Genomic DNA, 56,717 nt, shown 5'->3' with positions numbered 1-56,717 from the left:
ATTTGGGCTTACGATATTGCATCAATTTTCTTTTAAGTTACGGTGGCATTGTGTCTAATTCTGTAAAGAGGAGTATCATTTCAACAAAATTTGTCATATCAGCAAATTAAAAGACGTTGTCACACGAATAATATAATTAAATTTTAGTGCAACTTTTTTTTTGTGGTTTCCTTTTTCAAAACTAACATTTGGGTTTCCAAAATTTGACTGTGACTTGGTAAAGCAAAAATATAATCAAAACATGGATTTCGTGGATTGACATTTGACAGTTGTATTTCGTGGATTTGTTTAATGAGTGACTGTTTTTGGAGTCATACCAATCACAGGCATCACAAATTGAAGTGTGGTAGATTTTATTGAGTAGATGGCTTCGCAGGTACACAAAATAAAAATCTGCCCCACTAGACAAGGATGAATGATTGTGAATTGCTAGCAACTATCATTAACCTTGTTGAAATTTAGCCAAATTTAGATAACAGTATTAATGCTTCTCTTACACTCTGACATCTTATAGTTGCAAGTTATTAATCCTTTGAAGCAGCATCAAAGTCTCCATCTTCAGCAAAATCATCTTTTGAGTGATTTTATTTCCTTAAGAAGTGTTGAGTGATGTGTTATGTGGACCATATAATGGGCAACAAGTTGAACCTTCGCATTCATGTGATGTAACTCTTGCTTTATTTGTTGGGCGCTGATCCTTAAATGCACTAATTAGCTGTCATCTAAAACTCAGCTACCCCGTGTGTTTTGAGTTGCGAATTCATTGCAAAATTTTGACGGTTGATCATCTTTCATTTGTGCAATGGGGGCTAAGCTGAACATCAACCAACATTTCTATGCGCCTAAAGATTACGATATTCTGCATAATTCTGATTTATGGTAATTTTTTAATGTCAAATTTATTTCACTTTAAGTAAGAATATGTGAAATGTACTATGAATTTCAACTCACTTAAAACCCAAATTAACGAGAATTAGTATAACCCATGTTCGAGGATTTTTAAAATAAAAAAAAATCATAAATTGATCCAATGTAAATAGTAAAAAAGATGAAATGAAAATTCAAAAGTTGATAAAGCTGAAAATCGAACAAACAAAAATTCAAAATAATCAGTTTTTTTTTAATTAAAATAGATTAGATTTCATGTGATTTTAAAATTTGATCAAATTTAATGCAAATTGAATGTATGCAGATACATAAAATTTTGTTTATGACAGTTGTATATATGCAAGTATCTATTTGTAAAAAGTTATTATTTCAATTTATTTATTATCTAAGTTATGCTCTTTCGTTCTAATAATTTTATAATTAGTTGATGGGTGATAATTAGAAGTGATTTTTTTCCCTTGAAAATATGTTTCTTATCATGGAAGAAAATCATTTGAATTTATATTTGCTAATTTGATATTATATTTAAAATTTAAAGTTTAAAAATAATTTTAAAGTAAGATTGGCTAAATTTAAGCAATGATATTTGAGAGCAGTAAAAATTTTTGATAAAATACGAGATATAATTTTTTTCAAGTAAAAATTAAGTTTAAACTACAATTCATTAAATTCAAATTTATCTTAAAAACCATAGTTCTTCAATTTAATATGTTCTAAAGATAGAGATTAACTTTCCAAAATATTTTATAAAAATAATTAATTGTTTTTTAATATAAATTTTATCTTTTTTTTCAAAAGCTATCTAAAATTTTAATCCTTGATCACTTGATTCTACGTATATTTAAAATATTATTCCATACTCTATGGTGTTTAAAATTGATGTTCTAAAGACTTCTAAATTTATTCCAGCACCTCTTAAATTCTTTAAGAAAGTTTAAAATTTTTAGTGGATTTCAAAAAGTTATAGAGAATTCTAAAATATCCTAAACTATAGTGTAATTTCATTTTTTCAGGTACGTGACATCCTCCTAATAAATTAATTAATCAGTTTTTTTTTTTTTTTATTTCTATTAGATGTTCTTAACCTTTCTTAAAACACGATCAGATGCTCTCTCAAGTGTAAATTTAACTAATGATTAATTGCATAATGAAAAGCTAATTGTTTTCGCTGCACCCAGAAATGGTTGTTAATTAACTGATTAATCGGATAATTAATCGGATGATTTTTTTAACAAATTCCGAACAGCTGGCACTCATTTTTGTTTCGTTACGCAATTCATGAAAGGCCCATTACCATTTATTATCAGTTAAATATTCAATAATTAGTTATCTGATTACTAAAATTGTGGACTGACATGTTTGTTCATTATATGTGAAGCACCGCGAAGCTAGTAGGGAAAGATAGAGACAATTCATATTATGATATTTAATTTTTTTTAACGTCTGTTAAATTACACTGATAACAGTTTATTATAATAATTTTTATTTACAATAAATAATATTATAAAAACAATGTTAAATATTATAATTTTTAATAAAAAATAAAATTTCTCCGTTTTTTAACATTTAAAATATAATAATACAGGATACTTCCATGCAAGAATCTTTTGACAATCGGTGAGGACATCATAAAACCTAACGAGAAGCCTAGAATCAGCAACTTTGAAAAATATCTTCAATTTCTGCAGTAGTTAATTGATTACATATTAATTGAATGATTAAAAAAACACTGTCAGAAAGTCAATGATTCGCTTAATGATTTGACCAAAATATTTAGGTCATATTGTGATTAATAAGTTATTTATGCAGACTCAAAGATATCAATCTTGTGTTGTGCTTATCATCGTCAACTTAGCATTTGAAAAATTTGCAAGCTCTTTCGTCGGAGGGATATAAAATTACAGAAAAGGGACAGTCAAATGTGATAGTGCCATCAGGCGTAAGTGGTGGGGAAGAAATAGCAATAATAATAATAATAATAATAATAATAATAATAATAGTGCAAACCGATTAGTTATTTAGACGTGTAAGGTTAATTTATTTAAAAAAATTATCTCAAGAAAACAAACATGTTTAATATTGGGGGAAAAACGAAAAATCTATTTATTTATTCATATACGAATCAAAGATAAAATGCAAATTAAGTAAAATTAATTTTAAGAGTGCTTTGAGATTGAGAATGTTTCTTATTCACTGAGAACCAAAATACTGCAACCATGTTGTATTGCATGCATGCATACATAACGGTTAAAAGTATATTATTAATTAAAATTTCATCTATATTGTTTTCAAATTATTTCTACAAAAATATTTGACTGCCTTTATTAAATGTTTCAGTTCATCTTTTTAAGTAATGGCATTTTTGTCAATAAGAAACCCTTTCGTTTCTGTTCTTCGCTTCTTCCTTTTGGACCAATCACTTTTCTCTTTATCTTTTTTTTATTCTATTTTATTCCCAAGTTTACCTTTTAATATTTTCCTGTTTTGTTGAAATACGGTTCACATAGGTTGCAACTAACCTTATCCTTTAGGTCTACCAAGATGTTTTAAGCTACGACTAGGCATAAAAACATCAACGATGAAAAACAATTATTACAAAGATAATTAGTGATTGCTAAATGAGTTTGCTGTTTCGTATATTAAAGAGGTAAAAAAAACACTCAAAACATAAATTTCATAAAAAGCAATTGGAATGTATATTTATACTTTTAATAATACATATTTTCCCATGACTTCAAATTTTAAAATTTGTATTATCCATTGTCGCAAGCAATGGCAAGATTTGCTGGTCCCTGTTAACCATCACTGTCCGCGATGGCTACATGATCAATAAATAATTTGTCTCCCCCTAGCTTTGTTTCCATGGAACAAAGTTAAGAGAAAAATATAAACAAATAAATGATTTTTTTGTTTAAAGCGTGTTTTTTTATTCAATCAAACAAATAAAGTTGTATTTTTATTATATATATTTTTAGTTTTTTTTTTTTTTAACTAAACAGAGCATTGGTGTTGTATTGTTAAAATATTAAATGATGCATGTCTTGTGCCTTCTTAATTTACCTCAAAAAAGTGAGTCTGAATATGATTTTTATTATATTTGTAAGTCTATTAGATAGAAACCTTAGAGATGGCATGAAGGACCGCAAAATAAACTATCAGAAATCTTAAATATGATATTTTTATTTTTTAATATTTTATTTATAAACATTTATTTGATTATATATATAATAAAATAACTCTTTTTAGACATGGGTATTCATTCTGAAGGCAATCATATCCGAATTAAATAAAATTATTATGAGTGATAAACTTATTTCTTCATGTATTTAGCATAATTATCTTTATTAAAATTTAAATTCAAAATGATAAATTAAATTGAAATAATATTTACTAATTAATTAATATGTTCGGTGTTATAAAATGAATTGTGACCTGAATTAAGTGATTCTAATATAAGCTTTTAAAAAATTACTTATTTTAAGATTTAAAATAATATAATTTAAACTCACATTTTACACACTTAAAAAAAATAAATTACTCTAAATTTGACTTAAAAAAAGAAGAAGAAATGGTTTTGATTCTTCCCTCCATGAAAGCACTTGATAAAGATGGGGAAAATTACTTTTTGTTATATAGAAAGAAGATAAAGAAATTTTGCATTGGGTGTCAGCGCTTGCGTCCCACCAAACTGGACCTAATTCTGTTAGCGTACAAAAAGAGGAAATGAATGAGGGGGAAAATCTGAGCCCTATATTCACGTGAGTGCATTCAGAAATCAACAGTTGTCAATCGTCTCAGTCAACTTGGTCCCACGCATACCGGCTTTGATCGTACCACGTGTACAATGAAATGCCATGTGTCTTATTTACTTTTGGTGGGACCAAAAGACCATGTGTCTTTTGTGGTCCGCGGAGTACCCAATCTCTTTTTGTTTCACCAATCACCAGACCCAGACACACTGACACAATGCCCGCACGCGCTTTGACTCCACTTCTTGGCCTTTTTCTTTTTACGATAGACCGTAAATTATTATATATTTTAGCATTAATCTTTTCTTTCTAAAGAATTTGTAATTTTTTTAAAATATTAAGATAGTCAATTTTTATACGTTTACACTCTCTCATATATAATAAATTTAATAATATACAATTCAGAGTACCTTTTATTTTTAGCTATTGGACTTGTTGCTCGTGCTTTCCTGGGTAGTTTTGCTAATATGTTGCGTCTACCTGTCAAAATAGGCAAATTGCAGGGGATTATCCTGTATAACCTGGCTCTAAGAATATTCATGCAACTACACTGTATATGTATACAAAAACATTTAATGAATATTATCAATATATAAAAATCACATTTTGATGTGTAATTGTAATACGGGTATGAAAATATTGTTAATATAATATAATATTAAATTATAGATGCATTTTTGTCAATTCTCATTTAAACTTTCTTTCACCACTGTTGCATTCGGACGGTAAATCATGGTTTAATGTAAAATTCATTTTATGGTAAACTAGAAAATATTTTTACCCAAATTTCTAAATTACGTTTCCAACCTCATTATGACATATATTTATTAGGAGGTGGAAGCTTGGGGTCCAAATTCCATGTATTAGATTGTTACGCGTGGACAAACCACATCGTACGTCTATAATTATTTAAAATAATTAAAGCATGTGGAGTTTAAGCAGGTTTCATATCATGCTTATTTAAAGTTAAGAAACAATTTCCTTTATGGAATACAATTCATGAGTCTGGGGCCAGTGGATAATTGATAAACATATGCAAGTGGACACATATATCAACTTCATTTTGGCTAAGCACGCGTCTTTGTTCACCATGCCTAATTTTCGAGAAATCGTTTGAAAAAACAAAAAAGAAAAATGAGATATCCCTTGTATAATAACATAATTATAGATAATTTTATGTGTTAGGTTGAATCGTGGCATATTGACAATTATTTTCTCCTACAAAATTTTTAAAATAATACTTATAAGTTATATTGTGAATTAATCAATGAAGAATTTTAATAGTGGGTGCCAGAACAACAAAACCGGGTAACTAACAGACAAACAGAACCTTCAAACCTTAAGCTAGATTACAAATATCTTAAAATTAGTTCCATTGCTCAAAGCTTGTCGCCAATAAATGAGTGCTACACGGATGAATTCATGATAATAAAACACAGAAAAAGCTGAACTACGTTGGTGTTTTTACATTAAAATATATATATATAAAATGTTGATTCTGAAGGAGTTTGGGAACATTTCTCATTACTGAATCAGCTCTTCCAGCTAGTAAGAATCCACGGGAAGAATTTTGGAGGCATATAGCTTTCAGATTGCTTGCCATCGGAGTTTCTTAGCATCATCAACGGACGTAATATTAATAATTAAGCTTGCGGGTGAAGAAGATATAATAAGATGCTAATTTCACAACCTGAATGAAGAACATAGATTCTTTTCTCTTTAATTAACCTATGACTTTAAGCTAAGAAAATAATATTCCCTTTGAAAAATAGGTATTAAAAGTAAGTCTTATGATTGAGCACGGAAAAGGGTGATATTTCTGAGCGTGATGCGCTATCTACTTAATAGATCCTTCTGTCTCTCTCTCCATCTAACGAAGGCTAACAATTTTTTAATAAGAAATATCGATTTTTATGTCTGCTTTAAAAATTTAAAGAATAGAATTATTAAATTTTATCGTCTATACAAGTTATAGACCATACTTGAGGAAAGAAAATTGCTTATAAATTAATTTGAGAATTTATAATAGAAGAACGATTTATTTATACGTAATATTGTTGTCATCACAGAGAGAGAGAGAGAGAGAGAAAACTGGTGGTGGTGTGGATCCATATCCAACAAGGGAGGGACCATAGTAGGAGCGTAGACGCACGTAGAAGAAAAGAACAAGTGAAGGTAAAGTAGAGTGTTTAGCGTATTGACATATATGCTTTTACCTTTTTCTCGTTTTGCTGTTGAGACAAAAGCAAGAACAAGAAGCACCAAACAGCGACCACAACTCACAATCCAACCTTCGACCTTCCACGTCACCATCTTCATTTCGACGTTGACCCGAGATAGATGGGGAATTCGTTTGGGTGTTCGGCCTCCGGCGAGAGGCTGGTGTCGGCGGCGAGGGACGGTGACTTGGTGGAGGCAAAGATGCTTCTGAACTGCAATCCATGTCTTGCCAAGTACTCAACTTTCGGTGGACTCAATTCCCCTCTCCATTTTGCAGCTGCCAAAGGCCATAACGAGGTACCCTTTTTTGTTTTTCTCCCAATTTTGTTTGTGCTTTCTCAAAGTTTTTTCCTTTATTTTTTTTTCCGTGGTGTGTTTCCATTAGATTGTGGCATTGTTGCTTGAGAATGGAGCTGATGTCAATTCAAGAAATTATTGTGGCCAGGTGAGACTTTTTTCTCCTCTCTCCCCTTCTTCCTCCTTTTCTTTTAGATTTGAGGATTCTGTTTTGTATTTGTGCGCTGGAATATATCTTTTCCGTTTTGTGTGTGATTCTATTCCATGAGGCAAATTGCTCTGTTAGAAAACATAGCTGGTGTGTGCATTGTAGTAAGCAAAGAGATCGATGGATCTGGTATCAATTCAAAGGAACCCACCTTAAGAACATGAAACTTTACCAGATTTTCTTTGGCTTCTTTTAAAAGATGTGCGTGTGCAGCTTTACTAATTTGGTAATATGGTTTGATTTGATCCTTGATTTGAAGACCGCCTTGATGCAAGCTTGTAGATATGGGCATTGGGAAGTTGTACAGACACTTTTACTCTTCAGATGCAATGTGAGTCCCGCTGTACTTTCTCTTTCCCCTCCTCTTTTTTATGCATCATTTCTATCTGAACTTTTTTCCAATCTCACCATAACTTTGTATTTACTCTAGCAGAGACAATAGGTCATAGGATTGATTTGAGAAAACTACCTCCTAAGCTGGACTTGATTATTTAGTTTTGTGTTGCATGGTAAAATTTTATTTCAAAATTCACTAAACCGTAGTCTATTAAATAACAGGTTATGAGAGCAGATTATCTTAGTGGGAGGACAGCTCTTCATTTTGCAGCTGTGAATGGGCATGTAAGATGTATTAGACTTGTTGTGGCTGACTTTGTTCCAAGTGCTCCTTATGAAGCTATACATGCTCACACAGATGTTGACAGGGGTGGCGGATCAAATGTGAAAAGCAAACATGAGCAAAGGTACCCCTTTCCTTTTCATTATGTTATATTTTACTTTGGCTGTCTTTAGTATACTTGTATTTTAATATTCTTTATATTTACGTCACCAATTATGTAGTATTTCATTTGTTACTTGCTCTAATTACCTATAGAGATACATACATAGTTACTTCCTACATGATAGAGTAAATCTTAGATAAATTATTAGTTGCACAAATTATTCATAATTTTTTTGAGGGAATGATGACATGGAGATTTCTTATGGTGTTCTTTGCTGTCATGAATGTTTTAAGGTCCGACTTTGCTAGAGTTGTCATTCAGGTCTGTTATATTCTTGCAATTTATTTACTTTATTCCAGTGCAGTGCCCTGTCCAAGTTTGTAAATAAGACCGCTGATGGTGGTATCACTGCCCTTCATATGGCTGCGTTAAATGGGTACTTTGATTGTGTACAACTGCTGCTTGATCTTAATGCAAACGTGTCTACTGTGACATTTCATTACGGAACATCAATGGATTTAATAGGTATGTCTTTTGCTTAATGCGATAAATATCTAAGGTTATCTCTCCCCTTAAAAACATAACTAATGTGATTTTGATGTAGGCGCTGGAAGCACTCCGTTGCATTATGCTGCTTGTGGGGGCAATTTAAAATGCTGTCAGGCAAGAATTGCTTTAGTTTTGATCTGTGATATACCTTCTGGTCCTTTCTTTTGAAACTGGCAATAATGTTATTCTTTTGCAGATCCTCCTTGCACGAGGTGCAAGTCGGATGGCTTTAAATTGCAATGGGTAAGATATTGTAAATAGGTATTTTAGTCCAAATTTTCACTTGATTGATAACATACTAATGCAAAATTATCTTTTTTCCCTGTAGGTGGCTTCCTCTTGATATTGCCAGGATGTGGGGGCGTCATTGGCTTGAACCATTGCTGGCACCCAGTTCTGATACCACAATACCTACATTCCCTCATTCAAATTACTTGTCCTTGCCTCTTATGAGTGTGCTCAACATTGCTAGGTATTTGCAGTCCACTATGTCTGTTTCTCTAAGGCAACCCAACTCATTTCATGTGGAAATCTATTTTGATAATGAAAATAATAGACACCTAGTGGGGAACATTTCTTTATATATATTTTTGGCAGCTTATTGGGGACCATAATTAGTCCATTGACCAAAAAACTAAAGTAATTTAGGCAAGCTATGAAAATAGGCTTGTATGACTTTCAAGATTTATCGCCCCTCATTTAGGTAAGGACTGGAGGGGGAAAAAATAAGCATGCCTGAACTTGTGACCCATCAGTTACGAATCTAATTTACAACACAACCTTTTTTTGAATTTGGTTCCTTTTATAGATTAAAAAAATGGGATGCTATACCTTTTGAATTTCCGTGAGTATTCCAAAAGATGAATATACATCTATATTAGTTCTTTGATTGGTTTCTGCCTATTGTTAATGTTTTCAACTTTCAGAAATACCCCCAGAAACTTTAGATTCTAGATTTATCATTAGAATAGTTAAACACAGGAGTAATTGATGTTGCTGGGAAAGGATTTTGATTTATAAATCACAGGGTAAAAAAATTGTGTTAGAATTTTTTCAATAGTTACTTGTAGGGAATTTCTAAGGAAATTGAAATGCAAGGGTTGAACACAGTATTTGATAAAAAGAATGCTTGAGGGACTATATAATGTAATTGATTAAGGGCTTGAGTTAAATAAGCTAAGAAAAATAAAATAGTTCATTCAGTTGAAATTTTATTGGAACTGTGTAAACTGTTATGGTTGGCATTTGATGCGCCATGAGTGTATGTAATTTTATTCAATCGATAATATGAAAATATTGGAAGCGAAATGAAAATTTGAAATGTCAAATTTTATATTGAGTAAATTACTCGCCAATCCTCAATCCTGCATTTTATGTTTACACTACACAGACCTCTCCTCTTTTATTGAAACTACACAAAGCTCTAAAATCTGCTACTATTAAATCTAAATTGCTGTTGGTCCGAGCCTGACAGATTCGTTAATTTATGTTACTTGGGTTAGTAAGGTGGGGTATATTTTATAGTTAATTATTAAAGGGAAGAATGTGTTCTTCAGTTGAAAAATGATGCTATGATTGATTTGATGGAATATATGCAGAGAGTATGGACTGCAATCATCTACAACCTCCTCTGATGAGATTGACTTTTGTGCTGTATGCCTGGAGAGGCCATGTTCAGTGGCTGCCGGAGGTACTGTATTTTTTTATCTTTTGAATATTTTGTTTGCGTGGCTTCTGCACGTGATTTTTTATAAACCGCAGAAGTTAAAAATGGACCCATATCCTAAGTACTAAGTAGTGATTATGTTAGAACAACTTTCCTGAGCCCAAAAAGTACTGTCAGAAATATTATTCTATCTAATAAGCTATCATACCTCTTTCTGCGTCTGTTCGCATCCACCTCGGGTGGGGTGTGGGGAGTGACCGCGGTTGTTCTCATCCTCCATCACTGTACTTTCACATATTTTTCCCTGTTAAATTTTCATGATCTGGTGTTAGGATTTGGAAGATTTATTCAGCTTTGCCTAATAGCTTAACTGATACCGTTAGATTATGCATGCAGGATGTGGGCACGAACTTTGTGTAAAATGTGCACTCTATCTTTGCTCAACAAACAATGTTTCTTCTGAACTGCATGGTCCTCCTGGCTCAATTCCTTGCCCTCTTTGTAGACATGGAATTGTATCTTTTGTTAAATTACCGGGTTCCCAAGCAAAGGAAAATAAACTACACGTGTCTCTTGGCTTGTGTACCCCATGCATGCTGCATCCACGTGACCTAGATCAGCCATCCCTTTCTCATACACCAGAGATTCGAAGAAACCGTGTAGCTTCTGTTCCTTCAGAGATACTCTGCCCTGTCACTTGCAGTCCATTTCCATCTATGGCAATTCCTCTATGTACTTGCAATGATGGTCCATGTCCTTCATTTGAACCCCGGGAAGTTGAAACACAGGATGAATCACCTCATCACTCTCAGGCATCAACAGTGGATCAGGATAAAATTGATGGGCCAAGACTGGATAAAACAACCTGCTCTAGCATGTTTTGGGGTAGAAGAAGTTGCAGCAGGGAGCACCAATGCAATTCAGAAATAAATGCTTGACTCGTTTGCCATCTGTATTGACCTATTCTTATGTTGTGGAATGTGGATAATGGATACACTTTAGATCGATAGAGCAGTCCACAGTTGTCTTGTGAACCAGCCTCTAATACTGGAAATCAGTGTTAAAGAAGAGAAAAAGCTGCTGCCTGAATGGGCTTTGCTGCACAGGCTTTATGGTTAGGTGATAGAGACAATTCTGGTTTCAGCATCACAACCACCTTCTGAATGCCCTTCTGTGACAATTTAGAAAGTGTGTGAAATTAGTTTCAGTTTCATGAAATTGTTATTGTGATTTATTGTAATTGGATTTCATTTTATTAACGAAAAGAAAGTGGTTTTATAAGAGGAAAAGAATATCCTATGCTTAGCATGTATAAGATTAGGAGTATTTGTATATTATGCTTGTCATGAATTTTATAGGTTTACGAAGCACAAATTTGTGGACTGAAACTTGCTGATGCAGTTATAAATAGTTAAAGAATGTTTGTTTACTTGAGGGTTTCCCTCGTCCACATTAACATTGTGCTGCTGAAATATTTGCTTAAGAATGTTTGTTTACATGTCGTGTTTAAGTCCCTCGCATAATATAGATATGGATAAATGAGGGCTATAAAGACTAAAGCAATATTCATCTTATGAGTTAGGTTTTAGGCTTAAAAGTTTAAATTCAACATGATAACTTACTACGATGACACAATATATATATATATTAGCCTATATGTTCACAGGCTTTATTTCTATTTCAACTACACTCTTCGGTGGAAAAAATGCATACTATTTGAGAAATATCTTCAACTAGATTGGTCATAAGAGCGTGAACTAAAGTATCTTTTGCAAAGAATAATTGACAATTTGGGAATTACTAGGTCCTACGTCAAATTTCATCTAAGCTGCATTGTTCAAACTCTATTTTTTCCTTTTCAAGTCCAATCTTAGACATTCTGTCACAAAATAGAATTTATTGAAAATACAATCACACATGAATTCGCATATATAAAGGAAAATGTGATTGAACACATAACAACGTCAAAGATATGTGCAATAGCCCTAGTTCAATTTTTCAAATATCATTACCTTAATTTAGTCGATTTCAAATCTTCCATTTGTTAATACTAGTTTTTTCATATATTTGGAGTTCATACATCTTGAAGTTTGATACTTCATGCCAAATTTGTGATTGATTAACATAATTTATTTCTATATTTTATTCATCAACTTAAAAAGAAATAGCTTTTAAATTTATTCGTTTATAATAAAATAAAATATCCATTCTTGGTAATGTAGACATCTCCGATTATACTTTATTCTTCCTTAATTATTTGACAATGGTAACATTCCTTTATATATTTTTATTCTAATTTAATTATTCAGATGTTATCTAAATTTAGAAATACATATGTATAATGCCCAAGAAACTTGCTAAAAATTTGTCACCTATTTTCTGAAAACCCCAAGGCGACAAACGGCTTGTTTTTCCAGAAGAAAAATAAATCGGTTAGTCTCTCAATCATAGTTGAGATAAAGGCCCATATTGAATATTCAATTGTATTTCAAGTAGAATTCTCTCTCATAGAGCAACATTTGTGGGAAAGAAAAACAAAGTCTCCACAGCACTTGCAAGATCCTTAGCTTCTCACTAGCCTTGTGGGCCAAATAGTTTTTGAAACTGTAAATGAATACGGTCAAGCCCAGCCCTTACCAAAATACCGCTGAACACACGTTTCAGAAGCCCAGTAGCATCGAGCCCAATTCACTAAAACAGTTATAAAACTATTTACTTTCTTGGCTTTGTTATACGTTAGTTAAAAATGAAATCAATTGTCAGTTTTTAAATTTAAAAATTAAATTGACAATAGTTATAAAATTTAAGAACTAAAATATGAATAAAATTAACTGATAATATCAAATTTAAGGACTAAATTAGTTGAAATCTATCGTTTTTTGAGTGTACTGGTGTTATTAATTAATTTTAAACGTCGCCTTCGCCTGTAATGTAATGGTGCTTCCCAGTTAAAGAATTGATTATTTTAACTGTTAGGCTATGGCTATTATTAGCACTTGACTTTCAGGTTTCAGTGAGTGACCATTATTGCTTTGCGCCGTTGCAAGACCACTGCCATTGTTGCTTTTGCTTTCAAGAATACATTGCTGTCTTGCCAACAATGCAACGTAGCAACATTTTTCCCTGTTCAATTACTTCTACGTCGTACTTTGGTTTAAAACCAACGCAGAAAAGACATGTACGGAACGTGAAATCCATTTCTAAAATTTTTAAAAATATTTTATAAAATCATACAGTAAATGAATAAAAAAAGATTACCTTGTTTGGTAGTGAATTAATGAAGCTTTTAACAAAGTTGATAAAATGATGAAATGATGATTGCTATGTAGGTTGAGGATTATTACGTGGGAGATAGGGAAAATAATAAGAGAATAGCAGTAGGCGGTGCATATATTATGGAGAGTAGAATTAGAAGGGAGCAAGTTGATCATAAAAGAGTGTAGATATCATCACAAATGCAAGTGCTCTAGCAATTAATTTTCGACAACAGTTCCGCATAGGTCCCTATAAAAGTTTCTTAGCCCAAATCAATATTGCTTCTTTCCAGAGAAAGCTCAGGGACATATTTAATGTCTAATTTTAACCCCTTTTTATTCAAACATATAAATTAATGACTTTTCTTATATAGTAATATTTCATATTTTTATTTAATTATTTGAATGATAAAAATATTAACTTAAGGTTATTTATTCAACTATAGTTAAATCAATACCACTTAAATATTGCAACTAAAATATAAAATATACTAAAAATATGTATTACAGTAACAAAAGATTCCTCCGTATACTGAGACGCTCAGTTAATCGGTAGTGAGCACACATCGGATTATTTTTGAACAGTGAGTCATATTTGAAGGGAACCTTGTTGACACCATGATAAGCACATGTCCACTTGTAATGTTACTGATTCATCATATCAGAATGTACCCGTAAGGTGTCAGAAAATCACACTGTCAATTGATTTCGGATTCCAGAAAATGGTTGCAATTCATTTCGGATTACAGGAAATAGTTTCGGTATAAAAGCAGAAGAAAACGATAAAGATTCCAATGCAACTGCTAAAACATTATAAGGGCCCCTACACATTACTGCACAGTGCCAGTGCATGATCTTATTTACAATATATATATATATATATACTTCAATTAATCCAACCCTTTCAGTACACTGCTTCAACCAATTCTCATCGATGCCACTCGAGTGTTCTCTATCTAACAATCTTATTCATTATTATCGAGACCCTTCACTTGAAGACCAGCACAACCCCAAAAACAAACCAAGCTTAAAGCAATTCATCGTACATAAGAAAAAGTGACAGTGGTACCATCTTAATTACAATTAATATTTTGGACACATCAAATACCCATCAATCAACTGTGAACAAAAGAAAAAAAATAGCATAAGAATCTCACTTTCTATCTCACTCTCTTTGGTAACAAAGCAGGTATAGTAGCAGTAAAATTCAGATACTTTTGGCTTTGGTCACGCAAGGTCATATCGCAATCTTTCTCAATTTTCCATTTTTGGAATAATTTTTCTTACAGATTTAAAATCCACAGTGATGAAACTGAGGAAAAAATTTCCCAGCTTTGAGGCCCAATTTAAGCGTACACGCTTCCATGAATCCCATGAGTCTCTCAATCCCCAAAAGATCCTAATAATAATGCAGCATCAAACAGACTCTACCCATTTTTGAGAATGCCTTTATTTTGTGTATTTGCTGCTTTAGCAACACAAGCTGACGAATGCAAATGGCATTCACTGTGTGTGCACAGAACACACTAGTGGGACTGTGTGAGTAAGTGGTTGGTGCTTATGTTATGGGGGGGCCTGGTTCGCTGGCCCCTGCATGCATTTCTTTCTTGCCTTGGCAGTGATATGGCTCTGTGCTATTTTATTTTCCCTAGAAAATTACACACTAATTGAATTTCTCTTTTGGCCATGCACTAATGCTAATTACGGGTATTCTAAACAGCAACTTCAAAAAGTGTACATGAAATTTCAAAACTTTTTTTGCTAATTTTGTGGGCGGGTCCTTGTGTCGTTATCATATGACTCCGTTATAATTTTTTGTGGGTAGGTCAAGGGGCATTTGCTTATATATCCCCTCTGGATGTCTTTAAAAAATGGAGCCAGATTATGAAAAAATTCCTGTTTCATGTATACTTATGTCATGATGAAAACAACAACGCTCGCACCCCAGAAAAGGAGATAAATAAGAAAGAAAAAGACCCATTTCTAATTTCCAAACAGATCGAAACAAAAAAATAATTTAGTGCATGAAATGATGAGGTTCATCATCTTTAGAATTTTCTTTTCTGTGTGTGTCAATGTGAAGTGTTAATGTGTTTTTAAACCCAATTCAAAGTACTAAATATATGATACTATTTACTACGCATGTCTTATAGGGTTCCTTCAAAGGATATAATCAATATTAAAGTAGTAGAACACAACACTAAATCATAAAATAATTTTTTGAAAAACAATGGGGGTCTAGAGTTCCGATTTTATATCCTGCCCTTTCTATTAGTTCTAAATTAAATTTTTCAAATGCCGGTGTAGGTATTTTAAAATTTTCAAAAAAGTTACAAATAAAAATAAAAAATATTTTTGGTATTTGTAGTATGTATTTTATTATATTCATATAACTAAATGGAAAAATAATATTTTATTCCACTTTTAAAAGAAATGCGGTAATATTTTAAAATAAACAAAAATTATTAGAATAAAGACACATCATGCTGCATAAGTTACAATTAGCTCTCCAGAGAACAGACTCATGTACCAGTCATTAATGAATGCAGTAAGAGACAACACCAAAATTGAAGTCTTCTCCAGAAAACAGTAAAACTGATCCACATAGAATTACTGCAAGAAATTATATATATACAGTAATTATAATAATTATAATTAAAAATTTATTATTAAAATAATTTTGTAATAATATTTAAATTCATCATCTTAATAATAAATAAGTTATTATTATATTTATAATAATATTATATAACCATTAAAATAAAGTATCTATTATGATATAAATTGACATCACTGATATATGTATATATAATTCACAATTAATATACATAATATTTGTGATAAGTTATTAGTTACTAATATTTTAAAATGTAAAAACTAATTTATTCATCATTTTTAAAAATTATTTTAAATAATATTTTTTATAGCAATTTTTTTAAATTAATATTTGCTTAAAAATCAATTATTATTTAAATATCTTATTACTAATGATATTAATTGTTATTTTTTAAAATTAATTTCATAAATATGTTATATTTATAATATAATATTTATAACATCATAATAACGTTGTTAACTATTATATTTTTAAATAAAATAAATATAAACTAAGATAATAGATAATTAATTATCTATCATATATTTAATGACAAACTTAAATATAATAAATATCTAATAAAATTTTACACATAAAAATTATAAATTTAATCAAAATACATCATTAAAATTATAAATAAAAAAAATGCCAAAGTGTTGAATGAAATAACTAAAATTACAATGGAAACCATGCTCTCATGAGTTTTGATTTTACAAATAAAAAATAATAATTAATATTAATAAATATAAATTGATCAATTAATAAATTTTTAAAAATATAATCATATAATGATTGAGTACTAATGCAATCATATAAACATTAATTAAAAAAATTAAATAAAATAATAATTTTATATTAGTAATTAGAACACATAAATTATTAAATAGTCTGTTGAATAACAATTCTTACATTAATAAATTGATGCTTCATTTTTATCTCACATTTTTATTTTATTTATTTCTGTTGAGTTTTAAAATTTAATTTTTAAACATCAATGAAGTGACTTTAATATTACAATTTAATTTAGAGTTGAAAATCAGTCAACTCTTACTTCCTTATAATATTAGTCAATATCTGATTTTATATATTTTTTTTATTGTTATTACACTTTCTAAACTAAGTGAAGAATTAATTTTCTTCGTTCAAAATGCTCAATTTGGAGCTTGAAAAATCTCCTCTTCATATATATCAATTATATTCTTTAGATCTTCCTAATAGAAAGTTTAAAATAAATAAAATAAAAATATATAAAATTAGATAATTTTAAACAATGTTATAATATGCAAAAAAAAAACTGTAATAATATATATTTTGTATAATAATATGGGCAAAAAAAATATTAATAAATTTTGTATTCAAACTAACACAATTTTTAAAAATATTCTTTCTTATCATAATTTGTTCAATATACCATATTTCATTAAATTTCATATGTGTGGCCCTTTATATTTTTATTGCATATAGTCATTCGTTAGTTTCTTAATCTTCTTTCTAATAGAAATAAATAAAATTTTAAATAAAATAAAAGTTATGATATAAATCAATTGTAAACGAATAAAATAACAATATTTTTTCCAAATGTACAATATTGCATATAATAAAAAATTATATACAATAATTTTTTATAAAAAATCATAATATTTAATATTGTTAATGCATTAAATTCTATAATTTTTTAACTAAAATCTAACGTAGCACAACATCTTATCATGTTAAATATTACGCATGTTAAAAAGTAAATTAAGAAAAAAAAAATCTTTATAATGCAAAGGGACTACCAAATTAAACATTGTTTTATAGAAACTGAGAGAGATTTATTGAAGAGAAAAGGGTGATGAATGTAACATGTGAGTAATAGGCAGAAACTGGCAGCTTCCTATAAAACCAAATCAATTAATGTAGCGATAGTGACAAACATGAAGAACTTCACCTGAAATGATGCTACGTACATTAACATAGTTTGATAATTACGTGGAAGGTATGTGAAATGTGGTGCAGAATGGTTTTTATTAAAGGCAAAGTTGAAATGGAAGAGAAGGAGAAGAGAGAAAAAAGAATGAAATTGAGATGGTGATGGATCATGGAGGCCAGGTTGGGAAGAGTTTGCATTGATAGGAATGTTGTAAGCTTGATCGGTACAAGAAACTATTGGGGATTTGATTATATTGGATCGAAAGTGATAGTTACTGTAAATGTTTCTACCTCGTCTGAGTTGCCACAATCAGGACCACCTCTAACTCAGTTGTTATTATTATTGTTATAAGTTTTGAACTTTAATTTGACCATCTTTCTTTGTCGGTACTCCAATCCTTGGAATTGAAATTAATTTTGTAAGCCAATAACATTATAAGCTTTCACACTAACAATCCAAATTCACTTTAACGTAAGTATTCCAATTCTAAATTACCTGTGTAAGGTTCCAAACGTCAAAATCGTGAGATTTTGAAATGGACAATATTCTTCATCGAAAATAAAGAAATAAATAAAATCACACTGGCATCAAGGTAAGTTGTTGTCTTGTGTGTTCAGTTGGCTCACAAGCAAATGGTGAATGGGGGAAAAAGGGTTGAAACAAGGTTGCTTTATGCTGTAGCAGATGTAGCAGCCGATACTTAGGTACAGGGACCACATGGCCGTGGACTGGAGCTGCACATGATATTCTTCATATGGTACGGCTCAGCAATGAGTAAAGTCTAGGTTTGGGTTCAACATTAACCCTTTCATTTTTTTTATTTTGTATTTCTACCTCCTCTATGAAATCTTCCCAACACGACAAATCGTGGTTACATACCCAATACTCCAAAAGATCATTCATTATTATTAGTCAAACCTTGAATTGTTACAAGTTTTTAGAGCACTCCTAGAAAGATTTAAAATAAATTCACCCTCTTACACTTAACTAGTCTTTGGTTCAATCGATTCCTGTTTATGCGAATATGGACGATTTCATTATATGTCAGGCCACCTTTTTCTTCGTTTGCAGAATTGGAGAAACAACAATGAATGTGAGAACAAATACCCTCTTCAGTTTTCACATATTTAAAACATTATCTCATGAGGAACAATTTTTTTATCCGCCTCTGATGAAAATAAAGACCACAAAACGAGCATTACACAAGTGACCTAACTCATCACAGCACAGGTCATGCAAAATAAAATTCAGTTACAACTTCATCAACTACTCAACCGCTATGGTTAAATTAATAATACTAAAGCAATTATTTTTTTAAAATGAAGATTACGTTATTTTTATGTCTATTATTTGGAAATAAAATGTGAAATTTTCAAAAAATTTATATTTACATTAAAATAAACTAAATTCTAATTTATATTGAAAATAAAATATTTTTCTATACTTTAATACGATGTTGTATCAAGATTCAATATTTAATTCAAATTTAAGTAATAATAATATAAATAACGGAAGAGTCACGTGTCTTAATAACAAAATAGGAATGGATAACACTGCAAAAAACTCTATTTGGTTTATAATTATCAATTATATTTACAGTACATTTCATTTATGTAATTAATTATATGTTATTTTAGAGGGGATTGAATTGCCAAAATGTCGAATGATATTAATTTTATTATCTTATATTTGTCGTGGAAATGTGCTGAGTAATTTAGGTATACTGTTTAAAGTATGCTTTTATTTTTATTTTTTTAGAGTATAGCTAATGTTTATGATTTTTTTAAAATAAATAAACTATAAACATTGTGAACAATATAATTAAGTTTAATTTAAATGAATCAAACTTAGCATCTAAATATGATTCATTTAAATAAATAAGTGAAGTTTGTGTAGTTTATATATATATATAGCCTACTTAACAACTAAAAAATTAAAGAAAATAATTAAAATAAATATACACATAAATTAAAATATAAGAACTAGCATTAAGTCCTAATTATAGAAACTTGTCAAAGAGCACGTGTTACTCGTAAGGGTTAAATTAAAAAAGGCTGCAAACTACATTTGTCCCACAAGAGTTATAACTCAGTGTAATGTCAAATACTGATACTAAATTAACTATGTAAACTCTTTTGTTAACTTCAGCTAAGTTTAAGTTTAAATAATTAATAATAATAAGATTTGGTTAAAAATATTTATTATGTTATAGGTATAAAAATATAATAAAAATGATTTTAATAAAATTTTACTATTCTTAATTTTAAAACTAAAATTAGTATAATTATATGTATAATTATGCCTTGCTTATGGTATGTGTCTGCGCTATACTAAAGTTTGCAAACTGAAAGCACGTCTTCCGAGTGGTCTTGGGTAGATAGATATCTCCTCTTAAAGTTTTCACGGCATCAGTTTTAGTCCGAGTTATCCCTACCAAGGCATCAAGTAAATTAAAGTTTTCATGGCATCAAATTAACTTTTTAAAAAATATATCAAGAAATCAATTTAAAAATTACTAGTTTTATAAAAATAAACTGAATAAAAAAAATAAAAAAAATAAAAAACGTAGCTCCTACATTGCCTAATTTAAAGGGCTGGGGGCGGTGGATCAATGAATGGCTACTTGCTAGGGATCATTATATAAAGAGTGAAGTAGTAAAGATTCATATAGTCAGCCAATCAGTGAAAATTATGCGATAAATGGCTTAAGTACATCATTTATACTATATATACAATAAAATTTTATGAAATATATATATAATTCATCTTATCTAATTTTTTTGCTTTTTTACTTCTTTCAAATTATAAAAATATTGATACCTATCCAAAAATAGATATTTCTATGCTCAAAGTATTTTAAAAAGTATAAGATCCAATTTTTATGAATCTCACTTAAAATTTAGGAAAAATAAATAAATTTTATAATTATTAATTAAAAACTAATAATATAACTATAATGAAATGTATCACATAATAAACTATAAAATTATAGTTTTTTTTTAACAATTACAATTTTTTGTCTCTCTAAAATACACCCGTCCGTTTAGATGAGTAAAGTTAGTATAATGACAAAAGTGTTGATCCAAATCCAGTCCGTAACTGTAAGGAGGAAGGACGAGGCAATAACTAATTGGAGAATTACATATATCCCAACTCATGATGGAATCTTTGACTTTATCTATCCCAATCATTGCTCCAATGCAGCATCACCTTTTGTTTGGATAAAAAATATATACACATAAAAACAATTATATATTTTTATTTAATTCAAAGATAAAACATAATAATGTTTTGACAAAGCCTTGTTTTTTATTTTAATTTTAATTTTTACTCTTTTCCTTACTTTTTTTTCTTCCTAACCAAGTTGAACAAATTGTCAAGTCTAAAATTTTAAAATATTTTTATTTAGATAACTTTTCTAAGAAAAGTATTTGATAAATACGGATATGGAGATAGTACGGAAGAAATATAGAGGTTATTCGGATTTTTAAAAAGATTATATTTTGAACTATACAGTTGTCACCGTCTTTTGTAATAAAAATAGTAAAAAAAAAACTAAAATGTTTTTTTCTTTGTTCTTGAGCATAGTTTTTAAATTGTGAAATGATACAAATAGAATAACAGTTTTTTAATTAAAAATAGTAAGTTTGATGCAGATTAAGTTTAGAGACACAGAACTGACAGAAGTGATATTTATCAGGAAAATAGATTACACAAATTTGTCAACAAACTTGTCAAAATTTTATAGGCGAACTATATAATAGAACAAGTTTAAAATGTTGATAAATTTGGTGAGGACCAAGCTTTGAAAGTAATGACAAAAGAAGAATAATACAGTAACCATATAATTGATCAAAAGTCTTCTTTGATGTTTGATACAAGGGGTCAAAATCATGCATCATTAGTCGAGCTATGTTGGTTATAGTCGATAAAAAAGACTTAGAAGTCAAGTTTATTTTGTCAACAAATGAATAAAATGAAAGAATTACCATAATAAAATAATTAAATTATGTATGAATTGGAAAGTGATCCAAATATTAACCCCCAATCCATCTTCTTTTTACTTCAAGAAACGGACCTGTGAAATTGAGGGAAAGAGTGAGATCACGAACACTTCTACTATGTACGGATCATTAAAGGCTATTCTTAAGGGTGTACTTGGACTTGGGTAGATGGAAGGAGAGTTTTTTTTTTTATTATTAAAATTTATAAGAGTTATGTTATAATAAAAAATAAATAAAAGTTTGTCATTTTAAATTTATATTAATTTGATTTTTTAAGATAAAAACTTAGATAATATTTATTAAAAATTTATTTCAATTTAAAAATCTATATTTTAAACATACCTTAAGTCAAAAAATTTGAAGTTACATTTATTTATTATTCACACTTATACTGTTGCATCGAAGGCATGTTAACAAAACTATTAAAACTGTTTATATATTTTCACATCGCAACTTATGCTCTTAGCAGAGTTAACTTGTAATCATTTTCTTACACTTGAGTTTAATCACTGCATTTTGATTAACTTCAATATTTAAAATTTATATTTTAAATAATCATTGTAGGATCATAAAGGGCAAAAGTGGAAGAAGGGAAGAATAACAACGGAGAGTTGCAGGGTTCCAAAATATTCCAAATCTCGGCATGCTTCAGGGGAAGAGACAGCTGAGCCTGAGACAGACACTATTTGGGGTTGATACCCCAATCACTCTCATGTCATGGGTCACTCATCCACGTCCCTTCAAATCACTTGCCCTACAATAAAAAGTCAATTACCTCATAATTACGAAAACAACCTCACACGCCAACCCCAAAGCCCTAAGTCTTCAAAAGTGTTTTAAATGCCTAAAAGCAGCCCAAATCCCAACCTTAATCACTATCCAGGGCTGTTATGTCAGTTCACTAATTAGCAAGCACTTTCTTCCTACTTTTCATATCGTCACTTTTTAGTTTTGCCTTCTCCTCTCTATAATTAGTGTAATAATTAGCAATAACAAACTTAGTATAATATTTATTATATCTTTTATTATGTCTATAAATATTTAGTAAAAAATAGAAATAATATGTTTTAATAAAATGTTTAAATATTTTATATTATTATTAAATTAAATTTTATAATTTTTTATTAAATTTTCATTCCACATCCTTAATATACATATATTTAAATCAAAATCTTAAATACAACTAATACGTATCACCAAATATTAAGAAAATGTGTATGATAAAACCGAGCAGATAGAGTGAATTTAAACTTGTACAACTGTATATGAACTTCTACCCCGCAATGTACTTCAATTAATAAAAAATACAATTAATATATTTTTAACATAAAAGTTATAAATTTATAATATTAAAATATATTTATGTTTAAGTAAATTTTATGCAAAACTAAATATGTGACAAGTATATTGATAGAATTTTTAAATAATTCATCAACATTTCATATAATTTATCATTAAATTTAAAAATAATTGTTTACTTATTTGATAATTGACAAAAAAATGGCTAATTTTTATATGTAGACGTTATCGACAAAATGTAATAAGTAAATAATCGTATGAGAAAAACTACACAAGGAAAATAAAAATCATATAAAAAGTAAGTGCGATGCATGGATAATAAATTATTGTATCACATTTTTGGTAAAATTATTAAGTTATATATTAATGTGGTATTATTGTATCACATGGATAATAGGGTGGGGAGAAAAAATACAACTGGAGTGAAAATGTGCGAGGCAGAGAATAATAAATTGACAAATAATATTTATTTATTTTTTCAAAGATTATTGACGATGTTGATGAATTAATTCATTTCTACTTTTGACCTTCAATTTTTAAGATGTATTAATGAAAATTAGACAGCCTAAAAGGTGAGGAGAAAAAAAAACAACTTACAACTGGAATAAAAATATGAAAAAAAAAGTATAACCTGATAAATAATAATTAACTTCTTTTCTAATATTGTTCCACAAAAATTGATAAATTAATTTATTTCTGCCTCCATCCTTTCACTTTTATTATATATTAATTGAAATTTGATAGGTTAAAAAATTATTAACAATGCAGATGAATTAACTCATTTATACTTTTGAGCGTACGCTTTTATTGTAAAGCTGAAATAAAAACATGAAAAATAAAAAATAAAAACCTGATATACAATAAATAACTTTTTCTCCTAAGATTTTTCCACGAACTTGATAAAATAATTTATTTAAGATTTCAACCTTTACTTTTATGATATATTTATTAAAATTAGATAAATTTTAAAAAAAAGTAGTGCTAGCTAAAGTAGCCATGTCTCTCAATTTGCATATTTAAAAATGCAATGTCTGTTTTTAGATATTAAATTAAAATATTTTTATATGACAATGATAATGACTTCCTTCATATATACTATATACATGCATATATAATTCTTATTTTCTTAAAATTTTTCCAAAATTTATTACATGTCTATGTTTTATAACTTTTAAATATCTTTAAAAACTTTTTTTTATCCTTTGGAAATTATACTCAAATGTAAAAGTATTCATAACATAACAAAATACTCACTAAGTCTATGAAATTGCCATGTTTGTATTCCCCCCCCCCCCCCCTCATATATTGATTTACAATTAAACACCTTCCCATAAACTATCGTTATATTAACAATGATAACAAAATTTAAAATACTCAAAGCACACAAAAAAAGGTTTATAAATATTATTATGCCAGTTACTCTACTTTATGGAAAACAAGTTAAAGGAAGTAATCAGAAAAAGTTATAAGAAATAAGAAAGAATAAAAATAAAAATAAAATTGACTGACTTGCCATGCAGAGGTGGAAACAAACAAAAAGAGTGGACGAGCCTTTGATGCCAAAGCAGTGAAGATAAAAGAAAGCGTACGATAATTTAAAGAAAAGTTCAAATCTTTTTGGACTTTCTATAACGAATGTAAGTATAGCCGTGCAATGTGCAAATCCCACAAAGCCTGCCTAATCCTACAGCTATATTAAATCACTCCTAAATTCGTTTATTATTATCAAAACAAAGGGAATAACATAAGAAATCTAAGAGAGTGGAGACACACTTCCCTAATTCAATGAAAAAGAGATCACCAAACCCGTGTTTTCTGAAGGAGCTTAACCAATAGGATCGCTAGGTCCAAAATTTTAATCTTAAAATGGAGGGTTCACAAAATGATAATAACAAATAAGATTTAAAAAAGCAAATTTTTAGATTCCAAAGTCTAAAGAAACAGTTAAATGCATGATCCCAAATAAATTCGCGCATAGAAAACCTATTAATATAACATCACACGTGAGTGAAATAAAAATAAAAATAAAAATAAAAATATAGATTTATAAAATGCAAATTATCTTAAGAAAAAAAAAAGATTATAATTATAATAAAAAGACTTGAGGGTCGTTAATTTGACCGTGTTAGGGCGTTATCTTTGAAAGCAAAGGAGTATTTGCCGTTAGGAAGGTTGAAGTCACGTGCGATGCGTGCTGCACTCTGACACATAACTTCTCCTTTTGGCACTGTGCCTTTTCTCTCTCATACCAAATGCTTCATTTTCATGGCAATGGCTTTCGTGCTTCTTCTACTATTACTACTACCCAATACCTTCAACTCTCTCCAATGGCATTTGCATGCTCCAAATTCTTCTAGCTAGACACCAAAACTCTCTCTTCTTCTCTCTCTCTCTCTGTGTTTCTTCCATGGCTTTACCCTTCAACCTCGTAATCTCGTACCTTGTCGCGTTCCACTTGTTCTGCGCCATTGCAGACCAAAACCCAGAAATAACTTCCCTCCTTTCCTTCAAGGAGGGTCTTCAAAACCCTAAACTTCTCGCTTCGTGGCACCCCTCCACCTCGCACTGCAACTGGGTCGGCGTCACGTGTCAACTCGGTCGAGTCACCTCGCTTTCTCTTCCATCTCTTTCCCTCAGTGGCACACTTCCTTCGCCCCTTTTCTCTCTCTCCTCACTCACTCTTCTCAACCTCGGTGACAACCAGCTTTCTGGCGAGCTTCCCGGCGAACTCGGCGAATTAGTTCAGCTTGAAACTCTTCGACTCGGTTCCAACTCGTTCGCCGGAAAAATCCCGCCGGAGCTGGGGTTATTGGCGAAACTCCGCACTCTCGACCTCTCTGGCAATGCACTCGCCGGAGAAATACCGGAGACTCTAGGAAACTTGAGCCGGCTTGAGTTCATGGACTTTAGTAACAACCTCCTCTCAGGTTCTCTTCCGATAACTCTCTTCACCGGAACTCAGTCTTTGATTTCTGTTGATATCTCGAACAACTCGTTTTCCGGCGTTCTGCCGCCGGAAATTGGGAACTGGAAGAACATCAGTGCACTTTACCTGGGGATTAACAAGTTGTCGGGTACGTTGCCGAAGGAAATTGGGAAGCTCTCGAGGCTTGAAATTTTGTATGCACCTTCCTGTTCCATCGAAGGTCCTTTGCCTGACGAAATGGCAGAGCTGAAGTCGTTGGCCAAGCTTGACCTTTCTTACAACCCGTTGAGATGTTCGATCCCAAAGTTTATTGGGAAGTTGCAGAATTTGAAAATTTTGAATCTTGTGTTTGCTCAGCTTAATGGGTCAGTGCCACCTGAGTTTGGGAATTGTAAGAGCCTGAGGTCTATGATGCTTTCTTTCAATTCACTTTCTGGCTTACTGCCCGAGGAGCTTTCTGAGCTCCCAATAATAACATTTTCAGCTGAAAAAAATCAGATTCATGGGCCTTTGCCTTCTTGGCTGGGAAAGTGGACTGATGTTAATTCTCTTTTGCTTTCTTCTAACCGTTTTTCTGGGGTGATTCCACCTCAACTTGGGAATTGCTCTGCAATGCAGCACCTTAGTTTAAGCAGTAATTTGTTGACTGGTCCCATACCTGAGGAGCTTTGTAAAGCTGCCTCACTTGTGGATATTGATCTTGATGACAACTTCCTTTCTGGTACAATTGAGAAAGCATTTGTCAAGTGTAAGAACCTTACCCAGTTGGTTTTGATGAACAATAGGGTTGTCGGTTCTATACCACAGTACCTTTCAGAGCTTCCCTTGATGGTGCTGGACCTGGATTCTAACAATTTTAGTGGAAAAATACCTTCTAGTCTTTGGAACTCATCAACTCTGTTGGAATTCTCTGCAGCTAATAACCGTTTGGAGGGGTCTCTTCCTGTGGAGATTGGGAATGTGGTTAGTCTACAGAGGCTTGTTCTTAGCAATAATAGACTGACAGGTACTATACCTAAGGAAATTGGAAGTCTCACAAGTCTTTCAGTTCTTAATTTGAATGGGAATATGCTTGAAGGGAATATTCCCACTGAGCTTGGTGATTGCATTTCCCTTACTACACTGGACCTTGGGAACAATCAACTCAAAGGGTCTATTCCTGAGAAGCTGGTGGAGCTAAGCCAATTACAGTGCTTGGTTCTTTCTCACAATAATCTGTCTGGGTCTATTCCTGCCAAGAAATCTTCATATTTTCGACAACTCACCATCCCTGACTTGAGCTTTGTTCAACACCTTGGTGTGTTTGATCTTTCTCACAATAGATTGTCTGGCACCATTCCTGATGAATTGGGGAGCTGTGTAGTGATTGTGGATCTCTTAGTTAGCAACAACATGCTTTCTGGGAGCATTCCAAGATCACTGGCACGCTTGACAAATCTTACAACTTTGGATTTGTCTAGCAACTTCTTGTCAGGTTCCATTCCATCAGAGCTTGGAGATGCCCTCAAACTCCAGGGTTTGTATCTGGGACAGAATCAACTATCAGGTACCATCCCTGAAAGTTTTGGGAAGTTGAGTAGTTTGGTGAAGCTGAATTTGACAGGAAATAAGTTGTCGGGTCCAATCCCAATTAGTTTTGGGAACATGAAGGAGTTGACTCACTTGGATTTGAGCTCTAATGAGCTCAGTGGTCAGCTTCCATCCTCTCTGTCAGGGGTGCAAAGCCTTGTTGGGCTTTATGTGCAGAAGAACAGGCTTTCTGGCCAAGTAGGGGACCTCTTCTCCAACTCCATGACATGGAGAATTGAGACAATGAATTTAAGTGATAATTGCTTCAACGGGAACTTGCCACGGTCTTTGGGAAATCTTTCTTACTTGACAAATTTGGATCTTCATGGAAATATGTTGACTGGACAGATTCCTTTAGACCTTGGGGATCTAATGCAATTGGAATATTTTGATGCTTCAGGTAATCAGCTAACTGGAAGGATTCCAGAGAAGCTATGCAGCCTAGTTAATCTGAACTACCTAGATTTGTCTCAAAACAGATTGGAAGGACCTATACCTAAAAGTGGTATTTGCCAAAACCTATCCAGAGTTAGATTTGTGGGGAACAAAAATCTTTGTGGCCAGTTGTTGGGTATAATTTGTCAGACCAAAAGCATTGGTAGATCAGCATTGTTTAATGCGTGGAGGCTTGCTGCAATTGCCATTACAATCATTTTACTAACTCTAAGCATTGCTTTTGTTCTACATAGATGGATTACCAGGAGGCAAAATGATCCTGAGGAGCTTGAGGAGCGCAAATTAAACAGTTATGTAGATCACAATCTTTATTTCTTGAGCAGTAGTAGATCAAAGGAACCTTTGAGTATCAATGTTGCAATGTTTGAGCAGCCTCTTCTGAAATTAACTTTGGTGGATATCCTTGAAGCCACTGACAACTTCAGCAAGACAAATATTATTGGAGACGGAGGCTTTGGAACTGTGTACAAGGCCACTTTACCTGATGGAAAAACAGTAGCTGTGAAGAAGCTTAGTGAAGCTAAAACGCAGGGTAATCGTGAGTTCATGGCTGAAATGGAGACCTTGGGCAAGGTGAAGCATCAAAATCTTGTTGCGTTGCTTGGATATTGCTCAATGGGCGATGAAAAACTCCTTGTTTACGAATATATGGTAAATGGGAGCTTAGATCTTTGGTTGAGAAATAGGACTGGGGCCCTTGAAATCCTTGACTGGAACAAACGTTACAAAATTGCAACCGGCGCAGCCCGAGGATTAGCTTTCCTTCATCATGGTTTCATACCTCACATCATCCACAGGGATGTTAAAGCTAGCAACATTTTACTCAATGAAGACTTTGAGCCAAAAGTTGCAGATTTTGGACTTGCAAGACTAATCAGTGCCTGTGAGACTCATATCACCACTGATATAGCTGGAACATTTGGTTACATTCCACCAGAGTATGGGCAGAGTGGGAGGTCCACAACAAGAGGAGATGTGTACAGTTTTGGTGTCATTTTACTTGAACTAGTGACTGGAAAAGAGCCAACTGGACCAGATTTTAAGGAGATTGAAGGTGGAAACTTGGTTGGATGGGTTAGTCAGAAGATCAAGAAGGGGCAAGCTGCTGATGTTCTTGATCCAACAGTTCTTGATGCTGATTCTAAGCAGATGATGCTTCAAATGCTGCACATTGCTTGTGTATGCCTCTCTGACAATCCTGCAAACAGGCCTACCATGCTTCAAGTACACAAATTCTTGAAGGGGATTAAGGGAGAGTAGTTCAATAGATTAAGTCATGGGAAGCTGATATGGTATCTACATTAATAATTAACTGCAAACTTTTTCTAACAGAAGCTCGACTTGAGTAATGTAATTTGATCATGTGTATGTAGATTGTGGTTTATCGATATATGTAAAAGCTCTTATTTTCCAAATGATTTCATGTCTTAACATAAATGTTGATTGAACCCGTTCATAATAGTTCTATTTTACCAAATATAATTGTGACGATGCTGTTGTCTACAAACATTAGGCTCTATCCATATTCAGGGATTGCCTACTTAGAAGAAAAATGAATGTACAATTTTTCTTTCTCATGATATTAAAGCTACAAAACTTGTCCATACAAAGCACTATGCCACCAACTCACGACCTTATATTCTGCATTTTCAGCATATCTATACCCACAAATAAACAAAGTTCAAAAGCAATTACACCTGAAAAGGTTATTTGTGGATTTAAAATCGACTTGGACTAAAGACTCGAGTACCTTAAGTTGAGTGTGAGTGAAATGTAAAAACGGATATTTATCCACTTTCTTTTTTAATTCTTTATATGTATACTTTGATGGGCCAATTATAAATTATTAACTGGACAATAATTGTGTATGAACATCTTTAGATGAGTGTAAATCGACCTCTGCGTATAAAATGCTTACCTCTATATATAAAATATAAATCTTTAATTTTAAATAAGAGTATTTTTAGAAATAATCTTAAACAAAAATATTTATAAGGGTTAATTTTTCTCATTATTTTTAAATTTTAAAAATTACATATTTTTAGTTTAGTTCTATTTAATATAACAATTTTTATCATCAATAAATAAAATATTGTTTTTAAATTGATTAATTTTTTTAACAAAATATATCATATTTTTTATTAAAATTTAGTTTAATATTTCCCGTACAATACACAAGAAATTCATGAATTATAATCTATTAAGAACTAATATAATATCTATATTACTATAAAAATAAGATACTAAAGCATGTTATTACTTTCTTCTAAAGAGGCGATGGATATTTTTTCTGGGGTCATGATGAAAAGAATGAAAATCAGGGTTTTGTTAGAGAACCCAGAACCTGTGGTTAAATAAACAACCCAGAAATGCATTTCTTGACCAAAAATAAAGAAAAATATAATATTTTTGGAATCCAAGCCCGTTGGGTTTATTAAAAAAGGGGTCCGAACCATCAATCCATCAATCATACTTGTTCAGTCAGCCCTCGAGATAAAATTCTTCTCAACTTTTTTTCTTCATTCTTAACTCTCTCTCTCTCTCTCTTGTTTAAATTCTTAGCATTAATGTGGATTGAACAGTATATGTTGATACTGATTCAATAAAAAATAAATAAATTTATTTTTCATAGCCCATCCCTTATAGAATAAATTAAGTCCTATTATAAATAAAATAACATCTTTTCATCGTAAATGTCTGCAATCTTTTATTTTATATTTCTTTTCTTTTTTTTTACTTTTATCAGAGATTGATATATATTATTTAAAATAATATATGTATATAATTTTTTAATTATTTTCAAATACTTTATCAAGATTATTTTTTTTGTATAACAAGATTGTGAAGAAAATTACCTCATAAATATTTTTAATTCGAGTAAAATTATATTTTTCTCCTTTTTGAGTATAGATACCACTATATTCATTAGCATCTGAAATTAAGTTGAAATAATTGTTGCAAGTTCACTTACTTGTTCAATGATATACGTTTTGAATTATAAAACCATGATAACATTTATACCATTTATGAAATTAGTTGTTGTTTTAATGGTATAATTGATTTGGAGTGCAAGAGTCATATTCTGTTTGATATATGTTTAAAAAATAACTGTAGCAAATTACCCGAATAAAATTAATTTTTCCCAGCTTATTCTCAACACACATCATACCAAAACACAAACTGATTTTTTAAACGATTTATTTAAAACAAATTTATTAATAAATTTGATTTGTGATAGTGATGAATTTAATAGTGTATAAGGTTCAACAAATGCAGCTGCCGAAAAGCTTGATTGTCAATGCTAGGAAAAGAAAGAGTACCTTCAACATAGAGAGAAACCTTTGAACGTGAATGAAAATTTTGTCCTTATTCTGTTGAAATATCCACACTCTACACTGATTAAAGGTATGCTTTTGAAAAGAGTGTCTTCCGCTCTATGGAAATTTCAATCCAAACAAGATCCATTATGTGGGGTTTTATACTTTAAATCATTGGAGTGTTCTACCAAAGTGTTGCTAAACCAAGAAAGTTCCACTAACTTCGACCATGCTTTTTGTGATTTAGAAATGAGTGAAATCAATAGTATGATTTTGTTTGCCGTTGGAAAATTCTCCATATGATTTGGGTAAAATATTGTCTAGTTTTTGTTCAAATCATGATTTTGGAGTTAAAAATAAAGCTACAAGTCACGGTTTAATATCTTTTTGTAAGTTAAAAATAGTGACTCATTCATGGGTAAAATTAACTTGAACTTTCATATTTGACTTGTTATTTTGTGAAATCAGCACACTATTTAATATTTATTATTTTTGAATAATATTAAATTCTAAGTTAATAAATATTAATGTTTAGAGATTTGTTTGTATTTGTTAAAGTAACCGTTTCAATTAAAAATATAAGTCAAAAGTCAGATAAATTTTGAAAAATAAAAGCAAAGCCCAAAAGAAAAAAATGCAAATAAAGTAACCCATAAACCTAAGATAAATGAAACTTAAAAAGACAAATAAACTATTTAATTTCTATATGAAAAAGTTTTGGTATGTATTTAAATTTAAATTTTAATATTTTAATAATTAATTTTTTATATCCACTTTTATTTATTAAAATAACACTGTTACTTCAATTAAAAAACAATATAAAAATACATCTAAAACAATACATAAATTTTAGGTTAAATTTTATTTTTATTTTTCATGAACATATTCGTTTGCAAATTAGTTATTATACTTAAAAAGTATGTTTATATTCATTAAAAGGGTATATTATTAAATTTTAGTCATTGTTATTGTTATAAAAATTAATATTTGTTAAATTATATTTTTTAATAATATCATAATGATATGACTTAAAATAACAAAATATTAATATAAAAATTAGAATATAAATTTTTACGTATATAAATAAATATCAATTACAAAGATTAATACATACCTTAATTTAAATTTTATCTTTTCTCTAAACAAAATTATATTTAAACTTAATTTAATTAATTTCAAGTCAACTCTAACTTGCATTTTTCTCTATGTATAACTTTTTAAACTATAGTACTTTTAAGAGATATATTGAAGAGAAATGGTTTTAGATGTTTTTTCTTTATCATACTATACGACTTTTCGTGCACTAAATATTAAAATTTAATCTTGTTTATATTCTATATTTAATTTATTTTATAATTTTTAAATATAAAACTTTTATGTAAATTAATATAACAAAATATTTATTATTAATAATTATATATTTTTATAAAATTAAAATTAATTATAAAAGATATTTTAATATTTATTTAAATTTAATAATGGTTGTATAATGGGCTTTTTTATATAAAAAAACTATTGAAATATGCTATTTTGGAGAAAATTATAAAAAAATATATTTTTTTAAAAAATTTAGACAAAAATTGTTATTAACAGTTTTTAGGGTTTTAATTTTTTAAAAAATATTATTATTAAATTTTGATTTTAAATATTATTATTATTTTTTAAAAATCCTCATCAATAATTTTTAAATAATATATATAAAAAAGTAATCCTGTTTTAAAATGTCACAACAATTTGGATGCGAATCCATTGCGCAAATCCTTCGTAAGGATAACTAATTTCATATTTTCCATGCAATGTAAAATTAATAAAAAAAACTGGAGAAAAAAAATCAGAAAGGAGAAATTGTCTTTTATGGCCAAAAGAAGATCAAATTATAGAGAAATGGTAGCTGACACCAAGTATTGCCTTACATATATTTTTTATTTAGCTCACAGTGAAACAAAAAATATTATAAAACTAAATTATTATTTATATCTTACAAGGAAAATCTACATTCCAAGTCCAATATATGCCATTGACATTAAAAATAAATAAATAAAAGAGGATCAAAGAGAAAGATCAAAGGAGAAGGACGGGAAAGTATTGTTTTCTTCTAAGAAACTTCTTCGTAAAAAATGTCCCAAACGGTTAACGTCACACATTCGACACGTGCGTCTCCGTCCCTAACTTAACCTAACATGTTGCCTTACTCTTAAGAGTCAATTACACACTCTCTGATTCTCTCTATGGCAGTGATTCAGCCACGGCGTTCTTCCATTTTGGCTAAGTCTCTGGAAATCTAACTGTTCAGGTTTCACGTCCGCATGAAACGGCTGCAGGCTCAATACTGTATCATGTCTTTCCTCTCTCGATCGCTTTGTACCAATCGCCACCCCAAACAGCTTCGGGTTCATCTCCTCCGTCGCCCTCGCCGCCACATCCTCGCCGGAGAAATACTTCGCCGGCATAAAATGAAGCGTCTTCGCCGCCATGGAAACACACTCCCTATCTTGCACACTACCATCCACTTGAGCGTTTGCGAAATTCGACATTAGATTGAATATATTGTTGCAGAGCGATCTCATCTCCTCCAATTCCTTCGTCAACTGAAAGTTCTCCTTTCTCAGCCTCTCGTTCTCGTCCAACAGCTCCGCCGGCGCTCTCGACGTCGACGAGTTCGACGACATCACCTGCTCCTCCCCTGAGTTCGACGGCGACACGATCGGTTTCACCGTCCGAATCGCAGATAGCGGTCGTGGGGACGGAACCGCTAAGGTCGCAGTTGCTCCGGCATTCGAAGATGCCGTGGGCGACGTCGAGAGAATCTTCCGGCGCTGAATTTCACAAAGAAGCCGTTTCTCGCCTCTTCGGAAACACTCGTTCGAGAATTCCCACCGATCAGGCACAACTTTTCTGAATCCCTACAAAATCAAGCAAAATCAACAAAGAAAAAAAAAAAGAGAGAAAAAAAAAGAAAAAGAAATCCAGAGTGGAAATTACGTAAGTATTGAGTTGGCGAACGAAGCTAGAGAAATTGTTGTGCTTAAAATATTTAGGAAGCAAATCCCTGGCAAAAACGGTAGGGTTCCAGACGATGAAGGACGATCCAGCATCGTTCCAAGAAATTACGTCGTCAATTGTGTGATCGTCGACTAGCTGGTAGGTTTTGGTTAGAAACGGCGTCGGAATGGATCTTTGAGAGTCACCAGCCGTGGAGTCAGCGTTGTGTTCCACCGGCGGAGCCATGGAGTGGAAATGAAGTGTTTGCTATGGTTATATAGTTCTAGAAGGTTCACGTGTAAGTGGAAATATAAAGAGAATGATATGAGAAAGAAACAGAGAGAGTATAAAAGAAATTGAAAGAAAAGGAGAAGAAGAAACTATTACGTTACTTCTTTTTTCTCGCGAAACTTCCTTCCCATGTGGGGTTTGTTTACCACATTCAGTCATAACTTACGTTAATCAAGAAACTTCTACACTTCTTACTTTTTAAGACATCTTTTTTTTTTTTTTTAAAAAGGTAACTATGATTCAAATTTGTCTTTGTTTTTGGCATGAGAATTGAAAAATATCTGCTGTCTAGTGCATATCAAAGGGTTCACAACAAAGGAATATTAGTGTTTTTTTTTTAAATAAAAGATATTTTTTAATATATAATAATTTTATTACTTGATAATAAATATAGGTAAAATTTATTGAAACCCATTCTTGAGAGTTTAAAAACTTTTCTTACTAGTAAAATATCGGTAGTAAAAGAGATTAATAATTTAATTAAAAAAAATTTAATCCTTTTAATTTTTAAGATATTAAATGAATCATAACTCTTAATTTAAAAAAGATATAAAATATTATTGTAATAAGTATTATAAGTATATATTATTTTTTTATTGTGACATTGTTGAATACAACTATCCAATCCGAAAGAGTTAGAATAAAGTTCTCCTTGTAGTTGATTTCAATTTCAAGCAAGTTGACTGAATTGGTTATTAATTCATTCTTTTTCAGAAAAAAAGGGAAATAGAAAACAATAAATATATTTTTTAAAAATTATTTAAATGAATTAAAAAAATATATTGGGTGTTTAAAAGGCATGGTCAGTTTGACTTTGGAGCATTTTTGTTCACAACATTCGGCCCCTCATCGCGCTACTTTCTGAAAAGCAACACTAACTATCTCAAAAGTCTTCCAATTCATTTTTTTTAAATCCCCAAAATGCAACAATTTTTCACTGAATTTTTTTCAAATGCAATTTAAGAAAACTCTAAAACTAGTAATCATTTTGAAAAAATATATTTAGTTACTTTGTAAATTTGTAGGAGAGAGTTAAAGTTGATAATTACAAGTGTTAGGAGGAATTAAATTAGTAGGAAATTGAATGACAAGAAAATAGATTTATTAACTCCATATTTAGTTTAAATTGGTAAAATGATATAACTCAAAAGTTATCTAACAGGTTATGGAAGGAATTTTTGACCGATTTACATGGATAATTTGAAATATGCAGATGTTCCTTTTCTACAAGATTTAGATAATTTGAAATGGGAAGGTGTTTAAAATGACAAGGTGATTCTTATACATCCACATTAATTTAGAACTATTGCTTTCTCAAAATTAAAAATAAATGCACTATCTATTTCTCACTTTTCATAGCATCTCACCTTAAAGTATTGACATTAAAAAAAAAAAGTTTATGCAATGCTTTTATTAAATTAAACTCTAAGATCTTTTCCTATCACACCCGCGTAAAATTTAGTCCAAAAAAATATTAAAAGGAAATTCTAGAAGGAAAACAAAACCATAAGCAATCAAATTCTGTACCAAAAATGGATAGTTATCTCCTTTAATTCTAAAGGAACATAACCGTTCCTATCTTGTGCGTGACGGGATTTGAGAGGAGAAGTATCATTGTTGCGTGCAGAGGGAGTTTTTTTCTTACCAAATTAAGAACTGGAACTTATCTTGAAAACAAACTGATCACGAAAAATCTTTACATAATTTCAACTAGTGCATTTGTTATTACTCTTGATTATTTATTTCCATTTTTATTTTAAATATTAATTTCTTTCTTAATCAGTGTTATAATGATAAAATTTTTCAGATAGATACAGTTGGGTTTCGTGGTGTCAGAGATTCTATGCCCTTATCAAATGGAACTGTTCTTTAAAATGTATTTTTAAAATACGTGTATATATATATATATATAAAATAAGATATAAAAAATTAAAATTTACCGTATCACACACTAATTTCACAAAATAACTATCTTCTTTTGTGATCAGATGGGCCAACTCGCTGACATAGTTTCACATGTTACACAACTAGGATAACAACAAGACCACACAGTGCTACGTCTTGTCTAACACAGTAATGGAGAAATGAAGTTCCCATAAAATTTAAAAAAAAAAAGGAAATTAATCATCCAAATGTAAAAAAAAAGGTCAAATTAAAGCACCTCATAAATTAATTAAAACTTCATCTTGTTAATGCACTTTTAATTTTATTCCGAGAGATCAAAATCCAAACCTTTTTTTTATAATACCAATGATGCATGTGTTTTTATCAAACTGAAGTGACTTTGAGGTAACAGTTGTGACTAATAGTATACGATTAAGTAATAAAATAAGAATAGTTATAGAGCTGAAAAGGGAAACGAGCTTCTCTTTTTTTTTGTAATTTAAACACAATATATAGAAATTAATGATTTTTATTTTCATGATAACTCATTAATATTCTATATATCAACATGCTGTTCTCTCAAATCCAAGATGCTGATGCAATATGTTATAGATATTTAAGACAAATAAATCCAAAGACTGGAATACAGCAAAGACATGCACAAAGAGTTTGTCTATTAGATAAAAAAGTTTCTCTTATTCCAGAAACTGATGAATTTTTGCCAACATCCATAGGCCTGGGATTCTTCTAATCTAAACTCACCTCTTCGGTTTGGTCCCCCACATGCAAATCCATATTTGCTGCATCAGCGAGTGTTTTTGAGGCAACTCACTATGTTCTTATCCTCTTTGGAAGAATGTCAAGTAAGAAAAGCGAAGCATTGTAATTTTTACCTTAAGCTCGTTTTTCACACCCTTATAAATAATGTAATCATCTGCAAAATTAAGATGGACTTTCACATTCTTCTAAAATTTAATTTTAATTCACTGTAACAGTAACTTTTATATCATCACGTAATTTATATTACCAAATCATTAATAAACTTAATTATAATATATTTGATTTAATATTCATTTTTTAAATAATATGATTAAATGATAATGTAATATTTTAATTTTTAATGAAAATTTACATGGCATTTATTTTGAATGTTTTATAATGCGTATTCAATGGTTTGATTTACGATTTTGCAATATACTTAATGGATGATGCTATCCACGGGATAAAACAATAATAAATTAGACAGACAAAAACAAGATTATTGTTGTAGAAATATTTAAAGCTACCCAAAACCAAAGAAAAGGGGGCGCTATCACTTTGTAATGCACTAGCACACAAAATCAATATTATGATTGTAGAAAGATCTTGAAAAAATCGTAAAGTAAAACAGTCCAAAAATTAAATAAAAATATTATATACTTTACGTTGGTATATTTCATATTTAAGGCAGAATTTTTGTTAAAAAGGAGAGGGGTACATCAATACCTCTCTTTTTTGGGTCGAAGTAGATCAATACTTCATTGGTTTTCAAAATTAAAATATATATATAGCCACGTCAAAGATTTCAAGTTTCAAGGGCTAGAGGGCCAAAATTTAAACCCATGGGTTTTTCACTTTCTCTTAGCCACACACTTTGGTATGTTCTTTTTACAATTTGATTATATATATGTACATGTAGAAATTATATGAATAACATAACTCTTTTCCATATAACTTCAAGACTTGCACAACAGATTTCAAGGATTCTTGGTAAACTTAATATACCCAAGTGGAATATTTTTTCTTTTATACGGCGAATATATATTGATTCATCATTAATTTTTATTTATTATACATCATATTCACAGCTATTAATAATACATTAATACTTTATTGGCTTAATATGCACGAATTAGATATTGCACCTCCAGCGCCCCAGATCCATCATTAGGCCCAAGAGTGGGAGAGGGGAGGGAGAGGATGGAAACTTGCCATTAATTTCTTCTAACTAGATTTTTGCCAAATTTTACTTTATGTTGTGCCTAGGACAAAAATTTCATTCATCTGCTTAACAGAATTTGTCATTAAATAACCATGTCAACGAAGAAAGAGGAAGAGGGACTGTATAAACGAAACTTTTGACATTGGAACTTAATATAGTGGCAACACGCATACAACGTATATCTGAATGTTTGGATTTTCATTTCCATACCTCACATTCAAATACCAAATGCCTGATTTTGTTTATTAAAAAATGTCTATCTTATAATTCTATGAAAACCAGGTTTGCTCTTAAAAGCATATCAAAAAAAGAAAATATTTTGCACTGGTTGTGAATTTCATATTAAATTTCAGCATTCAGCTTTCAAACATTTTTCTTTTCACTATAAACATGCTCACATGCATAATGCGATAGTTAAACAAAGTTTAATAAGCTACCCATGTATTTATTGGAGTGTTTAGCTATTTTTGATTCTTGAAACAGACCCCTAAAATCAAACAAGATATATCAGTGAACACGGAAATTATCTTTCACAAATCCCTACTGTCCCCCCATTCCTGGGGCAACACACCAAAGATGCTCTACGCAATCAAGAACTTCTAAGAAAACACTATATATTGCACTGAAAAAACAAAAATGATTCTTGTGGCATGTGCTACATATCATATCTCCTATAGTGGTAAAGAACCAGAGTGGAGGCTGACACAAGCAATGCCACATATTAGTAACTATTCAAGAAAACTTATTTTTGTGCGCGCTACTCTATTAAAATAGCTCTCTAATGCCTTGAATTTAGAAGCAAGATCATTTGTAACATGACATGCACACTCCCAAAAATGTAACATGACATGCAAGACAACAGCAGTACATCATTTGTAACATGACATGCCCACTCCCAAAATGTGTATGCCATACCAAGAGCATGAACATATGATTAACTTAGTATGCGTACACAGGGTCAATAAGTATCACTTTTAGATCTTGAAACGCTTATTCAAAATAGCAGTTTTAATATTTTATTACCAGAATTCAATGCTCATTCATCATTTCAGTTTCACAGACAGGTGTTATGAACAGAAAGCATAATGCAAATTTACACAAAGGCAAAACTGTGATTTATTTCTTCATTTATTTAATACAAACCAAAACTAAATATTATGTCACTTACACTTTACATGTTCACATTGATACTTTAATGAACCACAATTATTCTATGAATTTATCATGCATGCACCAAATTAGAAGTACAACTAAAAACAAGTATAGATCTTGAAATACCTAACATTAATTGTAGGAGGATTATAATATTCTTTTAGTAAACAATGCCTGTACTTTGTTTCATTTTCATATACTGTTATTACGGAGAGAAAGAAAGAAAGCACTTGATGGTGCAGATATAACAATGATATACTAATGCTATAATTAGGCAAAAATAAAAAAATAACTGAAAGAATGTATGTATAAATGTTCCCAGCAAGTGAATAAATCACAGGCCTCAAAAAGAGTAAGACAACAAAAGGTCAAAAAGATGACAAACAAACACGAAACATTACAAAATTTACCAAAAGGAAAAGTACACAAACGGCTTATCCAGTATGCTAGAGCTAGACTTTCTTATTATACTGAATGATGTGTCAAGATGTTTTGGCTGTATATATACCTCTAATTTAGAAATTGCAACACATGTAAGTCTGCATGATATTTTGAAGGGAATGTGAAATTTCATACAACTTTAGCTTTTCTATAGTCAGTTTATTGTATATGATTCTTATGTCAAATAACTTCAACATCAACATACAACTCACAGCTATATTTGAAAATCTGAGGTTACCTAAACAATGATAGTGTCAACTAACCGGCAAAACTTCTGCTACAAGTCCAACACTCCTCTCAAAATTTTATAAAAGTATTCGTGTTGCAATAAAAGGCTCACTGAAAGGCCCAATAAAATCGTCCTCAGGAATACAAAGGCTCAAGAAACATATAGAATGCAATGGCGATGCAGCATAATGATCACTGAAGAGAATAGTGCCCAGAGGAAAGTTACCCACCAAGCCAAAAACAAAGCAACTTCCTTGAAGTAAGCAAAGCTGGGCAATAAATCACTTAACAACGGAAAATTTCCAAAGGATAGACCATCAATCTGAGACAAACCAAGGAAGAGAAGTACCAGCACAGGAGGGGCAAGGAATTGCAAAACCACAAGGCACAAGTAGTGATTATGCAGAAACATCTTTGCCCTACTATAATCCAAGTCAGGAACCTTGCTAGCATGAAGCCTTTGGTACCAAGACAGCAAAGCTTCATTCAGATACATTTGCAGGTTCGGCCTTAACGCCACAATCTGCAACAAACTTGATCCCAACAAGCACCAGCGCCTGAAGTTACCAAAATCAGAAGGCAAGAGCCCCACATTCCCCACCAATCTCTCTGCATCACCAAATCCACTCCTTGTCACACTACCTCCCTTACTGTTGCTACCATAGTTTGTGTTCACAAAAATCTCAGCCAGAGGGATAATCCACAACAAAGCCACAAAAATAACAAGCATTTGATTCACATACAGGATCACACGTGTAAACCACCCACAAGTTATCATTGACAAATTGCAACGAAGTTGATCAGTTCCAAGCCAAAAGGAACGCGCACTTCTAGAAGCAGGAATAAACAGAAAACCCGCAAGGCAACCCATCAATGCAGCTACGAAAACCCTCCAAAACCCATCAAAAGGTACCGCAAAACGAAAGTCCAAAACCAAGGAAACACCCTCAGGAACAAGCAAAAGCCCTAAGAAAAGCCCCAAAACCTCAAAAACAATACTCAATTGCTTCTCAGACCTCCTGGACGCGGATCTCTCAAACGTGACCTTAACAAGCAGGTTTCCCCACGTGTAAAGACTCAAAATTGATAACAGAATCGGAACGAAAACACCGTTGGAGAAGAACCCACGATTCTGCGTCGAATCCAAGAAGTAGTGAAGCAAGAGAGAAGAAAGGGCCGCAAAGGAGAGAGTGAAAGCGACACAGTACTGATCGATGAAGAGACGAGATTGAAGGTGAGCATAGTCGAGCTTGAGTCTGAAGATCTGAGCATTGTTTTCATCAAAATCCTTAGGCTTGTTCCTCTTTTTGAGTTCAGAAGCAGTTTTGGAAGACAGGGGTTGGTAACCGTCGATGCCGGGGCGGCGAATGGCGGCTCTTAGGCCATTGGTTTGGGGTTGGGAATCGGGGTGGATGTAGGTTTGGAGGCCGTAGAGGAAGAGGATTGGGATTTTGAAGAAGGCGAAGGTGAAGGCAATGATGAGGGAAAGTGACGTGTGGAGCAATGGGTTCTTGTAGAACAGCACCAAATGGAGCATCTTCGTTGTTGCTGTTTAGGTACAGTGGTGTCGCTCCCAACCCGAAGTTGAAGTTTCTCTGTTACAGAGGTAGATCAGAACAGATGATATGGAGTTTAAATTGTAGGTTCTGTTTCTTAAATCCGACAACATTTTCAAGTTTCGAGTTTATTAATATATTTACTGTTTGTTCCTTACGGATTTATTCTCTATTTAGGGAGTGAGTACATTTACTACATTTTGGTTACAAAATTTACATTTTTTTATATTACAATATTATAAACTAAAATTAAGTTGTTTATTATAAACTACGCTGATTAAGAAGTTTAAGCTTTTATGTTATGATCTAATAATACATTACTTAGATTGTTAAATAAGAATCTTACTTATGTATCTTAAAATATTTAGTTACAGACATAATAAATAAATAAATAAATATTTTTATAAATTACACTTGAGATATTAGATATTTTAGTATATTTTAATTATTTTTTTACCTTTTTTTATGAACAATTTTTTTACCTTTAATTTATTAATAAACATTTTTAGGATATTTATTATCATTTCCTATTGACTATTAATGTTAATATGTAAAAATAAACTATTCACCAAAAATAAGATATTGTAGTTTTAGTTTTGAATATGATATCCTTTTAAATATTTTATAATAATTATGAAATATAATTAATTTTTTAAAAATCACGATAAATTTTCTACAGTTATCCTTAAAACTATTAAAATCTAGTGTTTTGCTCTCTTTTTATTTAATAAACTATATTGTCTCTATTAATAATGTTTTATAAAAAATAATTAATTCGAAAAGAATTTGTAAAATATATGATAAGAAGGACTATTACAAACTACTCAAAATAATTTTTTATAATTAAATACAATAAAATTTATTGTACGCCTAAAGGGTAAAAAAAAACATATAATCAGATATTATTTAAATTTTATTAAAATTTAATATCTAAAAAAAATAAATCAAATTGTACAATCTGAATAAAAAAATATTAAATATAAGTTTATTATGGGTTTTTAAAAACTCATTAGATAATCGTTAATTGTATTGTTTTACAATGTTATCCAAACAAAAAGTTCTAATAACAATAGTGAGATTTAAATTTATGATTACACATAGGTCAATTTAAACCCCTCACCATGAATTAGTATCTTAATCGAGCATTTAATTCAGTTTAAATTATTTGCACGGGAGAAATTTTGATATATCCATGTTCATTCATTTAATGCAATAGATAGTATGCATTTTCTTAAATAAAAAAATGTAATATTAATTGTAATTTTATTAATTTTAATTAAAATTTATAATCAGTTTAGTAATGGATTTTTATTTTTTAATAAAAATTATTAAATAGATTATTTAAAATATTCATTAATATTTAGAAAAAAAAATACTTAGTTAATTACTAAACATGTACATATTCCATGACTGATAGAAAGTGCATTACTGTACCCAGTTGACATGACATTATCTTTCCTCCAAAGTTGTTTAAAAGAATTTTTATGAAATATGGTTGAGATTGTAAATATGTTATTTAGTTGTTTATTTTAAACACGATGGATAATTAAGATTTATAATTAAATTTTAAAACTTTTTAACATGACTTCTATTACAATACTATTTTTCTTTTATTTTTGTAAATGTGTATGATATTTAAATATTACGTAGAGATAATAATATGTTTAAAAACATAATGATTAATGTTATGTTAACTTTTTTCAAAGGATGGATAAATAGAAATCAAATTTTACTTAAAAAGTATAAAAACAAAAAGATAAAAAGGTGATAGTATATTATTTCTATTGGTTGATTCTAGTTCTAGGTCATGATGGTGCAAGTGAAAGCCATATTTTAAGATTTTGGATCAGATTTGCCAATTTAACCAGAAAACTAATGAATTCGTTAGATGTTCAGTTCATTTAACCTAAAAGCATAGATAATTTCAAATTTAGTAAAAGCTAATCAACAACCAATCGAATTAGTCTACAATGACGATGAAGACTTAGTTAAGTTTATTTTTTATTCTTTTAACTTTTTTTAATATGCTATTAAATTAAAATTGTTTCTGATGACAGATAAAGACATAATATTAAAATATTGAAGTCTATAATCTACTACTATTATTATTACATAGCCTCGTGTTATTAATTTTAAAATTTACATGATACATAAGACTATCTCATATTAATTTCAAATTTTATTTAACTTAATTGTTAATAATTTATTATAAAATCCCGCTAATTAAGCGGCGGTAATATACAACGCCAGTAATGCAACAATTTATTTGAATAATTTTTTAGCATACATTAATATTTATTTTTAAATACCACCGAGTAATTCCGACATCAAACGAAAATGTTGCACATATCCATCACAAATTACAAATACTTTAAATAATTATTTAAGGGTAATTAATTTTACGATCCCTCAACAATATAAGATTTTTTATTATTTTAAATTGTTTAAACAATTTGTTTACTTGATCCCTTTAAATATCTCTTTTTTTTATTTTCTTATTTTAGAGAAATTAAGAAAGAATTAACGATATTTATAAAAATTAACTGAAAAAGTCATAATATTCAGAAGAATCAAAATAAATAATTAAAATATTTTTAAAAATCAAATGAAAGATAAAAACTACAAGAGAGATATTTAATAAAAAATACATTATCAAAAATTATTTAGAAAGTTAAGAAAAAAAACTACAAGATCTTTAAACATCAAAAACTGAATTACGCCCATTTTTCCAATAACACAGACTTTTGTAAGATATATAAAAATGGAAAACGATAGTGAGAGATAAAAGAGAGACGAACAAAATAGAAGAAAGAATACATGATACGACATAATAATGAGTAAATAAACGCATAAAAGCGACATAAAGATGATGTACACCAATGTATAAAAAATAAAAATGAAGAAAAAATAGAATAGAAAATCACCGAATGGGAGAAAAAGGCTTGACGTGAAGGAGCAATTAATGATGCAGAGTTGGTGGCGGGTAGCGTCGCATGGAATTTTCCAAATGAAGAGAAGAACAGTAACATACGTTGGACTACCCACCTTGGATTTGAAAGGATTAACCCACCAACCACCTCATCATACAGAAGATTACAACCCTTTCTCTCTATTTTATCCTATTCCTCCTGCAACCTACTATACATTGATTGACATTTGTAAATATCCATCATGTCATGTATGCAACTACCAAAATATCACAACTGTTACTTTATCTGCTCTTCTGTCTCTAATATTCGTAAGATCTCACCTAGAACTTGCATAAAATCTCTTCCCCATAATCCCTAAGAAAATTGTATGCAACAATTTAACGCCCAAAAATAAAATAATATACCAAGCAAAGATTAGCTAGCTAGGTGGATGCATAACGGACATTGATGTGTTTAATATCTTATTGTCGAAATAACACATTTGTCCAAATTCTTGCTCTTATTGTGATGTGCACGCACATGCAAGCTTCTTCCTAAAAGTGAAAACCATTAAATAATAACACCAACCAAGTATAATTACGGAGTACCAAAAGAATAGACATAGATAGAGCTCAAAAAAGTTAAAAGAAAATAAGTGACTAGATTTTGCTGCAATACATGATAATTGTCGAGAAATTAAACTAACAAAACTAAAAACCAGAGATAGAGAGAGAGAGAGAGAAAGAGACGGTGAAAGAATTTCTAATAAAAGGAAAAAGAAAAGAAAAGAAAATCCATGAATTTTTTTTTGCAGGCAGGTTCTCATACCCTAATTAAACATTATTTCTCTGTTCTTTTATCATCCTCTCCTTCAACGCAAGCAAGCAGCACTTTCCCTTTCACTTTCTATTTGTACGACGGCCTGTGGAATCATACGCAAATTACCAGTTACTTCCTACATGCATTATATACACATGGCAACTTAATAGTGATCTTTGGATAACATGCTTTATTCGGATTGGTTAGGAAAAACATTTATTCAAAATTGTATAGTATGAATTCAATTAATAATTGAAATTTTTTTTTGTTACTATAAGCTATTTTTTTAAATGTAAAATAAATAATGTGTGATTATTATCCAATGTTTGCACCGTTTTTTTCCTTCCAAACACCTCACTCCAAAATATCGTGGTGGTCGTGTTAAGTAGTGAATTAAATAAAATCTATAAAGGCAACAAATACGGAGAGAGCAAACAAAACGTGCATTAAAGCCCCCACATTCTGTGTGACGAGGCAGACTCATTTGCATCCGTCCGATCACGATCGAACGGTAAGAAAGACATGCAAGGTTGTTCGGATTCGGAATCTTGAAAAACTCACCTGCTCCGGTGGTGAATTCTGGAGCTGAGATGATCTCCCTCTAGTTCTTCTGCTTCCCGTTCTAGCCCTTTGACCCATGGAATCTGTCACACGAAAATAATAATTAATTGAATGAAAGCAATGTAAAGTACGTAGATATTTGTGATTGTGATGAGGAATATAATAAAGAAGCAAAAGGAAGATCCCCAACATAAATCAAACACTTTATCTGTAAATATCTAAAGGTATATTCCATTCCATCTATTATTTTTTTTCTCGAATCACGATGCCCCTCCCATTTACGCGCTGTTTCGTCAAAACCTGTCGTACTCACTTGAGCGGCAGCGCCACCTTTGAGTGAGACCGGTCAAATAGTACTACAAAAAATATCAGAAATGTGCACGGCTGCACGCCCCCAAACGCTGTCTTATTATCTTAACTTCGTAACTGACTCCAACAAACAGAAAAAGAGAGAGAGAGAGAGGTAGCGTACCTGAGGGTGGATGTTTCTTGAGTCTACGGATGGGTTTGGAGTCCAAAGTAGATTCGGAGGTGTCGGGGAGGTGGCGATCAAGGCGGAGAGGGGTGTGGCGGTGGAGCATTGTGCGGACGAAGGAGGCTTCCATGGTGTTGAGGAAGTGGAGGTGCTTCTCGTCGGTCCAAACCGACGTCGTTTCGGTTTGGGGGACGTGCAGCGTGGATTCCATTTCCATGGAGAGAAAGTGTTTAGTGTGTGGGAGTGAGGTGAAAGGAAGATTGAAGAGAAGAGAGTGGTAAAAAGAAACGAGATGAGATGGATAGGAATATGGGATATGGTACGGTATGGTATACTCGCTTTATTGGCTGGCCACCTGTTTTGTTCATATTTAAACCAAAATATCATGATACTTTCTTAAACCTCATCCAATTAATCATCTACCAATACATACGCTAACTAATAACCAAACAACCACGCCTTCAAGCACTAAACTCGTTTCCATTTTTCACACATTATTTTCATTTTAAGTCGTATTTATGTTTTTAATATAATATTTTTTATTTATTTTTTAACGTGTGCCTCATGAGTATTAGATAAACTTTGTTTCAGCGTTGGATTATGTATAAATCATCTTAATTGTTTGAGTTAGTTTTAGGCCAATACTTCTTTTATTCTTAATGTCAACACCAGAGACTCGTATTAATAATAATAATAAAAAAAAAAACTCGTTTTTCTGTTTATCCAGTTGCGGCGTTTAAGACATACTATTATTCTCGCAATTACGCACCGAATTGCAGACTCGTGAATCAGGATTATGGTTATAATTATAGTGCACTGGTTTGACCAAAAATATTATTTAAAAGATTAATTTTTTTTAGATTGAATAAATGATTTTCTAAAATTAAACGATTAAAAATTATAAGATACTTTAAATTGATTGCGTAATAAATACGATTTTTTTTCAATTTAAGAGAAAGCCAACAAATAACACTAAGATAGCAATTAAGTAATAAAAATGTTATTGAAATGAAGATCTAACTGCCACCAATCCTATAGCTTGCAAGCCTTACATGAAGGAGAGATAAAAAATCAAGATTTTGATATTAGTTTATTTATTTATTAAATTAATATTTTTTGTATTTATTCAATAATAACGTGATGCTTTATTATTCACTGTTAGTTTATAATAAAATACAACAATGCTTCGATATATTTAAACTATAAAATAACAAAATATATAACACCCGATCGCCATCTTAAATAATTAATTAAAAATTAAACAATACTCTAACTAAACAATAACCATCACCATACTCCACATGATTTTTGGCAAAAGTTTATATAATAATCTCTGTACGTATTTTCAAATTACAAAATATATGTAAATATCATTATTTTCCTAGAACCAGAACACACAGCGATCATGATATGAGAAATCTCGCAGCAAGATCGAACGGCTGATATAATTTTATTCAAGATTAGTGTGGCGAGATCGAACGGCTTCAGCACTCTCACCCAAGGCTTCCCCCAACTTGTAAACAACCATCTCAAACAGAATGAACAGCGCTCCTTCATACACACTTCCCATCGGAAGCAACGGCCGAGATTTCACATCCCCTGCTGCGTCCTTATCATCGGCCATAGTCTGCGCTGCCACGTAAGCCACGGCGTTTGCGTGCTTCACGCACGACCCAGTCTCGGGCTGGGCAGTCAGGAGTAGCACCCTTCCGCCGTGGGAGCGCGCCACCGCGCATATAGCGTCGACGGTGGAGAAACCGCCGGGACCGGCGGAGGCGATGAGGAGGTCGCCGGCGCCGATGGGGGGAGTGGTCATGTCGAAGACGAGGTGGGATGAGAGGCCCAGATGGGCGAGGCGCATGCAGAGGGCCTTGAGCATGAGGCCCTCACGGCCCACGCCGTAAAGGAAAACGCGGCCGTTTTGAGAGGCAACGGTGCCGAGCTCGCTTACCAAGAGGTCCAGTGGGGGAGGGAATGGGTGGGTGGGCTTCGAGAATATTGAGGCTATTTGGTTGCAGCTTTCTGTGGCCATTGAAGCCATTTCTTGGGAGTTACAATTAGAAGCCATCCCTCTCTTTCACTAGTCACACTTCACACACTGAATGTGCTTTTGGCTCTTTTATATGCAAGTCTTCCATTCTATCCATGTCCGTGGGCCAGAAAAAATTGAAAATTCTCCTACGCTACAATTTATTATTTATCCTTTTTTTTTATTGGATTAATCCGCGGTCGCTGAGCTAGAATTTCCAAACTAAATGCGTGGATAATTTGGCAACTTAAAAAAAAGTTTCCCCAACACATGTGCGTTACTTAAATATTTCAATACGGTAATAACACTACATTAATACAAAGTTTTTATTATAATAATGGCCCCACTCCACAATGGAACATTGTATTACCACAGTATCAGATTGGTGCCAAGCTGTCACACCCAAAGACAACAGGTGAAACGTCAGCAAGCAAAATCAATGCAATTTCATCCAAGCATCATTCCAACCTAAATTACTTAGAAGCCAAGTTCGGAGTGTTACGTCTACGACATTATCACACAAATAATCTTATCATCAGAATGTTCTGTTGCTTGCCAAATGAATCTCATTTGGCATATTACTAGAGTCTAAATGGGTAATCCAAGTTCAGATGAACATACTGGATGGAAAAGTAGAAGATATTTACACACAAAAGACACAACGAATACAGAATCGTTGTTATTCCTGCCCACTAAATAAAACCAGAGTAGGTTTTATTTGTTGATCACGTCAGAAGCATTTAGTTAGAGGCATTGAATGGAAGATATCTTTCTTCTCTGTGTCTATCTCCTGCATGTCGCACCCGTTGGACAAGATGAGTCACTTCTTCTCCCTCACGGTAAGCCCAGCTTTATTATCCTCGTCACTGCCATCCTCTAGAAGAGAAGCCTTCTGTCGCAGCTCTTTGACTTTGAGGAATTCATCATAGTGGACCCTTCTGTGCTCTTTAAAACTCACTCTCCTTTCTGCTCAAAATTCAAATAATATTCCCAACCAAGGAAAACAAATTTTGGGTCAGAATAAAATACTAATCTACCGGTAGAGAAAATTTAATCCAGACTCATGATGGGTATACCCAAGAATAGAGAATGAGAAACAATTGCCCACTCAGTTATCCGTGAGGGTCAAAGATGCTTGATCTGTCCTAACCTAACTTACTCCAAGACAGAATCTACTTGTTTAATATTGATGAACTCACTGCACAAGCATTTCTTGTAGCTGTCTTACTCTTACATAACGAATTTAAACCAATTCCTTTTTTTTACACTGGAATCTCAATAAATGTCAGGTCAAAATTAAATAGGTTGACTCCTCCACCTTATCGCACCTAATTTATACCAATTAAGGTAATAATGTTAATAAAAAATTTAAATTATTTGTATCACAAATTGATCATCAACACCAAAATTCTCACGAATAAGCAAAAGAAGGCATAAGCAGTAATCGTTGCAGTAAAAATAAAAAAGGTAATGATCATAGTTAAAAACGTCAAATGAAGATCCAATATTACCATCATCATCTTGTTTCATTTCTTCTGACTCATCCTCAGATGATGTCCAGCCGTCAGATTGCATAGTTCCTTTTCTGCTACAAGAAGCCGCATTATCAAAAGCACTCCGCTCAGCATTTTCTGAGCGGTTTTTATCATCAATACATTTGTCAAAATCTCCTCGTATGGCTGATGGAGAACCTAAAAGATCAGGCTATTCAGATTAAAAGTAGCAGCACATAAAGTGACTTCTAATCTAGAGCTGAAAAACAGGCTGGAGAATAAAACTGCAAACAAGGATCTTCATCAAATTCCATAACAGAGAATTGAACTAAACCATTGTATTTTTTAACATTTATAAACCAAACCAAGTGGAAGACAAACGAAGGTTTAGAATTTAGTACCTACTACAAGAAGAATAAATGTATCATTAGAGTTCAAGGTAGCAAAATATCTCTTTTTTCCTGCTAGTATTATTTCTAAGGAAAGCTACATCTATACAAGCATACTTGTTCTGATATGTGCAAGAAAGTTTACAAGGATATAGGTAGTTTAACTGATCTTCTTTACATACTGTCATCATCAATCATAGGATGATATGGAGTCTTAGGTTCGGTAATTTTTTGCCTCACGGGTTTGTTTGCTTCAATTTCTCCAATGTTAGCCTCATCCCATTTTACACGTCCCCTGCAATGTGAAAACAAAGGAAAGACTGATTATATTAAGATTTGTCAGCTCATCTCAGAGGAACAGGTTTCTCAATGTGATATACAATATAAAATAATCTGGAACATTCAACTTTCTGTCAATCAATTTAAATAATTTTCTTTTCCCAACTCAACTAAGCAAACTAATAAAAAGCAGACTGCTGGTATTACTTCATTTTGGCAGTTGGAAGTGCTCTTTGCTAGTATTACTTGGGTATGCAGAGCTATCCTCAAGTGGCTAGGTCAGCTGGGAAAAATAACAGGTTTATGTATTAGTCCTTGAGCTTCCATAACAAAAATTATGAAAGAAAAAAGAAAGAAAAGAAAGAGAAACAATAAAGGAGAGAGCAAGCAAAATCAATGAAGAAACAAACATTCAAAACTTAAAGAATGTCAAAGCAATTATAAATATACAAGTCAAGTGAGAATTTGATGCAGCAGCAAATAGAATACACAAGAAAACCAAGCATTCCACACACAAAAAGAAACCCAGTCATATCAACTAGCAATCATAGATTTTCTTTTTGGTACATACTAACATTTGTAATTACTTAAATAGAATAAGGAAGTGCAAATGCATATCAAGAAGAACAATGCAAATTATATCAAATGCATTATAAATAAGAGAAAGGATAAAGCTTAATGCACTGCCAGATAACATTAAAAAATGATTACAAATAAAAGGTTGAGTTTTCATTCCAGTTCCACTCCATCAATCTCTCCTTCTCGAAACTTTGGGGGTCATAAGATGGAATGGGACGAAATCAATTTATTATAATCTCCTTAATGGAATGAAAACGGTATACCATTTCATTTTCATCACAAGATATAAACAATGGTATGGTAATATTTCTTTTACTACGTACCATTCCATCTCATCCTTATTCACTCCATTCCACCCAACATTATGCATACACTTTTTTATGAGCCTAAAATTCTATTATACTCATCGTACAAAGTAAAACTGAAACTCCTAATCACCGTCAACTAATAGATATTGCAACTATAAAAGGAAAGTCCAAAACTTAGATCTCCAACAAATTATTCGAAATCTGTGAAACACAATTGGAAATCTTCAAAAATTAACCACAGATCTTACTAAAACATTAACAAAAGAATGGAATTAGACATCATAATCCATGCTGACAAAAAATAAAGAGCAACTTCATTACACGGTTAGAGATGCAAACATGAGAATTTAAAGTCAAATCTGGAAGTAGAATAAACAACTAAACCCGTTCAAGCATATGAATCAATGCCATTTCCATTTACAGGACAGGTAACGATAAATCCAAAAGCATGATTCAAGCGAACTTCTTAATCAAATAACAAACGTGAAATTTCATTCTATAAACGGTAAACTTATTAGCCACCAATCAACGTATTTGGTTGTTAATTGAGTCCTCTTAACAGGAAAACGACGTGGCGATAAAACTTGTGATAAATTTGACAGTCAAATTGAAAGCACAGCCCGCAGCCACCGTCTAAAATGAAAAGGGCAAAAACTGACGTTCCGTTTTTCTCGGGAAACAAACGACTACAGGAATTGAAAAATGAAAAAAGTCGAGAGAGAGAGAGTGAGTTGTACCTTGGAATCGAACTGCGGTGAGCAATTGCACACTCTAATAAAAGTATAAAACGGTTGTTACCAGAAAAGAAAGTGTCGAGTTGTATTTTGTAGCATTCGATTTCTTCAACTCTTGAGGGCGAAAACTTCAGCAAACATCCACCCAACTTGAACAAATAATGGATTTAATATTTAATATTAATCTTTGACTATTATTTCATTATCAAACACTCATAATGATTTATGTAAGACCTTTCTTCCTAAATAACATTATTCAACAATTATTCATGAGCTACATTTATCTAGATCGAATTTTATATCAATAACTTATTTCTTAATTTTTAAATATACTTTAAATTGAAAAGCCATCTAATTTGAAAAAATTAAAAAATAAATTAATTTTTTCTTGAAAGAAAAAAAATAGTCTGAAATAATTATATTAAAAATATTGTTGTCATGTTTTTTAAATGCATCATTATTCTAAGATCCTTAATTGAACAACTTTTTAAGCCAGTTGTTTTTTTTCTTATAAATGAAAAACATTTTGTGATTCTTCAACTTTTTTAATTATATTATAAAAAATATTGTTGCCAAATACTTTACTTTTAAGGTTTCTTTACAGTCTTTAAATGGAAAACAAATCCTTTTTAATCTGTTCTTATATTATAAATTGGAGTTCTGATTTTTGAATAATAGCGTTCTTAAAAATTATTTTTTATTTATAATTTTTTTTCATTTCAACTCTTATTACTTTATTTTCATTTTAATTTAATTTAAATTTTGATACACTGTGACTGTGTCAATAAAATTGACATGTCTTAATTTTAATAACTTTTTATATATTTTTTTCAATTTAAGAGTCTTATTTTTTAATTTATCATCATTCTTTAATGTAATAAAACTTTTATCATTAAAAACATTATTTTTAATTTAGTTTTATTATTAATATTTACTAATTTAAAAATACTCTTATAATTAACATTCGTCTAGAACTTTATCATATAAATAAAGTGCAAGTGCAGTTTTTTAAGTGTTATTGCTATTGTTTATTAATTAAAATTAAAATTTTATTTTAATAATATAATTATTTTATTTAAAATAAATATTTTATTAAAATAAAATTTTAATTTTAATTATATATATATATATAGAAATAAGATGTTCTTACACTAGTATAACTTTAAAAAATTTTATATAAAATCTAAACCTTTTATTTAATTTACATTTAATATGTTATATAATTTTATACAAATGAAAAAAACTAGCTTTAAATGTACGTTGCTATCTATCCTGAGCCGATAATAATAAGTGAACCTAAGGTATATATGGAATCATTGGAATATGTTTATTTTCTTTTCATTATTAGATTTAGAATTTTGATAGGATATATTTTTAAAAAAAAATTCAAACTTGATTTATTAGAATGGGATTAAGTCAATTTTATTTATAGATAAAATATGTTAATTTTAACATTATGTATGGCTAAATCATATAATTAATAAAATACAAAATTATTTAACACAATTTGATTTATGTAGGCATTCGTTAACTTACTTTGCATTAACAGTTATTTAAAAACAACCATATCAACAAGCCTCTTATTATTATTTTTTTCTATGTGATATCCCATATAACACAATTAAAAAGAAACGGTGTTTTTTTATCTATATCATTCCACGACTTCATTACATGTACATATTCATTTTCTTACCTTCAGTTTTCTGTCACTAATTAGCAGAAATCCCTTACCATCTCAACAAGACAGCCAATTTTTTTTTGTGTCAGCATTGACAGAAATAAACACCTGTCAAAGGCAATAAATTTCCGCAAAAACTAAACGCGTTATCAAGTTTGCTATTCTCTTAAAACCTCATAGCTTTGTGATATGTTAAGAATGTGATAAAAAAAAAATTAAAGTTTATTTTCAAATAAAAAACTATCTAATTAAATACATCCATATTATTCCTTTCTCCTAAAACCTCATTTAAAAAATTTAATTTTATATGCAGAAATATAATTTTTATTTTATAAAAAAAGGCACCCATAACCTTGCGTCCTTTGCCAAAACCAAGAATGGTTGACCCCGAACACTTCAACATTTACCCAATTCTCTTCTTTACGGTGTTTTCTTTGGGTGACGGCAAGGCACAGACAGCACAACCTTTACCCTCTCCGACTCTCTGGGATTACTCTTCCATTATCGTGGTAGTGGTAGCCTTCATTTTAGCGTTCTTGTTGGTGGCAGTGTTTTCAATTTTCCTCCATCGCTGTCTTCAGTCACACCTTACCGAAAGGACATGCACATGTTCGCATGGTAACATTCCCCCTGAAATACTTAGCACTTTCCCCATCTTCTCTCACTCTTCCCTCAACCACCTCAGAAGAGAACTAGAAGAAACCCTTCAATGCGCTATTTGCCTCAACGATTTCACTTTTCACGACACCCTCCGTCTTCTCCCTCATTGCAACCATGTCTTTCACCCTCCCTGCATCGATGCTTGGCTCTCTTCTCATGCCACATGTCCTGTTTGCCGCGCCAATCTCCTTCGCCCCCGCACCATGTTGTTATCCAGTGACCGCCGAGGAGGGTGAGAAAGAGGTGCGTGAAAGGTGGAAAATTTTGAGGTCAATCTCGATGGGGATGTGAGGATAGCGAAGGGAGTAGCAGAGGAAAGAGGAACAGCGTTAGCGTTGGGATAAAACAATGAAATTATTGTTGTTTGTTTGGGTTATTAAGGTGTTGAGATTTGAGTTTTTTCGAAGCTCTGTGGATGAATGAAGCAACGATGAAGATTGAGTTCGAAGAGAAGTGTTTTATTCACCACCTTACCAAGTTCATTTTCACCGGTCACAAACGAGGGATTCACAGTTGTAAGTATTCCACCCTTCTATATTGTTGTAACTTTTCATTTTATCGTTTAAAATATTCTTTGTTTTCAACGCGTTCAATTTGCAAGTTATATACTCCCAGGGTGGTTTTTTTTAAATATAAATGATTTATTTATTACGATGAATAATACGTTTTAAAAATAAATTATCAATTTTCATACATTAAATAAATATATTTATTAATATAAATAATAGATGAGTATATTATTAACCCAAATATCATATCACGTAAGAGTATAAAAATTAATAATTAACAATTTGAAAATATATTTATTTTTTATAATTAAGATAAACAAATTATTTTATTTTTTGTATATAAAAATGAAGGAATAGTATTTATGGACTAAATATTAAACAAAATAAAGTATTAAATTTTAAAACATATAAAGCAACATTTTTTTCATTGGTATGCACCATCCCCACGATAACTTCTCTCAATCAATATAGTTCTCCATTGCAACAATTTAATTCATGATACATAAATATTTTTTTGCTTTTAAACAAAAAATACTAATTATATTATTTTATATCCAAAGATATCGCACTCAACATATAAAGCATATACAGATAAAGTAAACATAAAATAAAATGAAGTAATATAACAAATAAATTGTAAGTAAATTTCCAAAAAAATTAGAATCAATGTTTTTTTATTTAAATAAAAATTAAATTAAAATGAGCTTAAATAATACCAAAAAAATTTAAATTTAAAATTAATATTGGACTGTAGCAAATTCACCTAAGCCCGTGAAAATCAATTTGTGTAATTAATTATTTACATAACAATTTTTTTTTTTTTAAATAATGGCATGCAAAGTTTGCTTGCACTTACCATTTCTACATTTTCAGCTATTAAGATGATTCAAAAGACTTAAAAAATGGCTATCACTCTCACACACACTGCAAAAGTTTTCTTTATTTTTTTAAAAAAATTAATTTAAATATACTAAAAGTGTAGTTTTTACATTATCACCTAATTTTAAATTATGATATGAATACGTTTTTTTAAATTTTTGTATTAATTAACATACAATTTGTATCTAATTATATATTTTAATTAATTGACCGTATAAAATGAATATTGAATAGAAATATATCAATAGTTTTTATCATATAGGCTAGCT

At 31.0% G+C, this 56,717-nt stretch overlaps 8 protein-coding genes across 10 annotated transcripts; 3 read left to right on the top strand and 5 right to left on the bottom strand.

Moving 5' to 3' along the window:
- The first annotated feature begins 6,666 nt into the window (after window positions 1-6,666).
- On the top strand, window positions 6,667-11,790 carry LOC113871123 (E3 ubiquitin-protein ligase XBAT33). The gene is made up of 10 exons (XM_027507921.1): window positions 6,667-7,154; window positions 7,243-7,302; window positions 7,622-7,693; window positions 7,921-8,105; window positions 8,449-8,609; window positions 8,689-8,747; window positions 8,830-8,876; window positions 8,962-9,105; window positions 10,232-10,323; window positions 10,696-11,790. The coding sequence occupies exons 1-10, from the start codon at window positions 6,978-6,980 to the stop codon at window positions 11,235-11,237; spliced, it is 1,539 nt and encodes a 512-aa protein (XP_027363722.1). The 5' UTR covers window positions 6,667-6,977; the 3' UTR covers window positions 11,238-11,790.
- Window positions 11,791-25,771: 13,981 nt separating this feature from the next.
- Window positions 25,772-29,625, top strand: LOC113871818 (leucine-rich repeat receptor protein kinase EMS1). Its single transcript, XM_027508917.1, has one exon. It carries the CDS (start codon window positions 25,772-25,774, stop codon window positions 29,573-29,575), a length of 3,804 nt encoding a protein of 1,267 aa, XP_027364718.1. The 3' UTR covers window positions 29,576-29,625.
- Window positions 29,626-33,798: 4,173 nt separating this feature from the next.
- LOC113872608 (heat stress transcription factor B-2a-like) lies at window positions 33,799-35,002 on the bottom strand. Its single transcript, XM_027510296.1, has 2 exons — window positions 34,615-35,002; window positions 33,799-34,535 (listed from the first exon to the last, which is right to left on the bottom strand). The coding sequence occupies exons 1-2, from the start codon at window positions 34,858-34,860 to the stop codon at window positions 33,834-33,836; spliced, it is 948 nt and encodes a 315-aa protein (XP_027366097.1). The 5' UTR covers window positions 34,861-35,002; the 3' UTR covers window positions 33,799-33,833.
- A 5,445-nt stretch (window positions 35,003-40,447) lies between these two features.
- LOC113873384 lies at window positions 40,448-42,212 on the bottom strand. The gene has a single exon (XM_027511482.1). The coding sequence runs from the start codon at window positions 42,126-42,128 to the stop codon at window positions 40,743-40,745; it is 1,386 nt and encodes a 461-aa protein (XP_027367283.1). The 5' UTR covers window positions 42,129-42,212; the 3' UTR covers window positions 40,448-40,742.
- Window positions 42,213-45,614: 3,402 nt separating this feature from the next.
- On the bottom strand, window positions 45,615-47,140 carry LOC113873626. Its single transcript, XM_027511828.1, has 3 exons — window positions 46,909-47,140; window positions 46,437-46,519; window positions 45,615-45,978 (listed from the first exon to the last, which is right to left on the bottom strand). The coding sequence occupies exons 1-3, from the start codon at window positions 47,126-47,128 to the stop codon at window positions 45,928-45,930; spliced, it is 354 nt and encodes a 117-aa protein (XP_027367629.1). The 5' UTR covers window positions 47,129-47,140; the 3' UTR covers window positions 45,615-45,927.
- Window positions 47,141-48,321: 1,181 nt separating this feature from the next.
- Window positions 48,322-49,028, bottom strand: LOC113873308 (3-hexulose-6-phosphate isomerase). The gene has a single exon (XM_027511370.1). It carries the CDS (start codon window positions 48,977-48,979, stop codon window positions 48,362-48,364), a length of 618 nt encoding a protein of 205 aa, XP_027367171.1. The 5' UTR covers window positions 48,980-49,028; the 3' UTR covers window positions 48,322-48,361.
- Window positions 49,029-49,251: 223 nt separating this feature from the next.
- On the bottom strand, window positions 49,252-52,854 carry LOC113873039 (protein phosphatase inhibitor 2-like). 3 transcript variants are annotated; one of them, XM_027510994.1, is made up of 5 exons: window positions 52,726-52,854; window positions 51,309-51,384; window positions 51,005-51,117; window positions 50,452-50,631; window positions 49,252-49,906 (listed from the first exon to the last, which is right to left on the bottom strand). In XM_027510994.1, exons 2-5 carry the CDS (start codon window positions 51,311-51,313, stop codon window positions 49,761-49,763), a joined length of 444 nt encoding a protein of 147 aa, XP_027366795.1. In that variant the 5' UTR covers window positions 51,314-51,384; window positions 52,726-52,854; the 3' UTR covers window positions 49,252-49,760. The 3 variants fall into 3 exon arrangements, with proteins under 3 accessions (XP_027366795.1, XP_027366796.1, XP_027366797.1); XM_027510995.1 differs by having other exon boundaries at window positions 49,552-49,906; window positions 50,452-50,571; window positions 52,726-52,843; XM_027510996.1 differs by lacking the exon at window positions 52,726-52,854 and adding an exon at window positions 52,573-52,718 and having other exon boundaries at window positions 49,552-49,906; window positions 50,968-51,117.
- A 1,923-nt stretch (window positions 52,855-54,777) lies between these two features.
- Window positions 54,778-55,296, top strand: LOC113871817 (E3 ubiquitin-protein ligase ATL6-like). The gene has a single exon (XM_027508915.1). The coding sequence runs from the start codon at window positions 54,778-54,780 to the stop codon at window positions 55,294-55,296; it is 519 nt and encodes a 172-aa protein (XP_027364716.1).
- Window positions 55,297-56,717: the final 1,421 nt, after the last annotated feature.

The sequence above is a fragment of the Abrus precatorius genome, unplaced genomic scaffold (assembly GCF_003935025.1).
Source record: "Abrus precatorius isolate BTA unplaced genomic scaffold, Abrus_2018 Scaffold7, whole genome shotgun sequence".
NCBI classification, from domain to species: Eukaryota; Viridiplantae; Streptophyta; class Magnoliopsida; order Fabales; family Fabaceae; genus Abrus; species Abrus precatorius.
The sequence above is the reverse complement of the archived record's forward strand: the minus strand, read 5'-3'. Positions and strand labels throughout refer to the sequence as shown.

Coding starts and splice junctions, on each gene's coding strand:
- LOC113871123 (XM_027507921.1), top strand. CDS start 6,978: ATGGGGAATTCGTTTGGGTGTTCGGCCTCCGGCGAGAGGCTGGTGTCG. Junction 7,155..7,242: donor CTGCCAAAGGCCATAACGAG/GTACCCTTTTTT, acceptor TGTTTCCATTAG/ATTGTGGCATTGTTGCTTGA. Junction 8,106..8,448: donor AAAAGCAAACATGAGCAAAG/GTACCCCTTTCC, acceptor ATTCCAGTGCAG/TGCCCTGTCCAAGTTTGTAA.
- LOC113871818 (XM_027508917.1), top strand. CDS start 25,772: ATGGCTTTACCCTTCAACCTCGTAATCTCGTACCTTGTCGCGTTCCAC.
- LOC113872608 (XM_027510296.1), bottom strand. CDS start 34,860: ATGGCTCCGCCGGTGGAACACAACGCTGACTCCACGGCTGGTGACTCT. Junction 34,536..34,614: donor TTCGCCAACTCAATACTTAC/GTAATTTCCACT, acceptor TTGATTTTGTAG/GGATTCAGAAAAGTTGTGCC.
- LOC113873384 (XM_027511482.1), bottom strand. CDS start 42,128: ATGCTCCATTTGGTGCTGTTCTACAAGAACCCATTGCTCCACACGTCA.
- LOC113873626 (XM_027511828.1), bottom strand. CDS start 47,128: ATGGAAATGGAATCCACGCTGCACGTCCCCCAAACCGAAACGACGTCG. Junction 46,520..46,908: donor CAAGAAACATCCACCCTCAG/GTACGCTACCTC, acceptor TTCGTGTGACAG/ATTCCATGGGTCAAAGGGCT. Junction 45,979..46,436: donor AGAATTCACCACCGGAGCAG/GTGAGTTTTTCA, acceptor ATGATTCCACAG/GCCGTCGTACAAATAGAAAG.
- LOC113873308 (XM_027511370.1), bottom strand. CDS start 48,979: ATGGCTTCTAATTGTAACTCCCAAGAAATGGCTTCAATGGCCACAGAA.
- LOC113873039 (XM_027510994.1), bottom strand. Junction 50,632..51,004: donor TCCTATGATTGATGATGACA/GTATGTAAAGAA, acceptor CTGATCTTTTAG/GTTCTCCATCAGCCATACGA. Junction 49,907..50,451: donor AATGAAACAAGATGATGATG/GTAATATTGGAT, acceptor AATTTTGAGCAG/AAAGGAGAGTGAGTTTTAAA.
- LOC113871817 (XM_027508915.1), top strand. CDS start 54,778: ATGGTTGACCCCGAACACTTCAACATTTACCCAATTCTCTTCTTTACG.